Raw genomic sequence first — 72,089 nt, 5'->3', positions numbered from 1 at the left:
CATATTGTGGGTAGGTTCCCACCATGGTTTTTCCCTTGACTAGGTTTTCCACATAAAAAATCTTGGTGTTATGTGTGTTCATGTTGTGTTGTTGATCTATACTTTCACTGTTAATTATTAGATCTGAGATTATTGTAAGTTGTTGTAAAATTTGGTGACAACTGATTCACCCCCCCTCTAAGTTTCCTGCCCTATTTTCATTAGTTCTACAATCTCAAAGGAAGAGAGTGATCCATAGAGATGATCCAAGGTATATTTATCCAAATAACGACTTTATTCAATGGAAAAATTCTTAGAGTTATAGCTTTTAGACAATGTTCTCATTCCTTTTCCTAAAACTTCTCTTTCTTCCATTATTCCACCAATACATCTGATTACATTGATAACCTCATACACTCATTGCATATAATTTCAATTTTCTCATCTTCAGCCATCCTTAATGTCTCAAATTTGTGCTTTAGATTCTACAATTTGACTTGCTTGGTCTTCTCATCTCCTTTATAAATGTTTCTCAATTTATCCCAAATTTACTTTGTACCTATGCATCCATTGCTCTTAAAAACTTATGAGTCACTCAAACTAATAATAAGTATATTGATTGTCTTGACATTGTTTTCATGATTCTTGATTTCATATAGAGTAGTAGAACTTCCTTGTGGGGTAGTATAATCAGTCTTGACAATGTCCCATATTTCGAGTGACAAAGAGTTAAAATGATATTCCATCCATGACTTCCAAGGAGAGTAATTTGTGCCATCAAACCTCAGTGCCTTCAAATAGACTTCATACACCATCTTGGACCTTCCTAAAGTTGTTAAGCTTATCTCAAAGGAACCTCACTCTAATACCAATTATTGAACACACCACGAGAATGAGAGGGAGGGTAAATCAGTCTAAACCTTAAATCAACCTACTTATAATCCTTTAAAATTTAAACCACATTTATCTTCTCTACAAAAATTAAACATGAAACCACAAATAACAACACACACAAGAACACTAGATTTAAGTGGAAAACCCAAGAAGGAAAAAACCATGGTGAGAATTACACTCACAATATGAATAATTGAATTAAATATTTTAGGCTCAAGGCTAGGGGGATCATTGCACATAATTTTAATTACAAAACTAAGGTGCACAACCTTAGGATAAGATATAAAGGACTTTCATTACTGAAGTGCATTGCTCCAATGCAAGATACAAAAACTACATAGGTTGCCAAAGGACTCACTATCTTCTGGTAGTTACAAGGAATAATGAATTGTAATGAACAAGATATTTTGATCATGAAATTGTCCTTTAACCAATGTGTCAAGAAAAAAATAACATGGAAAACATCTCACTTCATTCATTGTCTCAACACATTGTCACACTGAAGATATGATCATCAAATCTCATCACAAACTAAAATTCGCACATCTGTTGCTTGCATATTATTCAAATATAATTCACAACAATACACATGCCAAATCAAACATCCACACTTCCTTTTGTACAAGGTCATACATTCAAACCCTCAATTAGTTTGGCCACAGACAAAATATACATGAATTACATAAAGTCAGCCACCCGAACCAAAAATGCATAATGCGGTCCACTCCAAGAGATGAGGGGCACCGAAGCACATTACAAAACATCTTCCTAATATGGTTCTAATGATTCACACACACCAAGATTCCCTCCAAAGTTAGAATCAAATGTAAGGGTAAGTGCACAAAGATGGGGAACCAAAATGGGGTCTTAAGATGGGTAAACTCAAAATTTGAAGATGCAAGAAGAACAAAATTTGAAGTGCTATGAATCCACTTTCTAAATTACTAATTTATTTTTAAAATGGCAGAGATTAAGGGTTTCAAAAAATGGCACCACATTTATTGGTCCTATTTTTATCAGAAAAACATAACATAGCACCAAATGTGGTGCCTGTAAAATGTTAATTTTTTTATAGAATTTTGCAAATTGCTCTCGTGAGAAAGTAGCTAACACATTGAAGTTCATATCATATTTTTCAGCTAATTTTTTGATAAATATAAGATTTTTTCCAAATTTCTGAAGTGGACACATCTTGAAAAACATAAATTTGAGTGTGCTCCCCCACAAATTTTTGAAAACTAATCAAAAATCAAATTTTCTAATTTTTTAAATTGTGTATAATGGAGTCTAGTTTCCAAAAATGTATTTTTTTTCAAAATTTGATAAATGTGTAAAAATCTATGCCCAAAATACGACATGGTTTTTGACAAAAAATGGACACACTAACAAAAGAAATTAGAGATAAAGATCTTAACATAATAAAAATTTGAAAAGAATTATATGTATGGATAGCTAAGAGAGAGATTAATAATTGTATGGTTTTTATTTTTGTTTTCATTGACACACATGCAAACCTGACAGAGAGCACGAACAAAAATGTGAGAAAATTTTGTATGTTTGCTGAAAACACATGTTAGGCCTGAGAAGGACATCCAAGCCTTTGGGTTGGATGCCTAAGGAAAATACAAGCCTAAGGATTGGGTTGTCTCAAGGTAGTTACTTTGGCACATGCCAAATGTACTACATTAACAATTTTTCAATCCCCCCCCCTCTCTCTCTCTCTATTTGACAGTTCAATAAATACATAAAATATCACATTTATGTATCACATTTTAATATGTTTTTTTCCTTTCCTTTATTATAATTTAAGTTATATTTTATCTATATATTGGTAGGATTTTTTAGAGTGGATTCAAATCTCTAAGAGTTATAATGTAGATTCTAGTTTTTAGAGTATTTATATAAATTTCACTAATTAGCATGCTCGTATTAGCATTCTCTCTCTGGTCTTTCATTATATTTCCTTGAATTCCCCCCCCTCTCTCTTCCTCAACCCTTACCTCTCTCTCTCTCTCTCTCTCTCTCTCTCTCTCTCTCTCTCTCTCCCTCTCTTAGGTCTCTCACTCTCTTTCCCTCCCTCCCTCTCTTGCACTTGGGGGCTTTCTCTCTCTAGTCTCTCACTCAACCCCCACCTTCCTCCCTCTCTCTCTTTCTCTCTCTCTCCCTCTCTCCCTCTCTCACTCTCTTTACCTAAACCCCTCCATTCCTCCATACCTCTCTCTAACTTGGGGTCTCTCTCTCAACCCCTTTCTTCATCCCTTCCTCTTACTCACTTGGGATCTCTCTCTCAATCCCTCCCTCTCTCTCTCTCTCATTGGCTCTCCCTCTCTAGTCTCTACCTCTCTTCACATCAATCTCTCTCTCTATTCTCTCTCCTAGGTCTCTCCCCCCTCTCTGTCTATACCTAAACCCCTCACTTCCTCCCTCCCTCTCTTTCAGTCTCTCTCTCTCTCTCACTTAGGCACTCTCTCTCTCAACCCATTTATAGAGAGAATAAGAGACATGAGAGAGAAATTACCCAAGATAGAGAGAGAGATGTAGGGAAAGAGAGAGACCTAAGAGAGAGAAGGAGGGACAAAGAAATGTAGGGGTAGAGGAAAAGAGAGGGAGAGACCAAAGAGAGAGACCAAAGAGAGAGGGAAGGGTTGAGAGAGAGAGGTTGAGGGTAAGAGAGAAAGAAACTAGAGAGAAAGCCCATGTGAGAGAGTGGGAGGGAGGAAGGGAGGGGTTGAGGGAGAGAACCCAAGTGAGAGAGAGGAAGGACAAAGAGTTTGATGAAGAGAGAGAGAGAGAGAGCCTAAGTGAGAAAGAGGGAGGGATGAAGGTAGGTCTCAATCTCTCTCGAGTCTCCCTATCTATTTTCCTCAATGCTTACCTTTCCCTTTCTCTCCTTGGTATATCCTCTCTTTCCATCAACCCCTCCATTCCTTCTTCCATCTCTCTCTCTCTCTCTCTCTCACACACACACACACACACACTCTTTTTGTCATTCCTCTCTCTCTCTCTCCCTCAACCCACTCCTTCCTCCCCCCTCTCTCTCACACCCTCAATCCACTCCTCCCTCCCTTCATCTCTCTCACTTCAGCCCCCCTCTCTTTCTCCCTCCCTCCCTCCCTCAACCCCTACCTTACTCCCTCTCTCTCTCTGTCACATGGGCTCTCTGTTTGGTCTCTCCCTCTCTTTTCATTAACCCCCTTCCTCTCTCTATCTCTCACTCTCTCTCTTATGTCTCTCCCTCTATCTCTCTCACTTGGGCTCTCTCTTTGCATCAACCCCTCCTCCCTCTCACTCAGGGCTTTCTCTCTCTAATATATCCCTCTTTCCATCAAACCCTCCCTTCCCCCCCTCTCTCTCTCTCTTAGGTTTCTCCCTCTCTTTTCCTCAAACCCTACCTTCCTCCATCTATCTCTCTCACTTGGGCTCTCTCTTTTCCTCAACCCCTTCCTCCCTTTATCACTGAATCTCTCTCTACCTCTAGTCTCCCCCTTTATTTCCATCAATCCCTCCCTTCCTCCCTCCATCTCTTCCACTTGATCTCTCTCTAAAGTATCTCCATCAACCCATTCCTCTCTCTCTCTCTCTCTTACACACATACTTAGTCTCTCTTTGTGCTCTCCCTATTATATCTTCCTCTTTCCATCAACCCCCCCTCTCTTTCTCACTCACACACACACATAGGCTCTCTCTATGTGCTCTATCCCTAGTATATCCCTCTCTTTCCATCAACCCCTCTCTCTCTCTCTCTCACAGACACACACACACTTAGGCTCTTTTTCTGTGTTCTCTCCCTAGTATATTTCTCTCTTTCCATCAACCCCCATCTATCTTTGTATTTTTCTTTGTCTCTCTCTCTCTCTCTCTATCTCTATCTTTGTCTCTATCTCTATCTCTATATTTTTCTGTCTCTATCTCTGTCTCTGTCTTTGTCTCTATCTCTATATTTGTTTCTATCTTTGTCTCTGTCTTTGTCTCTATCTTTGTCTCTTTGTCTTTGTCTCTCTATCTATGTATCTGTCTCTGTCTCTATCTCTATCTCCATCTCTGTCTCTTTGTCTCTCTGTCTCTCTCTCTTTGTTCTCTCTCCATAGTATATCCCTCTCTTTCCATCAACCCCTTCCTTCCTCTCTCTCTCTCTCTCTCTCTCTCTCTCACACACACACACACACACACACACACACACACACACACACACACACACACACACACACACAAACACACTTAGGCTCTCTCCCTGGTATATCCCTCTCTTTCGATCAACTCCTCCCTTCCTCCATCTCTTTGAATTGATATCTCTATCTCTCTCTTAGTTTTATCCTCTATATTCATCACTCATCTCTCTCTCCCTCAACCCTTTCCTTCCTCCCTCCCATTCTCTCACTTTATCCCAGCATATCTCTCTCTCCACCAAATCCTCCCTTCCTCCTTCCATCTCTCCCACTTGATCTCTCTCTCTCTCTCTTAAGTATCTCCCTTAACCCATTCCTCTCTCTTTCTCTCTCTCACACACACTTAGGCTCTCTCACTTCAGCCTCCCACCTCTCTCCCTATCTCAACCCCTAGCTCCCTCCCCCTCTCTCTCTTTCACTTGGGATCTCTCTTAGCTCTCTCTCTCTCTCTCTCTCTCTCTCTCTCTCTTCCTCAACCCATACCTTCCTCCCTCTATCTCTCTCACTTGAGCTCTTTCTTTGCCTCAACCCTTCCCTCCCTCTCTCATTTAATCTCTCCCTCTATTTCCATCCCTTTATATATCTCTTTCTAGGTTCTCTATCCTTGATATATCCCTCTATCCATAAACCTCTCTCTCTATTTATACATATATATAGATCTTTGTCTCTATCTCTTTCTTTTTCTCTCACACACACTTAGGCTCTCTCTTTGTTATCTCTCCCTAGTATATCCCTCTCTTTCCATAAACGCCTTCCTTCCTCTCTCTCTCTCTCTCTCTCTCTCACACACACACACACACTTAAGCTCTCTCCCTAGTATATCCCTCTCTTTCCATCAAACCCTCCCTTCCTCCCTCTATCTCTTTGACTTGATATCTCTCTCTCAGGTTTTTCCCTCTATATTCATCACCCCTCTCTCTCTCTCTCTCCCTCAACCCATTTATTCCTCCCTCTCTCTCACTTCATCCCACCATATCTCTCTCTACATCAATCCCTCCCTCCCCCCCTCCCTTCCTCCCTCCATCTCTCGCACTTGATCTCTCTCTCTCTCTCTCTCTCTCTCGCTTAAGTTTATCCCTCAACCTATTCCTCTCTCTCTCGCTTAAGTTTCTCCCTCAACCTATTACTCTTTCTCTCTCTCTCAAACACACACACACCTAGGCTCTCTCTCTCTCTCTCCCTCTCTCTCACTTGGGTTCTCTCTTTGGTCTCTCCCTCTCTTTTTATTAAACCACCTTCCTCTCTCTCCCTCTCTTTTCCTCAACCCCTACCTTTCTCCCTCAACCCCTCTCTCTCTCTCTCTAGTCTCTCCCTATCTTTCCATCCCTTCCTCCATCTATCTCTAGGCTCTCTCTCACTGATATATCCCTCTATTTCCATCAACCCCTCCCTTCCTCCCTCTATATCTCCCTCTCTCTCTCCCCCCCCTCTCTCTCTCTAGTCTCTCCCTATCTTTCCATCCCTTCCTCCATCTATCTCTAGGCTCTCTCTCATTGATATATACCTCTGTTTCCATCAACCCCTCCCTTCCTCCCTCCATATCTCCCACTTTATCTCTATCTTAGGTTTCTCCCTCAACCCATTACCCCCCCTCTCTCTCTTTGTCTCTCTATCTCTCTGTCTCTGTCTCTAGTCTCTCCCTATCTTTCCATAACTTCCTCCATCTATCTCTAGGCTCTCTCTCACTGATATATCCCTCTATTTCCATCAACCCCTCCCTTCCTCCCTCCATATCTCCCTCTCTCTCCCCCCCCCCTCTCTCTCTAGTCTCTCCCTATCTTTCTATCCCTTCCTCCATCTATCTCTAGGCTCTATCTCATTGATATATCCCTCTATTTCCATCAACCCCTCCCTTCCTCCCTCCATATCTCCCACTTTATCTCTATCTTAGGTCTCTCCCTCAACCCATTCCTCTCTCTCTCTCTCTCTCTCTCTCTCTCTCTCTCTCTCTCCATCAACCCCTCCCTTACTCCATCTATCTTTCTCACTTGCTCCCTCTCTTTCCATCCCTTCCTCTCTCTCTAGTATCTCCTTCTCTTTCCATTAACCCCCCATCTCTCTCTTAGGTCTCTCCCTCTCTTTCCCTCCCTCTCTCTCACTTGGGCTCTTCTTTTCTAGAGGCAAGAAACCTAGAGCCTAGGGAGAGAGGGGGGTAATAAGATAGGGAGGGGGAGGTAGATAGGTATATATGGAGGGAGGGAGATACATATGAATATAGAGAGAGAGAGAGGAAGAGGGAAGAGAGAGGAAGGGAGGCATGCATAGATATGGGGGTATGGAGGGAAGAAAAGGTAGAGAATGAGAGATGGTGGGAGAGACCTAGAGAGGGGAGATGTATGTTGTAAATGTGAAGTTGATAGTGTGTCAGTAGGGTTGTCATTGATATCAACATACTAATTTTGTGTTTCAGTGATTGGTTTGTGCTACACATTTCTAATATGTTGTAGTTGTAGTCATGAAATTTTGGTATGTTGTTGGATGTTTCCTTGGGATGTATAGAATTTGTGCTCTGAAAGTGTATTCAGTGATGATGGTGTTCGATAGTGTTTGTAGTGCTCCGCATTTCTAGTTCTGGTGATAATATTTTGGAGTTATGTTGTTTTTGCCTTTATCTTTGTTATTCTATTTCAAGATGTGATTATGTGCTCTGGAGTCATGGTTGTAGAGATGTTCATTCTGGGTTTGGTTGACTTAAATGTTCTATTTTTTGATATGGTGATTGTGGTATATGGATAGCACATTGTTTTGGTCGATGAAGTGCATTGTGGTGTGGTCCACTTCTTATTCCTTTCCATCATGCAAATGTTTAGTGTAGGCCTATTTCAAATTAGGTTCCAATAGATTATTTGGCCGACTTGGGAGATTTCTTATTCAAGAGATTAGTAAAAATAAAGGATGATTGTAATGAGAAATATATAGTTAAGAAAGTGGATTGAAAAAGAAAATTTGTTTCCTCTTGGTGTGAATTTATGCGAGGTTATGTGAAGTTGTGGTTGAGCAGTGTGGTAGTGTGCTATTGCTATTTGGTACCAGAGGTAGTGATCCAAAGGTTTCTTTCAACATTGTAGTGTAGTGGCAGTTGTCGTACAGTGGTGGATTACTTCTTTTTCTTTCTTCTTCGTCTGGGCAATGAGCCCCTTTTCAGGAGGTTTTAGCCAAGCACTGAGCCACCCTTTGTAAAAATCACCTTAACTGTTGTCACCCTAACATGTGTTTTATACTTGAGAATTAGCATTCTCCGTGGTTTTCCCCTTCTTGGGTTTTCCACATAAAATATGGTGTTTCATGTGTATGTTTCATGTGCATGCTCTCTCATACTTATATCAGTTTATGGTTGAGTAATTAAGTATTAGTTTATTGGATCTTTTTTTGTGGAATAAGTAAAATATTTCAATTGACAAATGATTCACCCTCCCTCTCAGTTGTTCAAGATATTCATTAATTTGTATCATAGCTTTGGTTCCTAGAAAGTGAGACTAATCTCTTAAGGAAGATCTGATGGCACATAAATTGACTATTCCTACCTTTGATGGCTCTGACTATAGCTTCTGGAGAGTTAATGTGAGAGGGTATTTGATTTCTTTGAGTTACAAGACTTGGAAAGCTATGTAGACTAAGTATGTGATGCCAACAAATGGTCCTACTACCACTAATACATTTGGCCTCAAATTCTGACAGACAAGGCATTTTGTGATCAAATTTGATTTTTTTTTTTTTAAATGCCTGATAACGTTGAAATGCCGACGACGTTTTCCAACGAAGCCCGTGTTAGTGGGAATTCCGACGACCACAAGCATTATTAAAAAAAAAATCCCGGGTTCATTTGAAAACCACGCGTGGCAGATTGAATTAACTCTCAACTTCCTCTGCCTCTGCCAATTCCTTTGTTTCTTTTGCCTCTTCCTCCACCTCTAGCTCTGAAAATCGGGTTCGACGTTTCCTTCTCCCTTTAACTCTCAACTTCCTAATTAACAAAAATAGATTTATAACTGAGTGTTTTGTTATCTTTAAAGCCTATCAGGGATATTGAAGGATTTCGTTTTAACTTGCTCTTGAACAAGACTATCACTTCAAGAGAATCTATATGAATTGTCTTTTCCTGGTTTAAAATTGGGTTGTGTAGCAGGTGATATTGAAGGATTGAGTAGCTAGTTTGGAGGGTATCAAACTATTGGAGATGGCAAAATTCCTATAGATTTTCGTATGCTTGTAAATTCCTATGCACTTGCAGGTTGTGTGTTTGAATCATGTAAAGTTGGTTGCAGACAAGTTCATTTCAAAGTGTGTGTCTCATAAATTTGAACTTGTCATCCTACCGGTATGTTCTCATTTATCTATTTTTCTTTACTTTCCTAATGCTATAGTTCCTAGTTATTTAAAAGTCTTCCAATTCTTCCAATTATCGATTATGTTAGATAAAGGCTAAAAGTATTGTATAAAAATTAAAAAATAAGTAAACCCTATTTACTATACCAGAATCGGGACATAAGCAACAATGATGTCCACATATTTATCTAAGTGGTGTTACAAAATAAACTTCAACTTCCAAGTTTTTTCAAATCCACAAAAAAATCTTTTAAAATCAAATAAGGTGATAAGCATTTGAATCTTCCATAGTTCAATTTGGCACCAATTGTAGAGTGTGTTGGGATTCAATCCAATAGTTGGAAATTTTTCTTGGATGCCTCCAAGTGCATATAGCCTTATTTTTCCCATCATATATAACAGATTTGAAAAATCTTTAAATGGATCTCCCTTGGTCAAATTTGTCTTGGTCTTGTTCCTCTTCATTCCACCTGCTATTATCATATGTTGAAAGTTGCAAAAGCCCAAAAAAATTCTCTGTCCAAGAAGGTTTGATCATTTTTCTCACTTTTTGTGGAGTTACAAAATTTTTGTTGACTACTAGACTTACCCTAATTGTCTAATATCCAGTTCCAACTGTCAGTCCCATGTGGAAGTTGTTGGTTCCCAAAATCACATATTAGAAATCAAAGAGTTTTGCCACTTCTCTTGATGAATTCTGAATCAGTCTTGGCCAACAAATGAGAATGATCGATAGATCAAATTCCCCTGCACTTTAGGCTTCGCTAAACCAAGCTGAGTGAACCTATATCTAAAACCTAAAGCTGTAGGTTAAAGACTTTTCTATAGCGAATTTAAGAAATTAGGAGACTTCAAGATGGCAATTGTTCCTGAACCCAATCTCATTATCTGAAAACTGTAACTGCTTGCTTGTAAATGAATGTTTATAAAGTAGTGATTGCATGAATTAGAAATATGATTCCTTAATGAAACTTGCTTTGGAAATACTTGATTTAAATATATAAAATCAATAAAAGACCAGTGCCTTGATTCCTTACTGGGTTCATATCATTTCAAATGAAAAATCCTACATTTAACCTTAGAGACAATTTTAATAGCTTGTTAATGAAACAAGACCATCATCTCAAAGGCTTCCATATGAATTGCAATAAAAATGTGACATCTAGTTAGTCTTAATGAATTTAACTTTACTTTGAAAGACCAATAAGAAAATTCAAAGTTTGCCAACCAATCCTTCAAACTGATATTCAAACTGAAAATAATCTTAATTACAACAACATAAGATTGCACAATGAAACAACCTATGTAAATAGATTTATCCAAGGAACTAATCAATCTATTGAAAAGATAGATACCATCATGAATGAGAAACACTTGAATCTTTATATTAAAAATTAAATACTTAAACCAGTTGATTTCAGTGCATATCCTCCGTCAACTTGGTACTTCCAGATAGCGAGTTCATAAGAAAATGCATAGAGATTGTCTTGATTAAAAAAACTATAAACTTGTGATATCTGTCTCTCCTAAAAGATCCTCCACATATAGATGAGGATTCGGTTTGAAAAATGAAAGGGCATACCCTTTCGTTAATCTAAAATTAACAAAAAACTAACTAGAAACTAACTACCTAAAAACTGCCCTAACAAGCTAAAACTATAAAATACAAAGTCACATCTTTAAACATCTTTTGATATCTATGGCTGGTCTCCAAGCATCTTATCGCACTTTTGAATATGCTTCAAATATCCATTTTATTTGTAGGTATCTGCATTGTAGATAATATCTCTAACCACAATCTCCAAAGTGATGAAGTTTTCCATCTTCTCGATTATCTCTGTCATGTCAAGTACATCAGACCGAGCAATGTTAAGGGAAGCACTGAGAATACTTGATACTCCACAATCCATTTATCCTTAGCCTTAATATGTCCATTTTGATCTTCAATTTTTGGAAAACCATGTTGTACTATTTCCTTACATTCATTAAATTCATTTTGTAATTCTGTGTCAAAGTCTTCATTCTTTTTCAACAACTTTTGTATTCCTTTAATGATTTCAACATCTGTATTGGCCATTGTCTTATCATGCAACAAAGTTCCTAGTCTGTTATAAATCCGGTTGTGAGATATTGCATTATCCATATTCTTTTGATAAACAACCCATAAATCTTCAAGGAAACCCTGCAATTTTTCAAATCTCTTAGTCAATAAAATAGAGGCTATGTCAGCCCTCACACTCTACATTTGCCTTTTCAACTTTTTATTTTCTAGTTTCACTTCTTCACATTTCTTTTTCCACTGAGACCCATCATGGATTTGTGGCACAGGTTGTCCTCCTCTTTCTAGCAATTCTTCATATAATCCCTTGTACTGATCTCTTTCTTTGATCACTTTGACCAATTGTGCTTTATTAAATTTTGAAATATCAATACCCATATCAGCAGTAACAATGGGATCTACTTCACCAAGTTTCAATTTCATCATGTGACCAAAGGATTTATCCACATCAATGATTTTTGGCCTCTTATTTGGAGGGTAAAGAGCCCATAAAATAAAAGCCTCTTAATTATGGTCAAATCTAGAGCCGACATACACATCATTTACCCCCTGAATATCCAATTTAAAATCATTATTCTCAAAATGTAAGATGCTATCAAAAATAAATGATGCACTCATGTCCCATCCTGGAAAGATGATGATGCATGCTTCACTAAGAAGTTGTCTTCTCCTTTGAGGGGTTATAGTGGTCAATTCTAAACTGATTTCTTTCTTTAGTTTCCCCAACAATTCTGATCATTTTTTAGGGGTTACATTTGGGATAGAGCCTCTGTTTTTTCCCTTTGAAATTATATAAAAAGGATTTAAATTCTTTTGACTTAATAAAAACATCATCAGACACAAAGGCAGAATACTCATTGTATCTTGCATCACTATGGATGTTTAGCCTGGCAACAATTTGCTCTTGCAAGTCTGGATCTTCTGCTATGTCTAGTGCTTGATGCCTAGATACCACCTTAACTTCTTCAGACTCACCTTCACTATCTTCTTCTTCAATTTCCTATTGGAATTTTGGCACTAAGTTGTCATTGATGTCAATCGGTGGAGATTGAGCATAAAGGACAAAAGTACAAACCAGTATGAAGGATGGTTGATTGTTTATGATGAAGAGGCGAAATGTTAAAAGTTGTCTCACACCACCAGAGGTGAAGATGTACAAACAATACCTGATGCTCTACAGGTTAACAAAAGAAGAACACTCTACTGGCAAAGGGTCTTACTGATATCTATTTGTCAGACTGACTGCGTGTTGGTAGGCCATGTCTTGATCGGTGTGATGTGAAGTGGAGCTGAGGTGGAAAGTGTGTTGTGGTTGGTGAAGCTTCATCGACAGGGTTGATGAAATAGCTAATCACCATTAATGAAGGAACCACAAATCAAGGGATTGCATCTGACTAATTGCGGCTCGAGGAAGAAGAAATGACAAGAGAAGATCAGGGAGAAGTTGGCGCCTGAATCAAGGCAAAGGAAATCTAATTCAGGACGTTCTCATAAAGGAAACTTCTGGAACACCTTATGTGTTGTCTGACTTCATGACAAAATATCTAATACATGATTGCCACTTCGATAAAAACATGCATTGGATAATGGAAACAATGTGCAGGTGCAGTCTTCAAGGATAGGTGATTGATCCAAGAAAGGCGAGATTGGATCTCATGAAGATTGTGTCGAAAAGAGAAAACCCTAACCGCTCAGGTTTTTGAATGGGATTCTGGTAGGAAAATAGATACAAGGAATGAGACCTCTGGACAAGATAAGGGGTTGAGGCTGTGAAGATTGTGGGGTGAAGAGAAGTGAGAGGGAGTAAGGAGAAAACTTAAGAAGGTGATATGAGCAAGTTGTAGTGTGTGAGAGCGAGCAAACTGGTGAGAGGATTCTACCGACAGTATCATGGTCAGGTAGTTGAACCTACTCGACAAGGTGTGGAAGAGCAGGTAGCATCCTAGTGTGATATAGTGTGTTGAGAGACTGTGTGTGAAAGGGAGAGAAAGATAACAAAGAGTTATTTGATTCAAGAGTTGCATAACTCATTTGCAACAAGAAGCCTTATTTGTATTCAAATAGTATTTAAATATACATCATGTTGGTAAACAAATTTGTCTCTCATGATTTATTTAACCTTTATACCCTATAGCTTAAGAAATGAAAGACAACTTTCACCAAACAGTTGGAAAATCATTATATTGATTAACCTCTGAATTAAGGAACAACTCCCTTTAATTAATATTCAATCAGCTCCAAATTACACACAACCAATATTACACTTTTCACCAGAAAGCATAGAAAGGTAATTGCATTCACCAGTCAACACAAAATGAATGCAAGCATTGATTCATAAATAAATTTTTGTATAAAGCTGATAGACTTCACATGTACACTAAAACAAAATGAAAAGCTTAAAAGATGAATTTCACTGATAATTTTCTGCGCACATAGAAAGTTATAACAGATTTTTTCTTGAAATAGATTCTCACAGAAATCAAATTTCAAACATTAAACACACAGATTCAAAGTCAAAGATAACTGTCATTTAGATTTTCATTCATAGATGATCATCCACCTTCCATATACACAGTCTTTCAGCAAAATTAAAGAGATAGTTTTTCAAAAACTTAGTGAACCCCCTTAAAGTCATTACAAAACATATAAATAGGTCACCAGACCAATAGTTTGAAGCAAAGGAAACATTAACTCAAAGGAGTTAATGAGAAACTACCTTAAATGCATAACTGAAACTAAAAAAAAGCGACTAGACTCGCTGGCAAACAACTACCAGCAATGTTAGTCATGTCGTTGATTTCCTCTCAATCAAATTGCTCAGGTTATTATTTTGGATGGACACCATAACCACCTTTGCCACACTCCACTCTCGATGCACCTTCGAGAACTCCTGAATTACTGTTACACATGGTAGGCTGATGTGTATTACCCTTTGCTTCTAGAGTTCTTTATTCCTCTTCACCATCTGTACTTTGTCCCTGTGTGAATCCAGGTGATCCAGACAAACTATGATCATTGATTCCACTTTGGAAATCCTCGTAAAATCTTCCACAGCCAAGGATTTCTCCACTTTAATTTGTTTAATGTGGCTTCTAAATTGATTAATCATTTCTACTATATCTTCTAAAGTTTGACTATCCTCCTTAAGCACCTGGACATCTATGCAACGAAAATCCTTTTGCATGGTCGATCTTAAGGTTGTTAATTCGCCTCGTAGACTGGCTGATTCACTATGACCCTATTCGATGATTTGGCTGTGCCACTCTATGCATTCTTTGCATATACACATTATATCTTCGTTTAACCCTGGCACTTGTCATTCGACAAGAAAATTCATCAAGCCATAACGCTGAATGTTGCGCATTTGCTTTGAAATCACTGCCCATTTAGTCTTTTCTTTTTGCCATGAGATTAAATCAGCATCAAACTCCTTGGTAACTTCATTAGCATCTTTGAAAATCTAAACTAAATCAGATATGTAATTGGTTCCTTGATGCACGATCGAGGTGAGCCATTCAGAGAAAATCTCTACAATCATCTCGTTTTGTTGAAACTCATCAAAGAAATTCTGATTTCCTATGGATTTTGAACTAAAGGGAACTGAGCTTTGAGACAATGGCAACAGACTATTCTATAGGGCATGAATATATTGGGCCATTTGCATTAAATTCTGCTTCAACTAAGCCTTGTCCTTCTCGTCCTTCCAAGTGCGGGAGATAATCTATTTGGTCGAAGTCTCCAAATGTTTCACATCAACTGCTTTGGTTCTGACCCCCAAACCAACTCACTCAATGGTATAATCCGCCTCTGAAGTAGTGGCAACATCCTTATTAGATGTCGGTTTGGCAATGTCTACAGTCCAATGCTTTGTGTCTTCGTCAAAACCAATCATAGTCTCCATTTTTATCCACTTAGGCTTCGTGGATCTTCCTAGGCATTTACTCACAGCATCTTCCATCGACACCAAAATAGGCACCGCATTTCTTTTCCTAGTAATTGAGTCACTTAACCATTTAGGTGTCAGAGTCAGTTCCTTAGATCGCATAGGGGGAGTTTCTCCTGAAGGTGGTAGTGTAACATTGTCTATGTTAGATTGAATATCAAGCACTTGTGAATCCTGGATAGTAGCATCTGAATCACTTGAAACCTTGTCAGCATCAGAAATAGGGGTTACCATATTTCCCTGTACCTCCTTGGCATCCAAATCAAGAATGAGGTGGGCGATAGGTGGCTAAAAATTCTTCTTGTATCTTGACCTGGTTACTCGGCCACCAATGGAATGTACAGCTTCAATGTTAAGTTTTTCTTCTTTAATCTTTGCCTGCCTTTTTCCTGCAACAAAAATAGGGATGTTAGTTAAAACAGTAGTTTTTCTTGCGATCTTCCTCTTTCCATTTTTGTTTCTTGAATTGGTTTCCCTTGCCGGATGAAATCGGCAACTCCTAAGCCAATTTTCTATTCTGTGAATTATGCTAAAAGTGCGTGCCTGTATGCTATCTTCCATCTTTTTACTCTAGTCAACTTCTGGGAGAGGTTCATTATGTACTTGTTTCATAAACTCTAGATCCAATACATCTTCATTATTAGTAGTGACACCTGAGGTATCCATTGGCAATTTCATGTCATAAATCTATTTCAGAGTTAACCTGGACCAACTCCTCTTTCTCACTTCAAACTCATTTGAGCAATCCTCCCAATAATCCTCCAACTGGGGAACATGTTGATCAGGCACTATCTTTTTCACATATTGGGCAATAAAACCTTTACTATCAAAGTTATCCCTTTTAAAAAAAATTTTCAAATTAAATCTCTTAAATTCTAACTCAAGATTTAGTGCATTAGAAACAGACCTACAACTGTAATGGCCTAAATCGATAGGAAAAATTTCACTTGTGCCATAATCTTCACCATAATCCTTTGCAACATAGGCTAGCTGCCTAGAAACTTCAATCAAAATACAGGAGTCTAAAACATATCTAGGTAGCCTAAAGGGTTCACCCTTAAAACCTCCAACCCTTATGTAAGTGAAGTGATTAAATTGTGTAAAGAAACTACCATAGATATTAACTAGTTCAATGGCTTTTGCAAACATTCTCCTATGCAAGTTATCTTGTAACTCAAAGGTCAACCTCCCAGCAAAAAAGTCATTCCAACGAAGGTAATTATCAACATGTCCTTTTAAACTCAAATAGGGGTGATATTCATAAATTTTCATATCTTGAACCCATTTAGCATGGAATAATCCAGGCCACTCCCTCACACAAGCTAGCATATATAATAGGTATGAAGACATATAGAAATTCGACATCCTAGGGTAATTACTCAAACCCTCATGAAACCTTTCTGCAATAACGGTTCCCCAATCAATGAACCGGTCTTTGTCGAGAGTGTACATCCAGTCTTCCCAATAGAAGGAGTGTGAATTTCCCTTAACCCTGCTCAACATTATTACTAAATCTCTGATTCCAGGGATCAAATGCTCTCGGGTTAAGGGTCTTGGCAATCTTGAGCCACCTTTTTGAAACCTCAAAAGCCAATTTCATGCAATAACAGTTCTGTAATACTGCTTTTTCTCAGAATAAATTCCATAAGATTTCCCAATAGTCCAATCTTCATAGGGTTCCTGATGTGGGATACCCATGGCAGCCATTACAGTCTGTCTATCAATGGATAACAAAACCTCACCATTATTTTTCCTTATGCATCTGTTAGCTTTATCATAGTGATTCATACATTCTAAAACCAATTCAAGACAAGGTGCAGCTGTGGGAAATGTGACTGCTTCCAATAAACTGCTTTGTGCAATATCTCTCATCATAGAATCTACGGTCGGGTTCCGTATTCTTTCTAGGAAATCATCTAAATCTAATTGAACTAAAGCTGTATCACCCATCTTTGGTAAGGAACTTACAAGGGAAGATGAGTTCATTAACTTAGGTAGAGTGGGCCTCATGCTTAACTCATGATTTTTCCCGAATCAACCCAGACAAAGAAGAAAAGATAAAACGGAAACAAACAGCTAAACAAAATACCCAGATCTTTTCTAAAAACTGTAGCAATTAGGAAAGTTGTTGAACATACCTTCCTCTATCATCTGCAAAACCCCTATTGCAGTCTATTTTCATCTCGCTCCAAAACTCTTTCTTAAAAATAACTCACAAAATGACAATGTCGACAAGACAACTGCTCACTTTAAAAGCCGAGAAAATCTTACCCATGATTACCACAAATTGTCATCATTACACTTCACTTGTGCGACATCACTTTGAAATGATTGCAATAGAGCATGCATTTAATAACAAGTCACTTCATATCTGAAAATATGGATCTCCATGTCATACTTGCCATAAATGATAGATTTCAAATCATTAAAGAAAGAATATTCCTCTTCTCTACCGCCATTAATCATATCTTAAAATCCATGCCGCCATCTCATGAAAAGTCACATGATCTCAAAGAAGTCAAAACATCAAACTCTGAATCTTGAGGAACAATCGTGACACAAAACATAAACATGACAAAACTTTGAACTTTGAACCTTGAACCAAAAGGTTCAAGTTAAAGGTTCAAACAATGCTAAACGTCGACCAAAACTAAAGAAGACTTAAAGCCACACAGGAGGAAAAACTTTTAATATGATGCCCATTGAACTTTGAACCTTGAACCAAAAAGGTTCAAGTTCAAGGTTCAAGTTGAACACAGTGAAACTTAAAGAAAACAACAAAGACTGGATTACATGGGGAATTCAAAGCACATGACTCGACCAAAGGACTAGATGGGGACATGACTCAATAAGGCGACATATAGAATGAAAATTTTTATATGTGCCACCAATAGTGGCTCTGCATGGGGACTGGAACTGTAAAGTACCAAGCAATGAACCTCAGAATCCCTAGTTTTGCAAAATGAATTAAAACTAAGGCCCGACTCACAACAAAACTTACGCACCTATACTAACACAACAAAACTATATGTACAAATTGATACGGGAAGGTTGTTTACAATTGATACAAATTTAAGTCATGCCCATTGTAGGATAGGGGTAACTCAAAGCCATCCTGGTAAGCAAGTTTAAAAGAATTGGGACCCCTTACTTCATGAATTACATAAGGTCCTTTCCATAGTGATCCAAATTTGTCATGAGCGCCTTTCAGCTCTCTCCTTTTATCCAATAATAACACCAGATCACCTTTCATGAACTTCCTAGGTCTTGCCTTCTGATCAAAAATCTTTTTAACCATCTGATGTTCTATAATCTTGTCAACTGGCTTTTCCCTCTCTTCCTCAATCTTGGTTAAGTACATAATTATCTTTTCAAAGCAGCTCTGAAAGAATGCATCTTCTACTACAGTCTGCAATCAGGAAGCCACTAACTCTAAAGGAAGAGAGAGCTGGGCGCTAATGCCATATACCAACTCAAAAGGCGACATCCCTATGGCTCATTTTGGTGAAGCTCAATTTGCCCACAGTGCCTCATGTAACTTCTTATGCCAGTCCCTGAAACTCTCGCCAACCAACTTCCTCATGATGTTGATTAAGTTCTTGTTACTTGATTCTGCTAGACCGTTACCCTATGGGTAATAATTAGAAGCGTGTGCCAAAGAAATTCCATGATCATAGAAAAATAAAATTAACTCAGATGAAGAGAAATTTGATGCATTATCCATGACTATTTTATGAGGAATCCCAAACCTAACAAGAATACTGTCCTTAAGGAACACACACACAATCTCTTTAGTGGTCTTTTTCATAGGGATAGCTTCCACCCACTTAGTGAAATAATCCGTTGCTGTTAATATGTGAGTGAAATTGGGTTTAGAGGACCAATGAAATCTAACCCCCACTGTTTAAAGGGCTCCTCAATTACTACAGGTCTTAAGGGGAAGACAACCAGTTGGGGTTTACCTGTGAACAATTTGCACTTCTCACACTTTGCCACCCAAGCATACACATCTCTGAACATTCCTGGCCAATAGTAACAGTTCCTGAAGATTTTATATGCTGCATTCGTAGAAGAGAAATGACCCTCGCATGCTTCACTATGAAAAGTTTTCAATAAAGCCTCTTGATGCGGTTTATCCATACACCTGAGAAAGGTGCCATCTAAACCCTTCTTATATAGTATATCATCAAAGATAATATACTTTGCAGCTTTCAACCTCAAATTCCGTTTCTCCCTAGAAGAAAGATGATCTAGATTATCTCCGTAAGTGAGTTAATATGCAACATCGGTGAACCAAGAATCCCGATGACTAACAAATAGAGTTAAGGGAAGATTCTCCTCCTCTTAAAACTTATTCTCCGCCATTAATTTACAAAGGCCTTGTCCTCTAACCAGTTTAGTGGGCTTGATGTCCAAATTGAATTCCTGAATCTTAGAGACCCAAGATGCTCTATTGTTGATACATCTTGTTGGGTTAAAACACTTTTCACTGCAGAGTTGGGAACAAAAACAGTTGCATGTGAATGAAGTATATAGTACCTGAATTGTTTCACAACTTTTACTACTGCATAATCCTGCTTCTCTGTCTACGAGTATTTTAACTCATGCTTCTTCAGAGGTACACTCATGAAGGAAATTGGAACTTCCTCATTATCCTTTCTTTTCTGCACTAAAATTCTAGACATTGTATGCTCTAATGCATAACAATAAATAATAAAGTTTTTACTAAAATATGGATTAAGTAGAGTAGGTGCATGTGCAATTGCCTTTTTAATTTCTTCAAAGGCCCTTTTTCATGCCTTGGTCCACTTAAAAACTACCTTCTCACTCATCATATTTACAATATATTTAGTAGTTTCAGCAAAATCGAGAATAAAACGCCTTAGAAAGTTCACTTGTCCAAAGAAGGACCTCACTCCATTTCTGTTGGAAGGAAGACTAAGTTGCTGTATTGCTTTTACTCTCTGTGGATCTATGTTTACCCCATCCCGTGAAATAATATGTCCCAGAAGTTTTCCTTTTGTGACACCTATATGCGGGAAAAGCGGGTTGATAGAACTCAAAATGTGGAAAATGGAGCTCTATGGAGCCTTGCTCACACACCCACAGGACTTCTTGGTGCAATCTATGGAGTTATAAAGCATAACTCAGCTTCCCAAGGATGGTTCCATGGTTCTCTATCTTGCACGGTCCTTCAAACCAATGTTTTTGCTCTCAGATCATTGAGCAAAATGGTTTAGGGATGACAAATGCAAGAACGAGGGATACTTTTTGTTGATTTAATATGAGATGCATCCTAAGCTATGCATGATTCTAGAAATGCAATAAACTAGCTATAAGATGACAAGATTAGTAAACAAATACTATCCTAGCATACTATATTAGTTTAATGATTTAAGCTATATGATAAGGAACATACTCTAAATTAGCATATTTAGATTAATTCCTATTGAAAAGAGAGGCTAAATGATGAGCATATAAAATATGAAAGCTTGAATGGATTTGAGTATAAGTATTATGCTAAAGACTTGGATGATATTAAAATGGAGGGATGAGAGCTCTATTTATAGCAAAAATAGGGAAATGGATGGCCAGGATTGAAAGAGGCAATCAAGGGTTGAGTTTGAAAGTTGGGAATCCATGTTTGCAATTGGCACCAATGAAATGGTGACAATTGTCAACATAAGACTAGGTTGAGAGGAGAGGTAGGAAGCATTAAATGCTTGAGAAGACCTCATGGTTACCCTAGGGGTTAAGGGTTAAGGTTAAGTTAAGATTACCCATTGGATAAAGCTTTAACCCAAAGGATAAACTCTTGTGCAAAGGTTTAAGGATAACCATGGTCAAAGCAATAAATGCTTGATGAGACCCTTGGGTTACATGGAGGTTGAGTTTATGGAAATTCTTTAACCATGTAAGAAGGTTTGAGTTAACCATTAATGGTTATGAAGACTTTGGGGACAAATTTGTAAGAGTCCTTCCAAATTTGGGGGCATTCAACAAGTTAGCTTGTTGAATGGATAAAGGCTTTAATGCCTTTTGAAGACTTTACTCCAAATTTGAGAAGTGACCTCCTCAAATTTAGGGGAAAGGGATAATGGATGGGTTTTGGGTTAATTGATTAGGTTTAAAAGAATTCTAGAAGAATTAGGAATAGGATTTAGGATGCAAGTGGGTGAGGGAAAATAGGTTTTATTAAAATAAATTGCTTTATTTTAATTTGGTTGTAATTAAATAAATTAGATTTATTTAATTTAGGATAACTATTTTAAATAAATTTGAATTTAATTAAAAAGTGGATAGGGGCTTTAATTGAATAAAATGAATTATCCTATTAAATGGTATAGTGAATTTAATTGAGTAATTTACTTAATTAAATAGAGGAATGCGGATAATTTAATTAAATTGGATTTAATTAAACATAGAAATGAACATAAAATATTCATTTAGGAATATGGTCATTTTTATACGTCTACATTTTGCCCCTCTTTGAAGTGACGTGTGTGCAGATGTTATTTCAAAGAAAATGGTGTGTCGTTGTGATTTTATGATCGATGTCGTTTTAATGATTTTTAAGTCTTGCCTTAGATTTGATGAGTGATGCCCTAGATTCAATTTTTGATGGTGATGCCCCCTCGGGAGATGAATCAATATTTTGAAAATTTTGATTTGATTGGATGATTGGTGTTTGGTGTGTATGATTTTGGCTATGTGAAATGTTTAAATTGATTCATCTCCTAATAATTTACACGCTTTAGGGTATAAGGGAGACCGCGAGCAAATTACATGCCCATTTCCCTAACCCTAGTTTCATTTTTCTCCTATAAAAGGGGAAAAATGCTTTGATTCGATTCATTTGTGCATTGTTGACTTTTGAGAAAAAGATTTTGGAGAGAAGTCAAAATGCCCATTCTGTATTCCAGGCATCGTTTTGAGTGCGTTCGGAGGTATCGGAGACCTGCCGCATATGGACCACCAGTAAGTCAACCTTTTTGACCCTTTCTGGTTTTTTATTTTGTCGTTTTGGTCAGTTTTTTGGAATTTTTCACGCGGGGTTCACGGTTTAGCGGATAGGGGTATTAGATTAGCGCATACAAAAACTGTTGTAGCGCATGGGGGTTTAAATTTTGGGTGCGTCCAAACTTTTAGGGTAGTGCATTTGTTTTCTAGGTTAGTGCCTTAGGTTTCTAGGTTAGCGCATGGTCTTGGATTAGTGCATTAGGGGCACAGGGTAGCGTAGAAAGTGAAAAGGTTAGCACGTCGGGTTAACCTAGTGCATAGGCTGCACAAAGGCTCACATGTGTAGGGGGAAGTAGCGCATAGATTAGATCTAGCACATAGAGTTAAATAAGTAGCATGGCCGTAGGATAAATTAGCATGTAGAGTTAGTCTAGCGCATAGGGTGGATAGAATAGCGTGTGCAGAAAATAGTTTAGCACGTGGATGGGTTATAGCACATAAACAATTTGTTTTAGCGCATCAGGAAGATTTTGTGAGGTAGGGCGATTTTGCGAATGATAACAAGTGATAGGACAAGGCCAAGTTTGCCAGGATAGGTGTAATTTGTGCGTTGCTATGTCTGCTGTCATGGTGTTTGTTAGTTTGTCCAATATAATTTGTTTTGATTTGCGATATTTCAAGTTATGCATAGATATTAATGTGTTGTGTTGAGCAAAGCATGATTTATTTTCGTACTGTGTTTCAAGTTCATTGTGTGAAGCCTGATTTGTGTTAAACGCTGATATGGGTTGGAAACTTGATTTGTTTTTCAAGTTGATATGAGTTGGAAACTTGAGTTGTCTTACAAGCTGATATGGGTGGGAAAATTGAGTTGTTTTACAAGTTTATGCGATGTGGAGACTTGACTTGTTTTACAAGTTTTGATATGGTTTTCGATAACTTGAGTTGTTTTACAAGTTGATATGGAATGATATGATGTTGAACTTGATTAGATGAGCAAATGGTTTCATGTTTTTGATGTGATTTTGATTTGGATATCTTTGTTTTGATGTGGAAACTGATATTGGACTTGGTTTGTTGTTTGATAGGAGTGATTGGGAGTGGTTTAGTCATGTGAGCAGTTTCCTAGACCTTGGACATTGATACCATGGTTGGCATAGGCTGACCTTGACATTATTGAGAGATGCGGCTTGACTTCCCTATTAGATATGCCTCGGTTCACTGTGAACCGGGGTTTACTTACAGTACTCGCAGAGAGGTGGCACAGCGATACGAACACCTTTCACTTTTCCACGGGTGAGATGACAGTCACACTAGAGGACTGTTACAGGATCCTGCGCATACCAGTAGTAGGTTCACTACTACCTTACGAGCAGTCGGAGGAGGGCGGGACAGAGGCACTTCGCTTTATATTCCAGGATGAGATAGTTTGTGGATATGAGATCCCTTGGTAGGAGTTCTTGGACTTGGATTATGCACCTCTCCCATCAGTACTGGCAGGGTTTATAGGTGGTTTTCTATGTCCCGACCGCTGGTCGAAGGGACTATCTATGGGATGGGGGCTGGTACTAGAAGATATGGTGACACAGGGCCGTAGGTTTGCGTGGGGATCAACTATGCTAGCCCATCTGTATAGGGATTTGCATGAGGTGGTATACCTGGGTTACGACAGTTTGTCAGCTGGCGTGACGCTCCTACAGGTATGGTGCTGGGAGCACATTCCTGTAGCCAGGCCATTAGCAGACAAAGATAGGCCCATTGGACGTTCCTATGCATATGGTTACCAGGGTCTAGTTGTCCAGCGGATGCTGGGCAAACTTGAGCATTGGAGGAGCGTTTTGGATGACATTGATACGGTCACTTGGCGACCGTATACAGGTTGCAAGGTATGGGCAGAGGACGGGCTGGAGATGCCCTATGTGTTTATGACTTGATACCTGATAGGGAGGACCCCATTCATGATCGAGAGATTCGTGGTCACAAGAGTTTTGCGGTAGTTTGGTCGGTAGCAGGGTATACCACAGGGGGCCTACTTGTATGCATGCCGGAAGCAGGACATACCAGACTGGGGTCTGACTATTGACAGTATAGCGGCTGTAGAGGAGTTTGTGAGCCTAGCAAGCTAGATATGGGATTATGCCCTGGAGATTTTAGATGCTGGGATGACAAATGAGTTCGCTAGATTGTTCGTCGCGTGGGCAGTGGCGAGGATATCAGATCTGGAGGAGATGCGACCTTCGTTTGATGACGATGGGGATGAGGGAGGTGGAGATGATGAGGATGATGGAGATGGTGGAGGAGGACGACAAGGGAGAGGAGATCGGGGGAGGAGAGGAGATAGAGGGTTGGAGAGGGCAGTTAGACGAGCGGTGATGGACAGAGGGAGAGGTGGGTTGACCATTGGAGTAGGTGGTGAGGGGATGGTGGGGGAGGTTATAGCTACAGTGGGAGGGACTGACGAGGCAATAAACACAGTTCAGAGGAGGAGGACTGATGTTCTATCACCTCCAGCACCGAGGACAAGTAGAGGGAGAGGGGATACCGCTTCACAGGTACCCCTACGGGTCCGGATCCCTACTCATGTGGAGGATGCATAGATTAGGACCCTACAGATGATGGTACAGCAGTTGTAGGCATAGCTATTGACACATCAGCGATAGATTACTCAGCTAACCACGGAGCGAGACATGGAGATAGAGTGGCGGGGTCGAGCGGAGGAGCTTGCAGCGAGTGTGCAGAGAGCAGCAACAGGTGGTCCGATGAGAGACACCCTGAGAGAGCTTTCTTTGAGAGCTCAGGAGGTGGAGTACTACCATCGTCACTATGAGGCTACGGTACCTAGGGATCGCCGAGTGCAGAGCTTTACACAGTCGAGATCTAGTCGATCTCGAGAGACTGGGTCGTGGTCAGAGAGCCGGGGTGTGACAGGGCCATCGAGACATGATCCTATTGGAGATCCAGGTGCGGGGACTTCTAGAGCGAGACCGTCTCTGTCAGGAGATAGTCATACTTGAGAGACGTTGTCTCTATTGTATTTTGATCATTGTATTTGTTTGTACTGGGCACAGATATGATAGATTTTGTACATTTTGATCATTTTTGAGATATATATATATATATATATATATATATATATATATATATATATATATATATATATATATATATATATATACGACACCATTTTCTTTGATCATGTGGTGTGTTATGTGGATACGTGTTCTATGTGTTCTTTCTTTACTTTATGATAATGCAATGCTTAGATAGATGATATGATGCATGATGTATGATGTATGGTTTGATATACTATGAGATGTATCTTGAAAATGAGATGTATGATAATGATATGCTGTGAGATGTATCTTGAAAAGGAGAGGTATGATAATGATATGCTGTGAGATGTATCTTGAAAATGAGATGTATGATAATGATGTGTAGCTAATGCAAAATGATATGTAACTATTTGTAAAATGATAATGCAACTATGTTAAAATGATATGCAACTTATGTTAAAATGATATGCAACTATGTTTTTGGAGCATCCTCATTATGCATTTGCCATCCTGATATAATCATATGTTATTTGCTTTTGAGACAAATATCATCATTGAGCATTGATTTGTTTGGGATATGTTGGAAATTTATACAAGCACAATGGTATAATTGAACCATAATGACCTGAGAAAAATTTACATGAATTTTGATTTTGCAAGATAGCACAAGAGTCAAGGTATAATTGAACCAGGACGACTTGAGTGCGGATTGCATATAAACAAACAAGATTAAACCAATTGTATGCGTGAAGTGGAATCATGCCTTCAGTGATATTTGATGTATCATGTCTCGAGACAAGTATTTACATAGTACAAATGATCGCCTCCCAGACAAAAGACTAAGAAAATATTGGAGTTACCCCATGATCTCTAGCTTTGAGGCTTTGAGTGAGAAAATGCAGAGAATCCAATAATTGAAAAAGTTCAAATGCAAAAATAGTCAAGATTTTATGTTATAATGCAACCTTTATTACTTCAGAAAATCATCCATCTTTTGTATTTCTTGTGATGCTTTGTTTTGTTTTTGCAATGAAGTTTAGCTTTGGTCATTAGATGCGATGTTTCTGAGTTTTGCAAATAGTTTTGATGTCTTGAATGTGTTGCAAGTTTTGAGGATTCATTGCCTCTAGCTGAGTGTGCCTCTTGACGTGAACATGTGCAACGATTTCCAAGCCATGGTGGAAGGTGGTAAAAGGATATATGGATAGACCAGGATAGTGACTACGCTAAGTATGTCCCGAATGTATATTTTGCTAAGTGTCAGGCGATGGCCGATAGTGTTTTACGGCGAAGATAAGGATGTGGATATAGATAGAGGAGCTATCCTCTCACAATAGCGCCTGTTACCAAGTTTTCACCAGTTGCTTTTATGGTACCTTTTTATTTGCTTTTTCTAGATTTTTTGATTTTTTTGCTAGTTTTTTCTTTTTCCCTGCATTTAGACCACATCAAGTGTAGTATTTCTTTAGATGAATGTTGTTAGTTGGTTCTTTGAGCACATCTCCTTCTGAGGTTGTGAGCTGATAGGCACCTGATCCATAGACTGATATGATGACATAGGGGCCCAACCAGTTAGGTTCAAACTTCCCTTTCTTTTCTCGATCTTGCTGATTTCTTGGATTTTCTTTGAGGACTAGGTCACCAACTTTGAAGTTGCGAGGGATGACCTTGTGATTGTAGCTCCTGCACATGTGTTGCTAATATGCTTTGAGATGAGTGTAAGCATGCTAATGTCTTTCATCTAATAGTTCCAGTTCGTGCAGTCGGTTGACCTAATACTCTTCATCTGGGATTAAGCCTTTTAGAGAGACTCTGAGAGATGGAATTTCTACCTCTAGTGGTAAAATAGCTTCGGATCCATAGACCAATGAGAAAGGTTTTGCTCCTGTAGGTGTATGGATGCTGGTTCTGTATGCCCAAAGTGTTGGATTGAGTTGGATATGCCAATCTTTGCCTGCAACATTGACTATTTTCTTGAGAATGTTCAGTATTGTTTTGTTGGATGCTTCTGCTTGACCATTTCCCTGGGGGTAGTATGGTGTAGAGAACCGATGTTGTATTTTGAATTGTTCACATACTTCTTAGAAATCTTGGTTTTTGAATGGATATCCATTATCGGTGATGATGGAACTTGGAATACCATATCTGCGGATCAGATAGTTTAGGATAAAAGAGGCAATTTGTTTTCCAATCACTGTGGTCATTGGGATTGCTTCTATCCACTTGGTAAAGTATTTTGTTGCAGTTATAATGAACTTGTGTCCATTTGAAGACGAGGGATGAATTTTGCCAACCAAGTCTAACCCCCACTGACAAAAGGGCCAGGATGTTGTAAATGGCTGCAGTTCCTGTGTTGGTGCATGTATCAGATTGCCATGGATTTGGCATTTAGGATACTTCCTGGCGAAGTGGTAAGAATCTTTCTCCATTGTAGGCCAGTAGTATCCCATCCTCAGAAGCTTTTTAGCAAGAGTAGTCCCACTTGAATGTGTTCCACAAATACCTTTGTGAAGCTCATGTAAAGTGGAATCAGAATCATTACGATCAAGGCAACGAAGAAGAGTACCATCTAGACCTCGATGGTACAAAGTATCAGCGGTAAGGGTATAACGGGCATCTTGCCAAATAAAATTACATTTCGGGCTATGGGATTAGTCAATGGGTAAGATGTTGTTCTTTAGATAATCATATATCGATCCATATAAAGGGGAATCCAAACTAGTTAAGGCGTAGACGACATGGGATTCAGAGTGGTCATAGGCTGGGGAGAACAGTTGCTCTACCAGAAACTCGTAACGACTCTGTTGTTCTGGAATTTGTAGTAATGAAGCAATAGTAGCCATGGCATCGACTGCTTTTTTGTTCAACCTTGGTATCTGCTCGAAGGTGATGTGTACAAAATACTGTTTAAAGTCATCCACCGTTCGTTTGTAGGGTAGTAGCTTGTCATCCTTTGTTTGATAGTCGTTGTTGACCTGATTGATGACTAGTTGTGAATCTCCATAGACCATTAACTCTGTGATTTTCCATTCTATGGCCATTTTGATGCCTATAACCAATGCCTCATATTCAGCCACATTATTCATGCATGGGAACATAAGCCTATATGATCTTGGTATGGTGTGTCCTTCAAGAGTGATGAAAAGAATGCCAACACTTGAACCATGTTGGGTGTAGGATCCATCAAAGTATAGAGTCCATTGTTTGGTAGAAAGAGCAAGAACGTCCCTATCCAGAAATTCAATCTCCATAGTTTGTTTTCCTGGTAGCGGTGCTTTAGCTAGTTGATCTGCAATTGCTTGTCCTTTGATGGCTCTTCTTTTTGTGTATTGGATGTCGAATTCACTAAGAATCATGACCCATTTAGCCAATCATCCAGTAAGAGCTTCTTTGCTGAGTAGATATTTTAGAGGATCAATTTTTGCTACTAGCTTAATGGTGTGTGCTAGCATATAATGTCAGAACTTCTGAGATGCGAAGACCACTATTAGACAAGCCTTCTCAATGAATGTGTAGTTGAGTTCATAGCCATTCAATGTCCTACTGATGTAGTAGATGGCTCATTCCTTTCCTTGTTGATCTTCTTGTGCCAATAGTGCCCCCAACGATATATTTGTTGTTGAGATATATAGGATAAGGGGCTTTCCTACGACTGGTGGTACTAGAACTGGTGGATTCATCAAGTACTATTTGATTTGATAAAAAGATTCTGCACACTTGGTCTCCCATCTGAAAGGTACATTTTTATGTAACAAATGGTTAAATGGTAGACTTTTATCAGCTAATTGAGCGATGAATTGCCTGATTGATTGAAGCCATCCTTGTAGAGATCTGAGTTGACTGATATTCTTTGGTGGTGGCATTTCCATAATGGCTTGTACCTTTGCTGGATCTACTTCAATACCCTTAGTTGAGACAATGTAGCCTAGTAACTTTCCTAATGTAACCCCGAAGACACACTTCTTAGGGTTTACTTGGAATTTCTCCGATCGATCAAAGATCTTTGTTAGGATGCCGAGATGTTCTACTTTAGTGAAGGATTTAGCTAGTAAATCATCCACGTAGTCTTCCATAAATGTGTGCATCATGTCATGAAAGATTGTTGTCATTGCTCTTTGATAAGTAGCCCCTTCATTCTTTAAGCCAAAAGGCATAACATTCCAATAGTACGTTCACCAAGGATAGGTGAACACGGTTTTATCTTGATCTTCTGGGGCTATTTTGATTTGATTATAGCCTGAGAAACCGTCTATTAGTGAGAGCATTGCATGGCCCGCTATGAGGTTTACAATTATGTCGATACTGGGTAGAGGAAAATCATCTTTTGGACAGGCTTTGTTGACATCTCTAAAATTAGTGTAGATTCTGATATCGCCGTCTGGTTTTGATACTAGTACTATATTGGAAATCCATTCTACATAGTCAATGGGTCGGATGAATTCGACATCTAATAGTTTCTTCAGTTCAGCTTTGACCATGAGTGCCACCTATGGATTCATCTTTTGTAGCTTTTGTTTGACTGGTTTAACTCTTGGAGAGATGGACAAGTGATGCATGATTAAGTGTGGATCTACTCCAGGCATATCGGTATATGACCAAGCAAAGTTAATTTGCTTTTCTTTAAAGAAAATGATAAATGCTGATCTTTCCTCCTCTGTCAGAGATTCTGCAAGGTTTATGTTTTTGACTGCTTCTGTGGTACTAATGTTGATTGATTGAGTGGGCTCAATCAATATGGGTGATCGCTCATGAAAGTGCTCTGGAAGAGTGTCAAGTCTCCCTTCTTTAGGTGCCTTAAAAAGGTTTTCACCCTCAGATGCGTCCTTTATTTTTACTTTTTTGTGATCTAGAGTTGCCATTGATTGGTTTTCAGCGTCAGATCTTTTACTTGGTTTGTTTTTGCGATTGAGAGACTTGGCACTCCCCGATTTGCAGATATCATTACTTTGTTCACTGGTAGAGTCTGTCTCCCGATTAATGGTACATAGGTAATGGATAATAGATTCATCATCTGGGAAAATTGGTATATCATGTATTTCGGGTTCATCCCAGTCAATGAGGTTAGGAAAGACAAGCGGTAAGGAATCGTTTGGTGGATCAAGTTCTGCTACTATAAGTGTCAAGACAGAGGTTTCATCATGATTGGTCTTGGTTTTAAAGAATTCAAGGATTTTATTGAGGTCTTCGATGGTATTATCTTTCATATAGACTTGTTCATAATGCTTTTGTTTGCTTTCCTTGGCGTCATAGATATTCTGTGGTCCAAATTCAAGAGGTCTTTCTTCTACGTTATGGTCTTCCTGAGAAAGGGGTATGGTCCCAGTATTATTAGGGATATCTGCAGTAGCATTAGGGATATCTGCAGTAGCATTAGGGATATCTGCAGTAGCATTTTGATAGTTTTTGTTGATTCGGTGTCAGATCCTGCTTCTACTTTCTGTATTTGTTCATAGACTATGTCTCCTCGGGGAGAAACAATGGTATCTGGAGATGATATTATTTGTTCTTGAGATATTGGTGTTTGAATATGAGCTACTGCTACAGATATGGCCTTCTTGTGGCTTAGAAGCTTTTCCTGATGTAACTTCTATTCTTGACATTCCCATGCCTTGCGGATTGTTTTTGCTGACTCAAATAGTGCTTCCTGCCAGGATTCTTCTTTGTACTTCTTCTTTGCTTTCCATTGAGGTTTAGCAGTTATGCATGGCATCTTTCTTAATAGGAAAGTGAGCTTACAACCCAATCATGTTTTGTCTCTACTGGGCTGTGAAGGAAGATCTATGGGTTCAATGACTCCTTTGCATTTTCCAATAGGTCCTTTACCGTCATATCCCATTTTCTGCATGATTAAGTATCCTTTTCCATATAGGTGTGTTGGTAGAACAATGTCCAGAGCAACTGCTCTGTTATCTTCTTCCTCATCTTTGTATAACCAACTAAGAATGTCCTTATCTTCTGATTCATGTGCTAGAGTCCCCAGTTGGATGAAGGTACCATCAAATTTGGTGATGGGCTGAGTTACCAGATGCGTTGATGTAGTAGGCAATCCATGAGATCTAGGTGATGTTGGAAATTTGGCCAAACACAGGGGTTCCAAAGAGTATTCTCCCATACTTTGGTCTTTGATTTGCATTTGTTGCTTGAAATCTCCAGATAATGAGTTGGGCTTTGCTGTTTGTAGATCTGATGTTGAGGATCTTTGCTTTTCTCTATTATGAGGAACTAAACTATCCTGGGCTGCCCCCATTGCATTGCAATGTTGAAAGGGGTTGTGATTTGCAGATATGGAGATCTCTTGTCTGTCATAAGGGAATTTGACACACTGGTGATATGTAGAAGGCACTGCTTGCATTTCATGTATCCAGTGTTGCCCTAACAAAATATTGTAGGTGAGATCTATTATCAGTGATTAAAAATGGGCTTTTCCTTTCCCATGATTGGCTATGGTTTGTTGAATTTTTGAATAGGATGTAGTTTCAAATGCTTCATCTTTGTTTTAGACCTCAAGGGTTTAAGGGTTTTTGATTTTAGATCCTCTTGTGTTTGTTTTAAACCCTCTAGTTTCTAATCTTTCATTACTTTATTCACTTAAATAATGGGTCATGGGGTCGTAGGAAGTGTCCCCCCTTGTTGTTTGCCTAGGTGGTTATGTTAATTAATCAAAAAATTTATGCCTTATATGTTTTTCTCTTAAAGTTGTCGGGCCCAGTAACTAGTGCGCATCTTGTGGATGGATCTATGGCTTTCGCTATTTTGCTAGGCGAAGTTGCGCATAGTTTAAAACCAGCGAAGTTGCGAAAATGACATGGCATGCCACATGGACGGTCCAACTAGTTGATGATAGCGAGTAAAATGGCAGCATGTGGCACAAGTCACAACAGTCAGCGGGTTAGGATTAAAGGCTAAAAGGCGGGCCCCAGAGGTGAGTCAGGTTGCAGTCAGGAGATGACCTGGCGAGTACAGTTGTCAAAAATAAATTGTGGCCCTGTGGCTTTCTCTTGGCAAATAAAAAAGTGACAAGTCAGCTCTGCAGATGACTAGACGCCAAGTGTTCATAGTGAGTCAGCGGGCCCACCCCGCCTGAAAGCCTTTTCAGACGGTTAAATGCCGATCAACTTAAAAGATGATCTGACGGCCCACGCTATTTCGCAAGGGTAAGATGCTCATTCTTTATACCCCGCGAAATAGCGAGAGTGAATGAGAGTCATCCACGTGTCATGATGGAGGACTTGGAGGATACAACTGTCAAGAGTTTGTTGGAGCCCTGTGGCTTTCTCTCGACAAATAAAAAAGTGACATGTCAGCGTTGCAGATGACTAGACGCCAAATGTTCATAGTGAATTAGTGGGCCCACCCCTCCCAAAATCCTTTTCAGATAGTTAAATGCCAATCAACTTAAAAGATGATCCGATGGCCCGCGCTATTTTGGAAGGGTAAGATGCTCGTTCTTTATACCCCGTGAAATAGCGAGAGTGAATGAGAGCCGTCCACGTGTCATGATGGAGGACTTGGAGGATACAACTGTCAAGAGTTTGTTGGGGCCCTGTGGCTTTCTCTCAGCAAATAAAAAAGTGACATGTCAACGCTGCAGATGACTAGATGCCAAGTGTTCACAGTGAGTCTGCGGGCCCACCCCTCCCAAAAGCCTTTTCAGACGGTTAAATGTCGATCAACTTAAAAGATGATCCGACGGCCCGCGCTATTTCGCAAGGGTAAGATGCTCGTTCTTTATACCCCACAAAATAGCGAGAGTGAATGAGAGCCATCCACGTGTCCGGCGACATGTGGTCCAAGAAGAAAGTTGTGGGCCCGCCAAGGTGGAACTGGCGGTATAAAAGAAAGACACACGGCCAACGTTAAGTCGAATGCGAAGGAAATTTCAAGGCCAATGGTTGGGCGCCACGTGGTATCATATAGCCAATAGAGAAGTAGGACCCAGTGCGGAGCCAAAGCTGGTAGTTAATCTAATGCTCGATCAAGTTTCTTTTGATCGGACGGTCGGCGCTATTTCGCAGGACCAAGCTGCCTGATAGTTATGCTTTGTGAAGTTGCAAAAGAGCAAAATGAAACACTTGCAGGAATGTTGTGATCCGTTGGAGCGAAAAATATGAATTCTCATATGAATTCAATTTTGAAGGGATGGCCGAAGCATGCGAAATCAATGTTGTAGTTAAGGCCCTGAGTACAATATTTGATTTCCTATCAACCGGGTGAAGATATCTTTTAAAGAATTTTGCAGAAGAGCGGATGCAGAGTTATTTTCTTTAGATACAGAGCAAGTCGGTTCAGTTGCAGAGCAAATTCCTTCAAGTGAAGAACAGGTTCTCTCATATTCTTGTGTAGCAATTCCTGTGTAGTGTTTTAGATAAGATAATTGATTCATCATAGAATTGTTTAAGAGTGGTATTCATTTCTTACGTTTTCAAAATGGCTCCTAAAAGAGAATTTTCTGGCAAAGTTAACTATTCAGAAAGGAGTGTCTGTGATAATTTTTTAGAACAGTTGACATTGTCAACTAATCAGGCATCAAAGGCAAAAGAATTAGTGCCCAAGGCTCCTTGTTTAAAGATAGGAGAAGGACTATATGACAAGGGTAACTGGTTGAGAGACCCATAGGTTGGATTGTCTGGGTTGGGGTTGTTTAAAATTGGATTCGGAATGAGAAATTCTCCTACCCCGCAAAACAGTATCTGGGAATTAGATGTCGGGAAATTAGTAGTCCCAAGGGTATTTATGGACATAGATTTGTTGACCCAAATTGCGGTCAACTATGATCCAGTCATAAGAAGCATTCAGGATATAAATGGGAAAACCCTTGTTGAGATTAATGCTGAAGAATTCAGGAAAGCTTTTGGGCTTAATGAGTTCACCAATTTTCTAGAAACTATAAATTTCACATCATTAGCCAAAATTTATGGTGCACAGAGGAGTCATCTCAGGAACGAGCCTCTCAAGGAGTTTTTTGATGAAGATAGGAGGGTTAATAGTTGTAGGACCCAACACACAAGAGCCCTTTTCATTAAGTATGTTCACCTTGAGGGCTAAAGGAATGTATTGGGCACTTTGCCAAGTTTTAGGAGAAGATGCTGAAGCAAATATGCCAAATCATTACCTGTTAATGATTGCTCAGATTTTGAATCCTTCTCTTGCAATTACATTTGATTATGCCTCTTTCATTGCTGATGCTATTCATGGAGGGTTAATAGGAATCAAGAATGGAAAGGTGGATAGGCCTTTCAGATGGTACTCACTCCTGATGCATCTTTTTCTCTTCAAAGGTGGTGATTACTTTGCCAGTGGACTAGACCTTGTTAAGGAGAAAGAAGGAGAAAAAATGCCGGTACAATTATGGAGTACTATGTTGTCATGGGATAGAGAGGATGCCAGTTTTTTGAAGTTTGATAAATATTTTGCATCCAAGATAAGGACTCTCCTCTACTCTAAGAACCCAAGAATCTCCAAAGTTCTTCTGGAATTCATAAGACCAAAAGAATTCGCAGAGAACATAAAAATTGTCCATAACTGGGGTGACATTTACTTGTATCCAGTCTCCACAGTTTTCAGAGTGTCTAGTTTCAGAGGCACTCCATTTTTGCTACCTTACCAGGTCCCTCTCAAAGTGGGAATCGTAGAGATCCTTAGACAAATTGGTGGTTTACAAGAGGCAGAGTTGACAGGCAGGGGTAAAGGGACTATTTTCCCTGCAGCTACCATAGCCCACCAATTTGTAATAACAAAGGGAGGCTGGAATTGCTTTGAGGATTTCCTCAAGCCTTATCATTTGTCCACTACAGTGTCCAGGTGTGCTGATCTAGAAGACTTCTTCAACGGTATGTTTAGAAAGTAGGTAGCATGCAGAGGTAGGCCTCATCAATTCCAGTTTCCTGAAGACCTCATTAGAAATGAGTTTGATCTAGATGAGCAGGAGCTAAGGAAAGAGAAGTGGGTGGCTTATAAGAAAGCCTTGGATTTTGTGCATCAGTTTGATGCCAGCTATGACCCATTGTCTAGCTTTTTCCCTCTGGAGGAGAAAATAAAGGCTTTGATTGTTTGCTTTGAAGATGTGATGCAGACCTTGAAGGAGAAGAGGGAAGCTATAATCAAAAGCAACCTTGAGAAGGCAAGAATGATCCTAAGTAGGTCAACTTCCTGCAAAGCAATCCCTCTTGGTGATTATACACTGCATAAGAAATCTAGTTATAGTGTGTTGATGCCTACAACAGGGGAGCCCTCTACCTCCAAAGGAAAGAGGAAGATACAAGATGTCATTGACATCCAAGAAATCCCAAAGAAGCAAAGGGCGGGGAAAGAAGTACAATCAGATACACCTTTGTATTCCCCATCCCAATCCCCTATCCATAAAAGAAATGAGCAAGAAGCAGCTGAGCAACTCCTACAGTTAGGCAGTCTAGGGGAAATTGCCTACACTTATGATGAAGTGGAGGAAGGAATGCCAGAAGAACCCATTGCTACTGAAATGGATATCACTACCACTAAACTCAAAGGCTAGGAGTGGGATCCTGAGATAAAGCAGGCAAGTAATGCCTTCTTAGCTGATAACAATTTTGTCACATCAGAAGCATTTATGCAGTTTATATGGAAACAACACATAGATAAATATAATGCTAGATGTGAAAAGAGAAAGGTTGAGCAACCCAATAAAGATCCGGCCCTGGTAGAAGAGGAAATAAAGCAAGAGATGATGGAAGAATTCAAAACCATCACCCCTGAGCAGGGAAGAGATATGGTAGCACAAGCTGGAGTGCTTATTTTACCCGAATGGGATATAGCAGATACCCTGATAGTAGATGCAGTGAGAAAAGAGACTAAACCCATGGAGGGGATTACTTTCAATAAGGATAATGCTGCACTCGTCATGTGGTCTCTTGAGAGAAATGAGAGTAAGAAAAGCAAAGACACCCCAGGGTCAAGTTACCTTGGTGGGATGATGGTGAAGAGAGTGCAGAGTACAGGGGTAGTGGAGGCTGCTAGTACTTGTGTTAGAGACTACAAAATTTAGTGTTGCAGTAGCAGAGAAGGAAGCCAAAGAGAAAGAGGCCCTCCAAGTTAAGTTGGAAACAATTTTGAAGGCCTATAACAATGCCAAGGAGGAGGTAAGAGGTAAATATAGCATCATTGCCAAGCTGTAGAGCCAGTTGACTGGACAATACCATCAAGGTGAGTCTTCAACACTGATGATCTCCTCTTCTCCTGCAAAACCTCCACCTACTAGCCCTATCATTGAGTTTCCACCATCTCCAGCACCCTCCAGCTCTCAAATGGTTGAAATTACTCCTCAAGAATTAGAAAACTTGAATTAGGCTTAGGCCTTATATGCAAAGAAGTATGAGGAGAGAGTAAGGGCTACAATTTCCAATTTTGCAGATACAATAAATGCCTCCTTGCTCTACAACAATGTAGGTAAAATTATGGATATATGGAATGAGCTTAGGAGACACAAGGCCATTTTGACACCTATTTTTGTCAAATGGAGGCCTAGGGAGCAAGATTTAGAGTTTATGTGTGTATCCTGCGATGAAGCAAGGGCCAATCCCATCATCAAATTCACTTCTAATGTCGCTGAAGTCTTATTACAATTAGCAGCAGAGGTGGATAATGTGGATAGGAAGGTTAGTTTGTGCAAAAAGGAGTACGCTGATCAAGTTTTTGAGTTGCTCCCAGGAGTTTTTGCTAGCCCGGATCAATTAAAGGACAAACAAATGTGGCTTAAGGAGATAGAAGCTAAATTGTTAGCAAGAGTTAAAGGAATTATTGATCTAGATGATGCTTCTTTCTTTGTTTTGACAATACAAGAGATAGAGAAAATTAAGTCACATTATAGTTTTCTCAATTCAGAAGTCAACAAAATGAGAAATTCTTGGAAAAGGTTGACTAAGACCAAGGATAAAGTGATTAATTTCTCATGGCCGACAGAAGAGGTGTATGGTGAGTGGACAACTAAATATGCCACCCATGATCTAGAATAGTTGGAGAGCACCCCTGAAAAGGTAGAAGAGGTTGCAACTGAACAACTTGTTGAAGAAACTGCAAAGGCCGAAAAGAGCTTGTAACTATTTCTGCAAAAAGCTTGTAACCTCTTTATTTTGAAAGAAATGATTGTAACAAACTCTCCTTGAGAAGTCCGAAGCTTTGTGCATCCATGTTGTTATAAATGGATACCAGAACTAGAGGAAAGGAGATCGCAAAGAATTGTAAGAAAATGCTGCAGAAATCTATCTGAGCTTTTCTAAGTCTAATGGATAATACTCAAAATTTCTTGTAATATTTCTTGAACTAAATATCAATATACAAACCATTGGTTTTGAGTGAAGCTTTGTGTTGTCTTCAAGTGTATTTACAAATTTGTTTACTATTTTCATTCTGAATAATCCAGGGTTGTTCTGTTTGAATGGAATTGCAAAGCAATTTTAGTAGAAGTGTTCGTTAGCTTTTCTCTTTAGGAGGGAAACTAAAGATGCGGTGATCACTCATACCAGTAAACTCTTTGGAAGAGACTTTGAATTTTGATGATCATAGCTTAATTTGGAATGCATAAATTCTTATAGGTGTTAGGCATATACAAGGATTAATAGAAACCAAGCCAACGGGACGCATAAAGATGTTTTGTTTGAGGAGTATTATCTGAGTTTAGATGACTCTGTGACCTTGGATAAGGCACTGGTATTGATTGAAGTTGTTTATTGCATGTTTTGTTGATCAAAATGATGAATTTAAGTATAATTTCCATTCTTTGTTTTTAGTTGATTTCAAGGTGAATAGATCCACTGGTTTTCTGGACTGGTTTGCTGTGGGTTTATGTTTGAAAGTGTGAATTCAATTCACAAAGGTATACCCACCTGGGCTCTGAGTAAGTCCAAAGTGTAGAAGGTTCAATCAAACCTTGTCATATGTTGTCTTGAGAATTTCCTTATCTTTGATGTCTCTTCTGCACCGAGTTTAATCATATTATTTTAAGGATGTTAAAGGGAATCGGATTTTGAAGACAACAAGATCTATGTCTAAGACCTGACACATAGTATCTTTTTACACTGGTCCAACTTGAATGGGTAACATCACTGTTCCTTTAGATGACCTTTCCTCATCATCATATGCCTTTATGGTGATCTTCTTACAGGGATCAATAGACTCTTCTGAGAAGCCTAATGCACGGATAAGCTTTAAAGTACATATATTAAGTCCAGCTCCTCCATCTATTAAGACTCTTTTTACTCAGTGTTTGCAAATGATGACTTCAATATGGAGAGGAGTGTTATGCGGATGACTCAAGGAAGTATTATCATGCTTTGAGAAGGTGAGATTATGAGGTCCTGTCATATGGGTGACCATGGCTTGAAATCTGTCTGCATCCAGATCTTGAGGTACATTGGCTTCCAATAGCGCTTGTTCCAATATGTTTTTGTGTTTGGGTGATAGTTTCAGCAATTCTAGTATAGATATCTGAGCTGGAGTTTTGCGTAGTTGGCTAACCAAGTCATAGTGGATCTTTGGTGTAGTAGTTGTAGGCGTGGTATGTCCTTTTAAGACATATTTCTGAGTTCGGGTTGTTACATTGATAGATTCATGATCATGCTGATCTCAGATGGTGATGATCTTTAGCTGATATGTGATTGATGGTGTTGTTGTAGATATGGTTGATACGAGCTCCATGTGTATCATTTGAGGTTGAAGCTCCATATTTGTTGTAATTTGGAAGAGGATTTTTAAAGGCTCCATGGTCACCATTTGTTTTGAGACCATCTACCATTAAGTCACCTCAATCAATCATGTCTTGAACAATGTTTTTCAATCTCATGCAATCGTTCATCCGATGACCCTTGTTACGATGGAAATCACAATAGTGTGAATCATTGCACCAAGGTAGTTTGATTTGGGGTTCATAGTTGCTGATTGCAGGCAAGGAGAGAATCTTGTTTGTCAGAAGTTCTCTGAATGCTGATTCTAGTGATTGCCCCAGTGGTGTGAAGACATGCTTTTGGAAATTGTTTGTGTTGTCGCGTGAATTGTTGTTAGGTCCTGGATTCTGTTGGGAAAAATGGTGTCTCAACCTTGCATTTATGTGAGGTTACTATTTATAGTAAGTTTTCATTTGAGCACGAAATGGTGCGAAACTCTCCCTGAAGCTTCTGGTTGGCTAGATAAGCATTCCGGTAAAGTTGCGTCGCAAGGTCACAGCTAGTTTTGAAGATATTAAAGTTTTCGTCTTGGAGGGGTGTGATAAAATGTTTAAACTTAATTTTGGGGGCTTTAGAGGCTCCGAAACGCCCTGAAAAGTTGTCGTAACCGGCGCAGCCAATTACAAGGTGATAGAGCACTTTGTGAGCTTTCCGGCGCTTCAAACGGTTCGTTAATCGGACACTTGGTTCTCAAGTTTTGGCCTCCGGAAGTTTGTACTCCTGAAATAGGAAAAATAATTTGTATCGGATACATAAATGAGCTGTAAAAGGGAGTGAAACCTGTTGATGTGTGCTTTAACATGTCATAGGGCATCTAGAAGGGAGATAAGGTCGGCTACACCTTATTGGGTCGTTTTAGCCCATGGTTTTGTAATATCGTTTGACGGTTTCTTGTATTGTATCTCCTATTTATGAGGTGTGTGAGATAGAGGTTGTGTGTAAGAGTCTTATGGCTATTGAGTTGCCTCTGAATCTCTGATTAGTGGTACTCCTGCGAAGAGCTTGCTCTGCAAGTATGTTGTAATCTATTTTTGATTGCTGAATAAAATATTGAGCTGCTTTTGGAGTGTGGGGTTTTTCTCCCGAAAGGGTTTTCCCCACGTAAATCACTGTGTTGTGGTATGAATGCTATTATATCTATTTCTATTTTCTGTAACTGTTGTAACGATCTGAAAATTTTTTGTATTACCCTCCTCTCAAGGTTAGTGTAGGAAGTTGTTTCCACTACTTTACTTCCTTACAAGTGGTATCAGAGCCTAATCACCTTTGGTTTCAATTGTGGGCAGTTGGGTTTTTTGAACTAATCCAGATTTGAGTGGGAGCTTGTGCAGAAGACACTTTTTGATCTTGTTGCAGGAATATTCAGATGGCGAGTTCGTCAGGGAGAATAGAGGTGGAGAAATTTAATGGAAGTAATTTTGAGATGTGGAAGCTGAAGATGGAAGATCTGCTAATAGATCGAGATCTTTGGGATGCTGTTGATGCGAATGTCCAAAGGCCCTCAGATCCTACTGTGGCAGCTCAGTATGATGTTATGGACCGAAAAGCCAAGGGTCTAATCAGACTGTGCCTGGCAAACTCTGTTCTAATCAATGTCCATGAAGAGAACTCTGCAAAGAAGCTATGGACTAAGCTTGGTGAGATGTATCAAGTGAAATCTTTATTAAATCAAATTTTCTTAAGAAAGAAATTGTATTCCTTGAAGATGGAAGAGGGTGGACGAATTGCAGACCACCTGGAAGCATTCAATATGTTGGTGGCTAAATTAGTATCCATTGGTGTTAAGATGGACGAGGAGGAGAAATGTCAGATCTTGCTTTGTTCTTTGCCTAATTCATGGGATTCTCTTGTTATGGCTATCGGTAGTACTTCTGTTGTTTTGAAATCTGAAGACGTGGTGGGTGCCCTACTCGGTGAAGAGATGTGAAGGAAGGTATCCATCAGTTCAAAGGAAGCCCTAACCGTTCGTGGAAGACCTAAGGAGAAAGGCAAGAAGAATGAGAAGCGCGACAAGTCCAAATCCAAAGGGAGATCAAAATCTCCTGGAAAGTCCAAAGTCATTTGCTGGAACTATGGTAAACCGGGTCACATCCGTAAGGACTGCAAAGAAGAAAAGAAGAAGAAGAAAAAGAAAAAGTTCGATTCTGATTCTGAGTCCGACAAGGAAGATGGCGATGCCTTTATTGCGGCTTTGGCGACTCATGCAGGTAATGATGCCTGGCTAATTGACTCAGGTGCATCTTTTCATATGACTTCCAATAGAGATTGGTTTTCTGAATATGAAGGATTTAATGGAGGTAAGGTGTACTTGGGTGATGATTCACATCTAGACATTGTTGGTCAAGGTAAAGTTAGAATCAGGTTTTCTGATGGTAGAATAAAAAGGATTAATGGTGTGTTGCATATCCCTGGATTAAAACGAAACCTGTTATCTATGAGCAAACTGATAGATGCGGGTGTGCAGGTAGTCTTTTCTGAAGCAGGATGTAAGATGATTAAGGGTGCTATGGTAGTTGCTAGAGGTGTCAGGTTTGGCACTTTGTATAAGCTTGAAGCATACACTGTTGAGTGTAATAGCACTTCTGTAAAAATTAAATCTGTGGATACTTCACTGGAAGATTTGAAGGTTTCACCTTCAGCAGATGGAAATGGTTTTTGGGTACCTAAGGGTGCTCTTTCGTCTGAAGCAAAGTTACCTACAGAGAAGACTATGTTATGGCACCAGAGACTTGGCCACATTAGAGAAAAGGGTCTAAGGACCTTGAAAAATAAAAACCTTGTTGAAGGTTTGAATGACTGTAATCTTGACTTTGATTTCTGTGAACATTGCATTTATGGAAAACAAAACCGCGTTCAGTTTTACTCGAGTTCTCATAAAACTTGTGGTGTTTTGGATCTTATCCATTCTGATGTGTTTGGTCCAGTAGATGTCTCTTCGATTGGAAAATCCACATATTATGTTTCATTTATTGATGATTTTAGTAGAAGGACATGGGTTTATTTTCTAAAGAGTAAATCTGAAGTTTTTAGTCGTTTTAAAGAATTTAAAGCAATGGTTGAGTTGCAGACTAGAAAGAAAATAAAATGTTTGAGAACTGATAATGGTGGTGAGTTTTGCTCTAATGATTTTGATAGATTCTGTAAAGACTGTGGAATTAACAGGCAGAAGACAACTCCGTATTCTCCACAGCAGAATGGAGTTGCAGAAAGAATGAACAGGACACTGATGGAGAAGGCTAGGAGTATGTTGAGTGGTGCTGGTCTCGAACAAAAGTTTTGGGCTGAAGCTGTTGCCACTGCTTGCTACCTGATTAACAGGTCTCCTACATCAGCTCTTGTTGATAAAATGCCTATAGAAGCATGGTCAGGTCACAAGCCTTCATTGAGACATCTTAGAGTTTTTGGTTGCGAGGCATATGCACATGTGCCAAAGGAGAAGCGAACAAAGTTGGAGAACAAGGCTGTGAAATGTATCTTCATCGGGTATAGTTATGGTGTGAAAGGATACAAGCTTTGGGACCCTGTTGCACAAAAGGTAATTCACAGTAGAAGTGTTATTTTTAGAGAAATTAAGTCTCCTTCTGTTACATTGCAGCCAGAACAGACTAAAAAAGAAGATGTGATTCAACTTCCTTCTACACCTGAAAGAGTTGAATCGAGACCCCTAGATAGGCAAGAAGTTGAGGAGAGCTCGTCTAGCTATGAATCTTCAGAAGAGGAGGAAGAACCTCCAACTCAGCTTGTTCAAAGGTCTACAAGACATAGACAACCACCTGAAAGGTATTCACCTAATGATTGGAGATGTATTTTTGCTCTGAATACTAGTGTGGATGAACCAAAATCTGTAGAAGAGGCATTAGGTATGAATGATGCAGAATCTTGGAAGATTGCTATGGAGGAAGAAATGGCAGCTTTGAAAAAGAATGATACATGGGATCTTGTACCATTGCCTGAAGGACGAAAACCTGTTGGTTGTAAATGGGTGTTCAAGAAAAAGATTGGTTCAGATGGAAGCATTGAGAAGTATAAAGCAAGGTTGGTTGCAAAAGGCTACTCTCAGGTTGAGGGTGTTGATTACGGTGAGATATTTTCTCCTGTTGTAAAAATGATGTCCATTAGATTTTTGCTTTCTATTGCTACTGCTTATGATTTAGAGGTTGAGCAAATGGATGTGAAAACTGCTTTCCTTCATGGTGATTTGGAGGAAGATATTTATATGACACAGCCGGAGCACTATGTGGTGAAAGGCAAAAGTAATTTGGTCTGTAAATTGAAGAAATCTTTGTATGGTCTCAAACAAAGTCCTAGGATGTGGTACCAGAAATTTGATACATATGTGTTGAGTTTGGGATTTGAACGTTCTAAATCAGATCACTGTGTTTATTATAAATCTGATGGTGATCATTTCTTATTCATTGCATTGTATGTTGATGATATGTTATTCATTGGTAAAGGGAAAGGTATGATTTCAGAACTGAAGTCTCAGCTCGCTGCTAAATTTGAAATGAAAGATCTTGGTGCAGCAAAGCACATTCTTGGGATGGAAATTAGAAGAGATAGGGTAAACAGAAAGCTATGGCTAGGTCAGAGTAAGTATGTGAATTCAGTGTTACAGAGGTTCAACATGTAGAATTGTAGACCATTGAGTGTTCCTTTTACAGTTGGAACGAAACTATCTGTTTCAGATTGTCCTACATCCCCATTGGAGATGGAAGACATGAGCAGAGTGCCTTACTAGAGTGCGGTTGGAAGCTTGATGTATGCTATGGTCTGTACTAGACCAGAGATTGCCCAAGCAGTGGGAGTACTTTCTAGATATATGTCTAATCCTGGTAGAGTTCATTGGGATGCAGTCAAAAGAGTCTTCAGATATTTGAAGGGTACTTCAGAGTATTCTTTGTGTTATCATGGTAATTAAGTTGGAGACATGACTTCCCTTGATATCCATGGTTATGTGGATTCAGATTGGGCAGGTGATATTGATAGCAGAAGATCCACCAGTGCTTATGTGTTTACTTTGTTTGGTGGTGCAATTAGTTGGATGAGTAAGCGACAGGCTATGGTTGCTTTATCCACTACTGAAGCAGAGTATATGGCAGCTACTCATGCTTGTAAAGAGGCCATTTGGCTTAAGAGACTGTGTTCGGATATTGGAATAAAACAAGGTACAGTGACAGTTTACTGTGACAGTCAAAGTACAATTAGCCTAGCTAAGAACCCAACATTTCATGCCCGGACCAAACATATTGATGTTCAGTATCATTTTGTTAGAGATATGGTCGAAGATGGTAGGGTGAAGCTGGTTAAGGTGGAAACCCTGATGAATGTTGCAGATGCTTTAACTAAGGCTGTGAGCACAGAGAAGTTCAGATGGTGTTCAAAGTCTATGGGCCTTATGGCCCCTAGAAATTGATTCATTGTGTTGACATTCCCTTCCGCTCCTGCAAGGTGTTCGACAAGTGGGAGATTTGTTGGGAAAAATGGTCTCTCAACCTTGCATTTATGCGAGGTTACTATTTATAGTAAGTTTTCATTTGAGCACGAAATGGTGCGAAACTCTCCCTGAAGCTTCTGGTTGGCTAGATAAGCATTCCGGTAAAGTTGCGTCGCAAGGTCACAGCTAGTTTTGAATATATTAAAGTTTTCATCTTGGAGGGGTGCGATAAAATGTTTAAACTTAATTTTGGGGGCTTTAGAGGCTCCAAAACACCCTAAAAAGTTTCCATAACCAGTGTAGTAGGTTACGAGGTGATAGAGCACTTCGCGAGCTTTCCGGCGCTTCAAACGGTTCGTCAATCGGACACCCGGTTCTCAAGTTTTGGCCTCCGGAAGTTTGTACTCCTGAAATAGGAAAAATAATTTGTATCGGATACATAAATGAGCTGTAAAAGAGAGCGAAACATGTTGATGTGTGCTTTAACATGTCATAGGGAATCTAGAAGGGAGATAAGGTTGGCTACACCTTATTGGGTGGTTTTAGCCCATGGTTTTGTAATACCGTTTGACGGTTTCTTGTATTGTATCTCCTATTTATGAGGTGTGTGAGATAGAGGTTGTGTGTAAGAGTCTTATGGCTATTGAGTTGCCTCTGAATCTCTGATTAGTGGTACTCCTGCGAAGAGCTTTCTCTGCAAGTATGTTGTAATCTATTTTTGATTGCTGAATAAAATATTGAGCTGCTTTTGGAGTGTGGGGTTTTTCTCCCGAAAGGGTTTTCCCCACGTAAATCACTGTGTTGTGGTATGAATGCTATTATATCTATTTCTATTTTCTGTAACTGTTGTAACAATCTGAAAAAGTTTTGTATTACCCTCCTCTCAAGGTTAGTGTAGGAAGTTGTTTCCGCTACTGACCCTTGTTACGATGGAAATCACAATAGTGTGAATCATTCCACCAAGGTAGTTTGATTTGGGGTTCATAGTTGCTGATTGCAGGCAAGGAGAGAATCTTGTTTGCCAAAAGTTCTCTGAATGCTGATTCTAGTGATTGCCCCAGTGGTGTGAAGACACGCTTTTGGAAATTGTTTGTGTTGTCGCGTGAATTGTTGTTAGGTCCTGGATTCATGTTTTCGCTTTGAGTATTGTTGGTGTTGTTTGTGTTGAGTTTTCCTTGATTGGTGTTTGGTGCATATGTGTTGGTGTTTGGATTAGTACCTTTAGGGTTTTTCATGGCCCGAGGATTTCCGGATAATGCAAGCACTGGTTGCTTAGATTTTGGATCATGCGTTTCATTGTTGCCTTCATTTTTGTTTCAAGGCCAGAATTGAGATTTGTCCAAGTTGCTGTTGTTCTGGTTATTGTAGTTTGATGAATTTGTTCCTTCCTTGAAGAATTTGAGTGTTCCCTTTTTGACACATGCTTCCTCTACTTGAATGCCATTTTCAATCAATTTAGCGAAAGACGACATGCATTGGAGTTTGAGCTTGTAACTCATTTCACCATTCAAGTTATCAATGAAGATTTCCATTTTCTCCTTTTCAAGAATATCTCAAGGATATCGTGATACCATACATCGCCAGCGTTGAAGGAATATCATGAATGTTTCGTTGTTCTTTTGTTTGGTGTTGCAGACATCTAGCATGGTTATAGTGTGTTGAATGTTATAGGAGTATTGTGTTATGAACTTGTTAACCAATTCATCAAATGATCTGATAGGTGGCATAATTTTGGATAGCCATTCCATTGTTTGCCCTCCCAAGCTTCTTGGGAATAACCTCATCAGATAGGTGTTGTCATGAGCAAACTCAAGACTCATGGTATAGAATTCTCTGACATGATCACGAGGATCACTTTTTCCATCGTATTTGTCAAATTTAGGCACGTCTGAGTTTGGAGGAAAAGGGATCATGTGCAATCTCCTGTCAAAAGGATAAGGACAGATTTCATTTAAAGAGTATCGTAATGTTGTCCCTTGTTGCATGTCTTGCATTTTTCTTTGTAACATTTGCATTTGTTGAGTAAGGGCAACCAAAGGCACATTGTTTTGTCGAGGGAAAAGTTCTTCCCTTGTATTGATCCTAGGTTGAAACGGTGTTTGGAACGGTATGTTTTGCTCGGGAATGTATTGTCTTGGTGTATGTTGCTCGGGTATGTTTTGATCCGGGATGTTTTGCATTGGTGTATGTTGTTCTGGTATGTTTTGATCCAGGATGTTTTGTTCAAGGTCACGTGCTTCCCTTTCCCATTGTTGTTCTTGATATTCGTAATGCTGAGGGTGTGTCCTAAACACATCAGCGTCAAGGTTTTCATGGAGTTTTACTCCTTTACTTGTGAGCATGAGAAAATATTTTTCTTTGTCATTTTCCATGAGCCTTTCTATGAGCTTTTGGAATGAAGTGCTTTCCTGACACTCTTGAAGAAGCTCTTCACAAATTTCAGTATCCTCTAGGTGTGGACCCTCAAAAGGATTTGACAACCTTCGATTCATACTAGACTCTGCATGTGTCTCGCTTTATTGGTTTTGTTGAGAGCGAGTAACAGGGATTTTAGTAGAAACTTTCAGTGACGAAGGGAACAAAATCCTCTTCGATATGTTGCTCGGGGGTTGGTGGTTCTAGTCAGGGTGTGTTATAAGTGATACACTCGTCGGGTAAGAATACTGGATTGATCCTTCCTCCACAGTTTATGATTTGATTAAAAGTGGATTTTTGACAATATGCCCTAGTCTTTAAAGGCTCTTTGTCAAATTCATTGGATTTGTTTTGGATATAACGTTTGACGTGATGAAGGAATACTCGATGAGATTTGAAGAGTTAACGATTGATGTATAAAAACTTATTTCTCTTAATGAATTTGGAAAAACTAGGTTGTTATTTTTTCAACGTGATGTTACGATAAAGATTCTTTCTTCTTAGAATATGGGGATTAGTCATGCATGAGTGATCAATGGTTTCCTTTGATTTGTTTGGATTCAGTTGATCTTGTTTTGAAAATTCAAGTCTTACTCTATCAAAATGAAGGTTTAGATGCCCCTTCACGACAAAGCGTGTCAAATGATATGGATAAAAGCCTCCCGATATGGAGACTTGATTTGACAACCTGAAATTTTTAAACAAGTGTTTTTGAGATGAAATCCGTGAGATGGTAAAGGATTCTGTTGACACTTGTGATGAGGTTTCCAAATTATGATAGGATAGATATGTTTTACCATGCGATCAGTTTTAGAATTTTACAACATTTGTTTTGACACAAACTTGGCTCAAGAAATAGCTTTTAAAGTTTTGTTTTCGCTACTCCGCTTTGATGAAAAATGATGCTGATGAAAAAAAGGCTTTTGAAAATGTTTTCAAAATTTTTAAAATTCCTCACTGTTTTGCCCCCCGCCTTTTTGCTTTTGGTCACGCGCTAAAACAGAGACAAGATGCACTACCAAATTTACTTCACGCGCTAAAGTTTTGACTGTTTAAAATTTTGTTTTCTCTGTTTTGAATAGCTATGTGCTAGTATAGGTCTGTGACATGCTAACTGTTAAACTCGATATGCTAAAATTTGGTTTCCACGTGCTAAGCTAATGCTTCAACGCGTTAGACTATTTTTCTGATGCACTAATTGTTTAATACTATTTTGGACTCTGGATAAAACGCTACTGTTTTGAACAGATGCGCTAACTTGATGGTTGGATGCGCGAACTGAAATACCCTACACGCTAAGGAGTTGTCCCCATGCGCTAATCTACCCTGATTTTTCCTTTGGTTGGTTTTTCTACAATTTTTGGATTTGATTGTGAGTTTTTCAGCTTTGATGGATGATTTTCTAAGGTAATAAATGCAAGCATAGCACAAAGAAGACAACCATTTTTGCTTAATCTAACATAAAGTGTATGTTCTACGAGGATGTGTTCAAATCCTCAATGTTTTAACAGGTTTGGATATGAAAAATACACTTCAGAAAGACTCTTTATTCAAAGGTCATAAATAACATCATAGCCCACTAGTCTCGATACTTCGTCAGCTCAAATAGCCATGTCACCCCTAGAGGGTGCCCATTTTTTTGCCTTTTGCTAGAAATTAACCCAAAGTGAATTGCTTCACAATTGAGTAGTTATCTTGGGAGATATATGGTGAGTAATCTTGGGGGCGGATTCTTCTCCACCCTTGCACTATGATGTTATAAATGTTTGGTTACTGACTCGGTTCAAAGTTTCTATTTCTATGGCTCGTAATCAGGCTTCCTGTTCGGCCGTCAGTGATAAAATCTCTCAGGAGGCTTCCCAACCTTTAGAACAAAGGCTTTACGTATCTCGAGGATACTAGGGGAAGGCTAATCGCTGTGCGCAACCGTTGAAAAAGACTTTCGTCACTTTCCACTTTTGATTATAGTGGGTTGGAACACTTGGCGTCAAAGTCGTTCCCCACTTAGGTTGTTCCCTTCACACCGGCCATAAACGGCTTTAAGAGTTGATTCCAACTCCTCGGCAAGGTAGGCCTACTAAAGGATGTAAATGCTTAAAGTAAAGAAAGCTTTTAAGAGTGGTTTGGCTTTTTGATCACCCAGTTAGGGGAGAGCATATACCTTCTACTTTCGAGACAAGGAAAACAAGGTTCCTTTTAAGCCCTCAATTCAGTGATTTGCTAACCTCTACCTGGAGATGTTGCTCCAGAAAAGCATGGTGTTAATTTTACTTTCCTAAATCAGTGATTATTTAATCTAAGGAAATAACCAAGTCAACAAAGCAAAAGGTTTGTTTTGGTCAACAAAGAAAAATCGGTAAACAAAAGGGGAATAACTTCCCTCTTTGATTGCAACAAAGATTTTTAGGTGAGGTTCTTTCCTTTGTACAAAATTTGAAGATGAATCCTTTTATACACCAAAGGATGGTGAGGTTCTTTTTATAGATCTATTTTTGCAAAAAGAGATTGTTTGTCTTGTTCTTTTTAGAGCCAAAAAAATAGGTTTTCTCCTATGAAAGTAAGAAATGTTCAGTTTAGTGATTCTTTTTATAGCCCAAAGGAAATAAGTGAGTTCAATTCTTTTAAGAATAGAAGAAGTTTAAAAATTTAAACTAACTTAACTAAGTTAGTGAAAATTCTAACTATCTTAATTTTTTTAAAATTTAAGCTCCCATCTGCAACAAATTATGTTAGAATCCTGCAAGAAGACAAGTTGAGAATGTTAGATGGTTGGTGGACTTCAACAAGTCTGTTTTCTTATTCCCAGTTACAGATTTTGGAACTTTGATTTCTATTTGTTTTTGGATGCGCTACAGAACAAACTGTATGTGCTACATAATAGCCGTGATGCGCTAAAAGAAGTTTTCAATGCGCTACACTATTTTCGGGATGCGCTACTCTGTGTGCCGAAAGTGCTACTCTATTTTTCTTCCACACCGAGACCTATAGGAAAAATTTAATATGCTTATGCGCTAATAAACGGACTTGATGCACTAGGTGATGGACCCCATGCCCTGAACAGTGAACTCGATGCACTACGCTGTTAACCAGATGCGCTAGGGAATGATTCCCATGCACTGATTTTCATTTTCCACTGACCTGAAAAAGTGGATATATTTCAAAACCGATTAGATATATGGGGTAGAGCCCCATGGTGGGTGCTAGAAATGTATGCGGGAAAAGCGGGTCGATAGAACTCAAAATGTGGAAAACAGAGCTCTATGGAGCCTTGCTCACACACCCACAAGACTTCTTGGTGCAAGCTATGGAGTTACAAAGCATAACTCAGCTTCCCAAGGATGGTTCCATGGTTCTCTATCTTGCACGGTCCCTCAAACCAATGTTTTTGCTCTCAGATCACTAAGCAAAATGGTTTAGTGATGACAAATGCAAGAACGAGGGATGCTTTTTGTTGATTTAATATGAGATGCATCCTAAGCTATGCATGATTCTAGAAATGCAATAAACTAGCTATAAGATGACAAGATTAGTAAACAAATACTATCCTAGCATACTATATTAGTTCAATGATTTAAGCTATATGATAAGGAACATACTCTAAATTAGCATATTTAGATTAATTCCTATTGAAAAAAGAGGCTAAATGATGAGCATATAAAATATGAAAGCTTGAATGGATTTGAGTATAAGTATTATGCTAAAGACTTGGATGATATCAAAATGGAGGGATGAGAGCTCTATTTATAGCAAAAATAGGGCAATGGATGGCCAGGATTGAAAGAGGCAATCAAGGGTTGAGTTTGAAAGTTGGGAATCCATGTTTGCAATTGGCACCAATGAAATGGTGACAATTGTCAACATAAGACTAGGTTGAGAGGAGAGGTAGGAAGCATTAAATGCTTGAAAAGACCTCATGGTTACCCTAGGGGTTAAGGGTTAAGGTTAAGTTAAGATTACCCATTGGATAAAGCTTTTACCCAAAGGATAAACTCTTGTGCAAAGGTTTAAGGATAACCATGGTCAAAGCAATAAATGCTTGATGAGACCCTTGGGTTACATGGAGGTTGAGTTTATGGAAATTCTTTAACCATGTAAGAAGGTTTGAGTTAACCATTAATGGTTATGAAGACTTTGGGGACAAATTTGTAAGAGTCCTTCCAAATTTGGGGGCATTCAACAAGTTAGCTTGTTGAATGGATAAAGGATTTAATGCCTTTTGAAGACTTTACTCCAAATTTGAGAAGTGACCTCCTCAAATTTAGGGTAAAGGGATAATGGATGTATTTTGGGTTAGTTGATTAGGTTTAGAAGAATTCTAGAAGAATCAGGAATAGGATTTAGGATGCAAGTGGGAAGTGTAGGATTTTGCAAGTGGGTGAGGGAAAATAGGTTTTATTAAAATAAATTGCTTTATTTTAATTTGGTTGTAATTAAATAAATTAGATTTATTTAATTTAGGATAACTCTTTTAATTAAATTTGAATTTAATTAAAAAGTGGATAGGGGCTTTAATTGAATAAAATGAATTATCCTATTAAATGGTATAGTGAATTTAATTGAGTAATTTACTTAATTAAATAGAGGAATGCGGATAATTTAATTAAATTGGATTTAATTAAACATAGAAATGAACATAAAATATTCATTTAGGAATATGGTCATTTTTATATGTCTACAACACCAAAAATAGACTTTTTAGGATTTAACAATACTCCATGCTCTTTGCATCTCACCAGAACTTTCCTCAAAATCCCATACATGATGTTTCCTCTTCTTGGAGAAAATAGTCAAATCATCTAAATACACCATAATGATCTTATCCCTCAAATGACCAAAGAAAAGATCCATCGCCCTCTGAAACATTGCCCCCGCATTAATCAATCCGAAAGACATTCTATTATATGAAAAGGTGCCCCAAGGAGTTATAAAGGCTATCTTGTGTTGATCTTGCTCCAAGACATTGATTTGGTTATATCCACAGAAGCCATCCAACATGGACATCATCTCTAAACCTGAAACAGTCAGTAAAATATGGTCCATTGCTAGTAGAGGATAATTATCTTTCAAGCTTGCTTGGTTTAAGTTTCTGAAATCAACATAGATTCGTATTTCACCATTTTTCTTCCGAATAGGAATGATATTAGTAATCCAGGTGGAATGATGTAAAGGATAAATAATTCGAGCTTTCAACATCTTGTCGACCTCATGGAAGATCACTTCTTCTACTTTTGGATTAAAATTCCTTAGCTTATGCCGGAAAGGATTGACACTTGGTTTCAAAGGAATGTGATGTTGGAAATTACCATCCCTGAAATTCTTTAAATCATCATAGCTCCATGCAAAAGCATCTTTGAATTCAACCAACAAGCTAATGAACCTCCTTTTCTCCTCTCCGAAGCAACATTTTCCCAAATTAACAAATTTGGGATCCTCCTTAGTACCAAAGTTGATTTGTTCATACTCACCAAAATTTTGAATTACAAGGGCCTCTTTCTCCCCTTGCTTAACATACCCATCCTTCCTATCAAAAAGATGTTCAAGAGAAACTAAACCCTTTGGGATTTTATTTACTTTCAACTGTAACACTCCATCATTCAGCTCCTCCTGTGTATTAGGAGAAAACTCTTTACAAATCGCCTCTAATCCTTCATAAAACAAGGATGTGAAAATCTTAGCACACTGTAAAAAGTTCTGAATGTGTTTATCATTTTCAAATACTTGCTAGGATTCAAAATTGTTAGGCACGCAGGGTCTATAAACTAATTCTACCCTGTAAGTATCAGTTATAAAATCAGAATGAGGCACTAGTAAAGTTGCAGATACCGCTAAAGAATTAGCCTTTGAGTTTAACTCCCTTGGTATGGCTTCAATTGAGAAAGCATTGAATGCTTCGATTGCGTCCCAAACACGATTTCTGTAATGGCTCAGTCTCTCATTTTTAACAGCAAATAAACCTCTCACTTCTTTTACGATAAGTTCAACATCACCGCTAACTTTCAACATTTTGATCTACAATCTACTCACTTCAGCAAGACCTAATAACAAAGCTTCATATTCAGCGGTATTATTCATGTTTTGGAATTCCAATTTGAAAGCATAAGGAATAACTTTACCTTGGGGAGGTATTAATACAACCCCGACCCCTGAACTAGAGGATGAACAACTCCCATCAAATTCCATAGACCAGAGTTCATCAGACATACCTATATCTATAGCCTTATTCATACCTTGAGGATCAGTTGATATCATATAATTTCCAAAACCACAATCTTGATACAAAATCTGAGCTTTCAGATCATCTGAGGGAAAGACTGTGTATTTAGCTTTTGTTTTAGGGTGCATAATAACTCGCTGTTTTCCAACTTTGATCATTGCTTGAGACCAATCCATTCTAATTTCCCCTCCCATATCTTTACAGAAGGTGCGTCTCAAGAGCATGCCATAACTAGCAAGGATGTCAGCCACTAGAATCGTCAACTTGATTCTCTTGTCAAGATGTGCTACTAAAGCGACCTATGCATCCTTAATTTTCCCTAACAAAGGAACCTACTTGGAATCCATGGAATAACGTTTGCCAAAGGTCTTTGTTAAGGTTAAACCTAAAGCTTTTTCTATGGCTGAGGGCATGACATTATCTGATGCTCCTGAATCTATTATACAATTACTCAATTTATGCTCATTAATATATAAGGACACATAGAAAGGTTCTAGTTTATTTTCAAGATTAGGTTCAATCAATTCGGCTTATTGAGGAATAGTTTTTGATGAGACTTTGGGAATTACTAAAGCAGGACTAAAATTTTCGTGTGCTAGAGAATTACCATTCACCAACATTTGGGTTTCACTTGCTAAGGCATGAGCATCATTTCCCTTGACAAATTCAACTAGTCTATCTAACTCCTTTGGGTTCAACTTCAAATACTCATCCGGAGTAATCTGAACACAGGATAACTTACAAAATTCAATGATATGAAATGGATTATTAAATGAATCAGAACTTGAAGAAGCAACTTCTTGAACAACTTTGGAAACACCTCCATGACGAGTTAGAATTTCCTTTCCTTTTACAGTGCTATGGACAGGTGTTACAACATCTTGAGACTTCAAATTTTGTTGAGTTCTAGTAAGAATTACATATGAGGAATCTTCCTAATAGACCATCATGTTTCCTCCCCTTTCTGAGTCAGAGACATATTCCATATAATGAATTTTAGAGTCACCAGACATACTTTGGGAACCTCCTTCATCAGCTTCTAAGATTGTTTCTCCTTTACTGATCATTTGAGAAAAAATGAACCATCTCTGGACATGAAGAACCAACATGTTCATCAGTTAAATGAAACACACATGTGTTTGTCTTGAGGAGTGGTGCTTCAATAGCAAGTCTTTGTGGTACAAGAGGTAATTGTAATTGTCTTCCTCCACTTCCTCCCTATTGGTTAGGATATTTCCTAGGAATGTCTTGGTATGGTTGAGAATATGAAGTACTTGCTTTAGGAGCCTGTCTCTTTAGGGTAATTACATCATTCATTAACCATTGAATGATAGGATCTGAAGAAGTTGAAGGTTGAGCACAAGGTGTTTGTACTTCTCTTTTCCATTTACCCGCTATGATCAAATCATCTTCTAATTCAACTGCAAGAGTTTTAGCGACGTTCAAATTTGCAACCCTTTGCCTACAAATCAGGAAACTTATTTATGAAGGCATAGAATTAATAAAAAAACATTTAAGATTGTCCTCTGAGGGCTTTTGATTAACTGGAATCTTGTGCAAGATCTTATCAAACCTCACCACAAAGTCCCTCATATATTCAAGAATTTCTTTTTTTAACTGGGATAATTGGGCTAAGAGGGAATGTTCATCCTCAACTACCTTAAATCTAGCTTCAAATCTTGTCTTTAGATCTTGCCAGGCTGTTATCACACTATTTGGCAAGTAATAAAACCAACCGGCTGCTACCCTTGTTAGTGTCTGGCAAAAAACCTGACAGCAACATCCTCATGTTGAACCGCTATTACTCCACAGGCTACACTAAAAGTATTCAGGTGCTCATCAATGGTGATCATCCCATCTCCACTAAATTTTGGAAAATGATCCCTAACACCTTTTGGCAAGGGGTTAAGATTCAAACCTAAGTTCAACGGGCCTACAACAGCCCCCTAAGGGTTATTTTTTGCCATTGGGAGTATGATATTAAGAGGGGTCGGGTTGAATATATTGGGCAAGGCAACACCATGTAGGGTCAAATCTTGACAAACTAAGGACAGAGGTGATGATGGCATTGGGGATGGAGGTCTACTCATTGTCCTTCATTGAGGTGAGAAGGTAGGTTGAAAATTTAAATTCTACAACTCTTCAAAGATAGGGTCAAAAACCCCTTCCCTTCTTTGGGATCTAGTATATGGCTTAGAGTCCAGTGTGGAACGATCAAGGTAACAAGTGTATGGGATTCTATATTTGCTTGTCAGGGACTTGAATAAAGAAAACCCTAGGAACAATCACCCTCTCAAAGACTAACACAAGATGATCTTCTTGTCTTTCTATTTTGTTGAGGAAAGCACTTATTCTATCATATTCAACTCAACTTCTTCTATGTCTCCAGGCTAGAGTATCTAACTCAGAGATGATGTCTAAGAGATGATGTTACTTTTCTCTTCTTGCACCCAATTTAAATTTGGCTATAAAATAGGTAAAAACCCTTCGTGAGGCAGCACCATTTATAAAGAACAAAACATCATTGAAATGACGACCTTGTTTTTAAAACCAATTGTTCTCGTTCTCCCTAGCAGAGTCGCCAAAAATCTGTTGGTAAATAGATTTGTCTCTCATGATTTATTTAACCTTTATACCCTATAGCTTGAGAAATGAAAGACAACTTTCACCAAACAGTTGGAAAATCATTATATTGATTAACCTTTGAATTAATGTACAACTCCCTTTAATTGATATTCAATCAGCTCCAAATTACACACAACCAATATTACACTTTTCACCAGAAAGTGCAGAAAGGTAATTGCATTCACCAGTCAACACCAAATGAATGCAAGAATTGATTCATATATAACTCTTTGTATAAATCTGTCAGACTTCACATGTACACTAAAACAAAATGAAAAGCCTAAAAGATGAATTTCACTGATAATTTTCTGTGCACATAGAAAGTTATAACAGATCTTTTCTTGAAATAGATTCTCACAGAAATCAAATTTCAAACATCAAACACACAGATTCAAAGTCAAAGATAACTATCATTTAGATTTTCATTCATAGATGATCATCCACCTTCCATATACACAAAGTGTTTAAGCAAAATTAAAGATAGTTTTTCAAAAACTTAGTGAATCCCCTTAAAGACATTACAAAACATATGAATAGGTCGCCAGACCAATAGTTTGAACCAAAGGTAAAATTAACTCAAAGGAGTTAATGAGAAACTACCCTAATTGCATAAATGAAACTAAAAAAAAATGACTACTCATTGGCAAACAATAGCCAGTAGTGCTAGTCATGCCATCGATTCCATCTCAGTCGGATTGCCCAGGTTATCATTTTGGAGGGACACCATAACTACCTTTGCCACACTCCACTCTCGATGTACCTTCGAGAACTCCTGAATTACTATTACATGCGGCAGGCTGATGTGTATTACCCTTTGCTTCCAGAGTTCTTTCTTCCTCTTCACCATTTGTACTTTGTCCCTATGTGAATCCAGGTGATCCAGACAAACTGTGAGCATTGATTCCACTTTGGAAATCCTCATAAAATCTTCCATAGCCAAGGATTTCTCCACTTTAATTTGTTTTATGTGGTTGCTGAATTGATTAATCATTTTTGTTGTATCTTCTAAAGTCTGACTATCCTCCTTAAGCAACTGGACATCTATGCAATGCAAATCCTTTTGCATGGTCGATCTTAAGGTTGTTAATTCACCTCATAGATTGGTTGATTCACAATGACCCTGTTCGATGATTTGGTTGCGCCACTCTATGCTTTCTTTGCATATAAACATTATATCTTCGTTTAATCCTGGCACTTGTCTTTCGGCAAGAAAATTCATCAAGCCATAACGTTAAATGTTGCGCATTTGCTTTGAAATCACTGCCCATTTAGTCTTTTCTTTTTGCCATGAGATTAAGCTGGCATCCAACTCCTTGGTAATTTCATTAACATCTTTGAAAATATGAACTAAATCAGATATGTAATTGGTTCCTTGATGCACGATCGAGGTGAGCCATTTAGAGAAAATCTCTGCAATCATCTTGTTTCGTTCAACCTCATCAAAGAACTTTTGATTACTTGGGGTTTTTGGACTAAAGGGCACTAAGCTTTGAGACAAAGGCAACAGACTATTCTGCGGGGCATTAATATATTGGGCCATTTGCATTAAATTCTACTTCAACTCAGCCTTGTCCTTCTCGTCCTTCCAAGTGCGGGAGATAATCCATTTGGTTGAAGTCTCCAAATGTTTCACATCAATTGCTCTGGTTCCAACCCCCAAATCAACTCGCTCAATGGTATAATCCACCTCTAAAGTAGTGGCAACATCCTTATTAGATGTCGTTTTGGCAATGTCTGCAGTCCAATGTTTTGTGTCTTCATCAAAACCAATCATATTCTCCATTTTTAGCCGCTTATGCTTCGTGGATCTTCCCAAGAATTTAATCACAACATCTTCCATCGACACCGAAATAGGCACCACATTTCTTTTCCTAGTAATTGAGTCACTTAACCATTTAGGTGCCAGAGTTAGTTCCTTAATTCGCATAGGCAGAGTTTCTCATGAAGGCGACAGTGTAGCATTGTCTGCGTTAGACCAGATATCAAGCACTTGTGAATCTTGGATAGTAGCATATGAATCAGTTGAAACCTTAGCAGCATTAGAAATAGGGGTTGCCATATTTCCCTATACCTCCTTGGCGTCCAAATCAAGAATGAGGTGGGCGGTAGGTGGCTGAAAATTCTTCTTGTATCTTGACCTGGTTACTCGGCCACCAATGGAATGTATAGCTTCAGTGTCAAGTTTTTCTTCTTTAATCTTTGCTTGCCTTTTTCCTGCAACAGAAACAAGGATGTTAGTTAAAACAATAGTTTTTCTTAAGATCTTCCTCTTTCCATTTTTGTTTCTTGAATTGGTTTCCCTCGCCGGATGAAATCGGCAACTCCTAAGCCAATTTTCTATTCTGTGAATTATGCTAAAAGTGCGTGCCTGTATGCTATCTTCCATCTTTTTGCTCCAGTCAACTTCTGGGAGAGGTTCATTATGTACTCATTTCATAAACTCTAGATCCAATACATCTTCATTATCAGTAGTGACACCTGAGGTATCCATTGGCAATTTCATGTCATAAATCTGTTTCAGAGTTAACCTGGACCAACTCCTCTTTCTCACTTCAAACTCATTTGAGCAATCCTCCCAATAATCCTCCAACTGGGGAACATGTTGATCAGGCACTATCTTTTTCACATATTGGGCAATAAAACCTTTACTATCAAAGTTATCCCTTTTCACAAAGGTTTTCAAATTAAATCTCTTAAATTCTAACTCAAGATTTAGTGCATTAGAAACAGACCTACAACTGTAATGGCCTAAATCGATAGGAAAAATTCCACTTGTGCCAGAATCTTCACCATAATCCTTTGCAATATAGGCTAGCTATCTAGAAACTTCAATCAAAATATACTAGTTTGAAACATATCTAGGTAGCCTAAAGGGTTCACCCTTAAAACCTCCAACCCTTATGTAAGTGAAGTGATTAAAATTTGTAAAGAAACTACCATAGCTATTAACTAGTTCAACTTCTTCTGCAGACATTCTCCTATGCAAGTTATCTTGTAACTCAAAGGTCAACCTCCCAACAAAAATGTCATTCCATTGAAGGTAATTATCAACATGTCCTTTTAAAGTCAAATGGGGGTGATACTCATAAATTTTAATACCTTGAACCCATTTAGCATGGAATAATCTAGGCCAATCCCTCACACAAGCTAGCATATATAATAGGTATGAAGACATATATAAATTTGACATCCTAGGGTAATTACTCAAACCCTCATGCAACCTTTCTACAATAGCGGTTCCCTAGTCAATGAACCGGTTTTTGTTGAGAGTGACCTGGATGAAGAAATACATCCAGTCTTCCCAATAGAAGGAGTGTGAATTTCCCTTAACCCTGCTCAACATTATTACTAAATCTCTGTTTCCAGGAATCAAATGCTCTCGGGTTAAGGGTTTTGGCAACCTTGAGCTCCCTTTTTGAAACCTCAAAAGCCAATTTCATGCAATAACGGTTCTGTAATACTATTTTTTCTCAGAATAAATTCCATAAGATTTCCCAATAGTCCAATCTTCATAAGGTTCCCGATGTGGGTTACCCATGGCAGCTATTACAGTCTGTCTATCAATGGATAACAAAACCTCACCATTATTTTTCCTTATGCATCTGTTAGCTTTATCATAGTGATTCATACATTCTAAAACCAATTCAGGACAAGGGGCAGTTGTGGGAAATGCGGTTGCTTCCAATAAACCACTTTGTGCAATATCTCGCATCATAGACTTTGTGACTGGGTTTTGTATTCTTTGTAGGAAATCATCTAAATCTAATTGAACTAAAGCTCTATCACCCAACTATGGTAAAGAACTTACAAGGGAAGAAGAATTCATTAACTTAGGCAGAGTGGGCCTCATGCTTAACTCATGATTTTTCCCCAATCAACCCAGACAAAGAAGAAAAGATAAAATGGAAACAAACAGCTAAACAAAATACCCAGATCTTTTCTAAAAACTGTAGAAATTAGGAAAGTCGTTGAACATACCTTCCTCTGTCATCTGCCAAATCCCTGTCGCAATCTATTTTCTTCCTGCTCCAAAACTCTTTCTTTAAAATATCTCACAAAATGACAATCTCGACAAGACAACTGCTCAATTTAAAAGCCGAGAAAATCTTACCCATGATTACCTCAAATTGTCATAATTACACTTCACTCGTGTGACATCACTCTGAAATGATCACAATCGAACATGCATTTAATAACAAGTCACTTCATATCTGAAAATATAGATCTCCATGTCATACTTGCCATAAATGACAGATTTCAAATCATTAAAGAAAGAATATTCCTCTTCTCTGTTGCCATTAATCTTATCTTAAAATCCATGCTGCCACCTCATGAAAAGTCACATGATCTCCAAGAAGTCAAAACATCAAACACTAAATCTTGAGGAACAATCGCGACACAAAACATAAACATGACAAAACTTTGAACTTTGAACCTTGAACCTTGAACCCAAAAGGTTTAAGTTCAAGGTTCAAACAATGCTAAACGCCGACCAAAACTAAAGAAGACTTAAAGCTGTGCGGGAGGAAATTTTTTTAATTTGATGCCCATTGAACTTTGAACCTTGAACCAAAAAGGTTCAAGTTCAAGGTTCAAGTTCAACATAGTGAAACTTAAAGAAAACAACAAAGACTGGATTACATGGGGAATTCAAAGCACATGACTCGACCGAAGGACTAGATGGGGACATGACTCAATAAGAGGACATATAGACTAAATTTTTTTATATGTGCCACCAACACATCGCCAAGTTGAAGCTTGGTGTAGGGGTTGGTGCTCCTTGGGTTGGTGCCTAAAATCTTTGTAAGTTGGTGTTTTACCTGTGAGGCCGGATTGGAGTACTAGTCTCCAGCAGCTCTTTTCACCGAGGTTTTTCCCATGTTGGGTTTTCCTCATAAATCTGGTGTTGTTAATCTCTTGTGTGTGAATGATCTCTTTGCTTTTCTCTCTTTCTTTACCGGTATGACTGTTTAGTGGTTAAGTAAATAGTTGATTTTCTGAAATTAGATCGGTAAAAGGAAAGAGTTAGGAACCACTGATTCACCCCCCTCTAAGTGGTATTCTATGTTCAACATTTCCGTTTCTTGTAATCTCTTTTTCTTTTCTTCCAATTTCTTGTTTAATTCATCAATGGCCATCTGGGCCTCTTCCTCCTCCATGTTTCTAAACATGTCCTTTGCTTCCAAGTAAACATGAAGATAATCTCCCAAATTTTGACTTTTCTTGCAATTGTGAATATATCCCTTAGGGTCATAATTGACCCTAGCAACATATTTGAACAAAATTGTATTCTTCAATCAGTTTCCTATCAATGGCTTCATAAGCCTTTGTTGATACAATGGTAAAATCCCAAAAACTAAGAGTCATAGGCAGGAAAGTCTGCTTATGCATATCTCCAAAATGTTTGGCATTCGAAACACTTAACTATCTCACAATCTCCAAATAAGCAATTATGTCTGGTACAAGTTTTGGAAACACATATGGGGTTTCTTCAAGACCATAAATTCCAAAGCAAGTAAAATCTTTGTGAACAAACCAATCGCCTTAGTTGTGATTGAAAATACCTCTTTTATCAAAAACAACAAGTCTAAGAAATATTTTAACTTTAGTGGAAATAGATCCTTCACACAGGACACCATACACTTGGTATAATGGCTTTACTATTATCTCTTCAAACTTGATGTAGTTTTATTTCACATATCATGAATCCCAAACTGATGTCCACATCCGTATTGGTTGTTCTTTACTTGCTCTGTCCATTGTGTTCAATTTTAAATTCATTGGCTACATACCCCTAAATCTTCCATAAAATCAAATCAAATGCATTAACAATGACTAAAAATTGAAAGTGGGCTTCCTATTATCTCCGAGGTTCAAGAAACCTTCATGTAATTTTTCTTTAAGATAAGTAGCATAATCAAAGGGTCTTGGCTCATACATATGTACATTTGCTGCTAACACCAGCGGCCCAATATTAGCTACATCAAGGACCTCTATACCTCCAACCTATCCGCATAACATATAGGTGTACTATAAGTAGTGTCTAAAAATGGGGGATCATCCTCTTCGGTTAGAATGCCCTTCTCAACCCTGTGGAAAGCTAAGTTCCACCCTTTATAAGTAGTATCCATTTTTAAAATTTCCTCGTCTAGTTCTTCAAACGACAAGGGTACATTAGGGTTAGGGTCTAGGATAAAAACTTCATCTATGGTGCCATAAATAAATCTAATAAACACTTCGCCATTTGGAAACTGAATGCATCTAGTCACATAATTGTAATTTTTGACCAAGACTTCCATCAATCTGATATTTACGAAAACATTTGGAACAACTAGTTTACCTAAGTTGGTTATTCACAGGTTACAAATTGGCACTTCTCTGTCCTTTCTGAGAAAATGAAACAGGAAGAGTTCATAACCTCTCACCTTTGTCCACACATCTGCAACCCCTTTAAACCTATCCTCAAGCTAGTCTTTTCTAGGAAAATGTTGTTTCGACCTCCTTGATTTTGGGCCTGGGGACTGTAATTGATCAATGATATCTTGATTCAGTTTCTGTGGAGGAGGGACTTCCACTGTTTTGTATTTTTTAGATGTGGATTCAGAGCCCTTAGCACTCCATTAGAAGATGATGACCATGAGAATGACATAAAAGTAAATCTTTTCATGGCACTCAACAAACCTGCTGATGAAGATGAGGAAGAAGAGGATATTGAGGCTGAAGTGGATTTGGAAAGTGAACTTATCAGTGCACTTGAAGAATTGAGTAAAACAAGAAGAGATCTCAATAGGGTTAAGCTTGTTGTAGTAGATGAACAAGATCTGTTGAAGTTGTCTGTGGAAGAGTTCGGTCAAATCATATTTGACTTAAAGCTGCAGCTAGAAAAACTATGAGGATCGGTGAAGCTACAACCCTTGATCTGAAAAAAAAAGAAAAGGAGCATCAAGAGCTGGAAGTAGAAATAATAAAGCGCAGAAAGGAGCTTGAAGAAAGCAAGGAAGAAATAAAAATAAGAAGTAAGTATGAAGGCAACACTGAGGCTTTGGATAAGATGTTGAGCAAACAAAAGAAATCCAATGACATCGGAGGTTTAGGCTTTGAAGTTGGTCAAGGTTCAACCCACAAAGGTAAATCTGACAAAGAGATAATGTTCACTTCTTCAATTGAAGGTGAACAAAAGAAGACAGTCACTATAGGCAAGGATATTGGCAAAAAGACATATGCAAATGTTGTTCGAAATCAACATCCAAACCGGTATGCAGAAATGAACCGAAGGCCACATTTCATGTACAAATATGCAGACCCAAGGAGGAATGCCCAAATTCACCGAGAAGGATTCACTAGATTCAGCAACATGAATGGAAGACACCCAATGAGGCAGTTCTATTTAGGACCAGATGGGGACATGACTCAATAAGGTGGCATATAGAATGAAAATTTTTATATGTGCCGCGAACACATCGCCAAGTTGAAGCTTGGTGCAGGGGTTGGTGCCCAAAATCGTTGTAAGTTGGTGTTTTACCTATGAGGCCGGATTGGAGCAGTAGTCTCTAGCAGCTCTTCTCGCCGAGGCTTTTCCCATATTGGGTTTTCCTTGTAAATCTGGTGTTGTTAGTCTCTTATGTGTGAATGATCTCTTTGCTTTTCTCTCTTTCTTTACCGGTATGACTGTTTAGTGGTTAAGTAAATAGTTGATTTTCTGAAATTAGATTGGTAAAAGGAAAGAGTTAGGAACCACTGATTCACCCCCATCTCAGTGGTATTCTATGTTCAACATTTCCATTTCTTGTAATCTCTTTTTCTTTTCTTCCAATTTCTTGTTTAATTCATCAATTGCCATCTGGACCTCTTCCTCCTCCATGTTTCTAAACATGTCCTCCGCTTCCAAGTAAACATGAACATAATATCCCAAAATTTGACTTTTCTTGCAATTGTGAATATATCCCTTAGAGTCATAATTGACCCTAGCAGCATATTTGAACAAAATTGTATTCTTTAATCAATTTCCTATCAATGGCTTCATAAGCCTTTGTTGATACAATGGTAAAATCCCCAAAACTAAGAGTCACATGTAGGAAAGTTTGCTTATGCATATCTCCAAAATGTTTGGCATTCAAAACACTTAACTATCTCACAATCTCCAAATAAGCAATTATGTCTAGTACAAGTTTTGGAAATAGATATGGGGTTCCTTCAAAACCATAAATCCCGAAGAAAGTAAAATCTTTGTGAACAAACCAATCACCCTAGTTGTGACTGAAAATACCTCTTTTATCAAAAACAACAAGTCTAAGAAATATTTTAACTTCAGTGGAAATAGATCCTTCACATAGGACACCATACACTTGGTATAATGGCTTTACTATTATCTCTTCAAACTTGATGTAGTTTGACTTCACATATCGTGAATCCCAAATTGATGTCCACATCCGTATTGGTTGTTCTTTACCTGTTGTGTCCATTGTGTTCAATTTTAAATTCATTGGCCACATACCCCTAAATCTTCCATAAAATAAAATCAAATGCATTAACAACAACTAAAAATTGAAAGTGGGCTCCCTATTATCTCTGAGGTTCAAGAAACCTTCATGTAATTTTTCTACAAGATAAGTAGCATAATCAAAGGGTCTTGGCTCATACATATGTACATTTGCTGCTAACACCAGCAGCCCAATATTCACTACAACAAGGACCTCTATACCTCCAACCTGTCTGCATAACATATAGGTGTACTACAAGTAGTGTCTAAAAATGGGGGACCATCCTCTTCAGTTAGAATGCCCTTCTCAACCCTGTGGAAAGCTAAGTTCCACCCTTTATAAGTAGTATCCATTTTTAAAAATTCCTCCTCTAGTTCTTCAAATGACAAGGGTACATCAGGGTTAGGGTCTAAGATAAAAACTTCATCTATTGTGCCATGACTAAATCTAATAAACACTTTGCCATTTGGAAAATGAATGCATCTCTTCATAGAATTGTAATTTTTGACCAAGACTTCCATCAATATGATATTTATGAAAACATTTGGAACAACTAGTTTACCTAAGTTGGTTATCCACGGGTTACAAATTGGCACTTCTCTGTCCTTTCTCAGAAAATGAAATAGGAAGAGTTCATAACCTCTCACCTTTATCCACACATCTCTAACCCCTTTAAACCTATCCTCAAACTAATCTTTTCTAGGAAAATGTTGTTTCGACCTCCTTGATTTTGGGCCTAGGGACTGCAATTGATCAATGATATCTTGATTTAGTTTTCGTGGTGGATGGACTTCCACTGTTTTGGATTTTTTAGATGTGGATTCAGAGCCCTTAGCACTCCATTAGAAGATGATGACCATGAGAAGGACATAAAAGTAAATATTTTCATGGCACTCAAAAAACCTGCTGATGAAGATGAGGAAGAAGAGGATATTGAGGCTGAAGTGGATTTGGAAAGTGAACTTATCAGTGCACTTGAATAATTGAGTAAAACAAGAATAGAAATCAAGAGGGTTAAGCTTGTTGCAGTAGATGAGCAAGATCTCTTGAAGCTGTCTCTGGAAGAGTTCAGTCAAATCATATTTGACTTAAAGCTGCAGCTGGAAAAACTAGGAGGATCGTTGAAGCTACAACACTTGATCTGAAAAAGAAAGAAAAGGAGCATGAAGAGTTGGAAGCAGAAATAATAAAACTTAGAAAGGAGCTTGAAGAAAGCAAGGAAGAAATTGTTGGCATTATGTCAACCGATATGAGGACATAATGACATTGTATGTTGTCATTGATGTCAATATGTTGAAGAGGTGTGAACCGGCATATGTGATAACTGGTATAACTCTATGAATCGGCATTTTTTGCCAAAGTGAAGTGGTGTGTTTGTTCAAGGTGAACCGGCATACGGTTATGGGAACCGACACATGGAAGCGTTGTATGACTACCGGTTCGTAGTCTCAACTTCAGGGTTTTCGGTTTAAGTGCTTCAAGCCTATGTGGCTCAACCGGTGACTTTGTGTGATGAGTTAGCATTGTAACGAAGAACAAATAATATTGCCACGTAAGCCTGTGTGCATGAAGGATCTTGCATGAGGGAGATTGTTCCTATCTACCTCAGGAATGTGCAAAGTCTGTAAAACGGTGATAACGTGTGATGGGTTATCAGCCGCCATAAAATCGGTGGAAATGGATGATGGAGAATGTCTTGAGATTGGATCAAGAATTGCTACATTTAATGCAGTGTGCTCAACGATTAGGATTGAACCATTTGAATTCCTTAACCTAACAGGTTTAGGGTTTAGGGTTTAGGGTTTATGCTACTAACCTATCTATTTTCCTATAAGGTCGATGTTGTGTCTCTTTCTGAGGTTGTTGGCAAAAGTTGTGTGTGTGTATCCAAGAGAAGGGATACATGATTCTTGCCAGACCAAAAGGAGAGAAGTGATACTTGCAGAGTGTAAGTGCAGAAGGTGAAGAGGAGCTTAAGCGGATCTGCATTTGCATTGAGTGTTGTTACCAGATCATTGTAATACCTGTTGATCTCTAACCACCTCAATAGTTGGAAAATCCCTTAACAGGGTAGCCTTAACTGGCTTGCTGTAAATCCTTTAATAGGGTAATTCAAAGCTATTGTGTTTGAAATCCTTTAGCTATTGATTTCTTGAAATCCTCTAACAAGGTAACCTTTAACAGGGTTTAACCCTTAACTAGGTATTGTAGCCATCCCTTAACTGGGTGATTCCTAATAGGATCGGTTCCTAGCAAAACCTATTGTAATGTCTCTAACTGGACAAGGCTCCTAACAGAGTGGACTTCTAAAGAGTTCAAAAATAGCTTGTGGGTATTCATCCCCACCATGGTTTTTCCCAGTTGGGTTTCCACGTGAAAAATATGTGTGTCATGTGTGATGTTTTTATCTTGTGATTCTTTTCTATTTTCTGTCAAGCATATGATGGTTTTGTGTTTTATGCCTGTCAATAAAACATGTTGAACTAGCTGTTATTATGATCTAATGATAGATTACCTGTCTATGCATAAGGGTGAAATGGCAGTGTAGTCTTGAGTTGAGTGAAAAGCTAAGTGAGTAACCGGTGAACTATATTTTTGTTTGTACTGATTCACCCCCTCCTCTTAGTACCAGTTTGGTACTATCCGTTCATCATTGAATTATCAGAAATAAAAATAAGAAGTAAGTATGAAGGCAACACTGAGGCTTTGGATAAGATGTTGAGCAAACAAAAGAAATCCAAAGACACCAGAGATTTAGGCTTTGAAGTTGGTCAAGGTTCAACCCACAAAGGTAAATTCGACAAAGAGATAATGTTCACTTCTTCAATTGAAGGTGAAGAAAAGAAGACATTCATTGTAGGCAAGGATACTGGCAAAAAGACATATGCAAATGCTATTGGAAATCAACATCCAAATCGGTATGCAGAAATGAAATGGAGGCCACATTTCATGTATAAATATGCAGACCCAAGGATGAAAGCTCGAATTGACTGAGAAGGATTCACTAGATTCAGCAAAATGAATGGAAGACACTCAATGAGGCAATTCCATTTAGGACTAGATGGGGACATGACTCAATAAGGCGACATATAGAATGAAAATTTTTATATGTGCCGCCAACACATCACCAAGTTGAAGCTTGGTGCAGGGGTTGGTGCTCCTTGGGTTGGTGCCTAAAATCTTTGTAAGTTGGTGTTTTACCTATTAGGCCGGATTGGAGCAGTAGTCTCTAGCAGTTCTCACCGAGGTTTTTCCCATATTGGGTTTTCCTCATAAATCTAGTGTTGTTAATCTCTTGTGTGTGAATGATCTCTTTGCTTTTCTCTCTTTCTTTACCGGTATGACTGTTTAGTGGTTAAGTAAATAGTTGATTTTCTGAAATTAGATCGGTAAAAGGAAAGAGTTAGGAACCACTGATTCACCCCCCTCTCAGTGGTATTTTGTGTTCAACATTTCTATTTCTTGTAATCTCTTTTTCTTTTCTTCCAATTTCTTGTTTAATTCATCAATGGCCATCTAGGCCTCTTCCTCCTCCATGTTTCTAAACATGTCCTCTGCTTCCAAGTAAACATGAAGATAATCTCCCAAATTTTGACTTTTCTTGCAATTGTGAATATATCCCTTAGGGTCATAATTGACCCTAGCCGCATATTTGAACAAAATTGTATTCTTCAATCAGTTTCCTATCAATGGTTTCATAAGCCTTTGTTGATACAATGGTAAAATCCCAAAAACTAAGAGTCGTAGGTAGGAAAGTCTGCTTATGCATATCTCCAAAATGTTTGGCATTCGAAACAATTAACTGTCTCACAATCTCTAGATAAGCAATTATGTCTGGTACAAGTTTTAGAAACAGATATGGGGTTCCTTCAAAACCATAAATCCCGAAGCAAGTAAAATCCTTGTGAACAAACCAATCGCCTTAGTTGTGATTGAAAATACCTCTTTTATCAAAAACAACAAGTCTAAGAAATATTTTAACTTTAGTGGAAATAGATCCTTCACACGGGACACCATACACTTGGTATAATGGCTTTACTATTATCTCTTCAAACTTGATGTAGTTTGATTTCACATATCATGAATCCCAAACTGATGTCCACATCTGTATTGGTTTTTCTTTACCTGCTATGTCCATTGTGCTCAATTTTAAATTCATTGGCCACATACCCCTAAATCTTCCATAAAATAAAATCAAATGCATTAACAACGACTAAAAATTGAAAGTGGGCTCCCTATTATCTCCGAGGTTCAAGAAGCCTTCATGTAATTTTTCTTTAAGATAAGTAGCATAATCAAAGGGTCTTGGCTCATACATATGTACATTTGCTGCTAACACTAGTGGCCCAATATTAGCTACATCAAGGACCTCTATACCTCCAACCTATTCGCATGACATATAGGTGTACTATAAGTAGTGTCTGAAAATGGGGGACCATCCTCTTCAGTTAGAATGCCCTTCTCAACCCTGTGGAAAGCTAAGTTCCACCCTTTATAAGTAGTATCCATTTTTAAAAATTCCTCCTCTAGTTCTTCAAACGACAAGGGTACATCAGGGTTAGGGTCTAAGATAAAAACTTCATCTATTGTGCCATGACTAAATTTAATAAACACTTAGCCATTTGGAAAGTGAATGCATCTCTTCACAGAATTGTAATTTTTGACCAAGACTTCCATCAATCTGATATTTATGAAAACATTTGGAACAACTAGTTTACCTAAGTTGGTTATCCACAAGTTACAAATTGGCACTTCTTTGTCCTTTCTGAGAAAATGAAACAGGAAGAGTTCATAACCTCTCACCTTTATCCACACATCTCCAACCTCTTTAAACCTATCCTCAAGCTAGTCTTTTCTAGGAAAATGTTGTTTCAACCTCCTTGATTTTGGGCCTTGGGACTGCAATTGATCAATGATATCTTGATTTAGTTTCCGTGGAGGATGGACTTCCACTGTTTTGGATTTTTTAGATGTGGATTTAGAGCCCTTAGCACTCCATCAGAAGATGATGACCATGAGAATGACAAAATAGTAAATCTTTCCATGGCACTCAACAAACATGCTGATGAAGATGAGGAAGAAGAGGATATTGAGGCTGAAGTGGATTTGGAAAGTGAACTTATCAGTGCACTTGAAGAATTGAGTAAAACAAGAAGAGAACTCAAGAGGGTAAAGCTTGTTGTAGTAGATGAACAAGATCTGTTGAAGCTATCTTTGGAAGAGTTCGGTCAAATCATATTTGACTTAAAGTTGCAGTTGGAAAAACTAAGAGGACCGGTGAAGCTACAACCCTTGATCTAAAAAAGAAAGAAAAGGAGCATCAAGAGCTGGAAGCAGAAATAATAAAGCTCAGAAAGGAGCTTGAAGAAAGCAAGGAAGAAATAAAAATAAGAAGTAAGTATGAAGGCAACACTAAGGCTTTGGATAAGATGTTGAGCAAACAAAAGAAATCCAAAGACACCAGAGGTTTAGGCTTTGAATTTGGTCAAGGTTCAACCCACAAAGGTAAATCCGACAAAGAGATAATGTTTACTTCTTCAATTGAAGGTGAAGAAAAGAAGACATTCACTGTAGGCAAGGATACTGGCAAAAAGACATATGGAAATGTTGTTGGTAATCAACATCCAAACTAGTATGCAAAAATGAACCGGAGGCCACATTTCATGCATAAATATGCAGACCCAAGGAGGAATGCCTGAATTGACCGAAAAGGATTCACTAGATTTAGCAACATGAATGGAAGACACCCAATGAGGCAGTTCCATTCAGGACCAAGACAGCCCAACCGGTATGTATCAGACCTTCATGGTTATTGTTACCGCTGTAATAAATTTGGGCACAAAATAGCTGACTATAGGTTAAGCAATAACCCTTCTATGAATTATGAAATTAGAAATTCATTTAGTGCACTTCGGGATATGAATGTTGTTTGCTATCAGTGCAATGGATATGGACATAAGAGTTTTGATTGTAGGAAGAACAAACCGGTACCTTACAATAATTTTAAGGATGTCCCCTTTAATGAAAATATAAAATGCTATAACTATCAAGAATTTGGACACATAGCAAAGTTATGAAAAAATAAGGAGATCAAGAAAATAAAGAAAAATACAGATCATGAACTGGTAACTAAACCTGAGCTGAATATAGAAGCTGACAAGAAGAAGGAAATCAAAGTAGTTTGGGTTGAGAAAGAAAAGGAAAGGTAGAATCAAGTCTCATAGTGTAGACTACCTTGCATGTTGAAAAGAAAAATCTATGGGTGGTAGATAGTGGTTTCTCAAACCATATGACTAGTGACAAAAGGAAATTCATTAAACTTGAAGATTGGAATGGTGGATTGGTATGGTTTGGAGACAATTATTCCATCAAAATAAAGGGAAAAGGAACACTAAGCATTGATGAAAAACTGAAGGCACATGATGTATATTATGTGGAATGCCTCAAACATAATCTACTGAGTGTGATTCAGTTGTGTGACAAAGGTTACAAATTCACCTTTGACTCAACCAATTGCCAGATAAAGAAAGACAGTACCGGTAAAGTTGTGGCAGAAGGAAAGAGAACTGATGGAAATGTTTATAATCTGAAGGAATTTTATGAGTCCTAATGTATGTTAGGACAAGTAGATGAAAGCTGGCTATGGCACAGAAGATTAGGCCATATAATTTTTGATAACTTAGTTGCACTAAGCAAAAAGGGGTGTGTGAGGAATATTCCACTCATCATCAAACCGGTAAACACATTTTTTGATGAATGTGTAAAAGGTAAGCAAACAAAAGTGAGCTTTAGGACAAAGGAGCACAACACCTCAAAGCCACTTGAAATTGTGCATACAGATCTGTATGGTCCAACTAGAACAAGAGCACTTGCAGGTGAAAGATACTTTATGCTCTTCATTGATGACCACTCAAGGATGACATGGGCCACCTTTCTGCAAGACAAATCACAAGCATTTCAAAGATTCAAGATCTTTTAGAAGATGGTGGAAAAGGAAAGTGGGTACAAATTAAAATGCCTAAGATCAGATAGGGGTGGAGAGTTCACATCAAATGAATTTCAAAACTATTGTGAAAAACATGGAATTAGAAGGCAATACTCTGCTCCTAGAACACCACAACAATATGGTGTGGTAGAAAGGAAGAACAAGACAGTCAAGGAGATGGCCAGAACCATGTTGAATGAGGCTAGTATGTCGGATACTTATTGGAAATAAGTTGTGCATACTGTTGCATACACCTTGAACCGGGTTCAATTAAGAACAAACAACAAGATGACACCTTATGAGTTATGGTATGACCGGAAGCCATCAGTCAAATATTTCAAAGTATTTGGAAGCAAGTGCTTCATTAAGAAAGATATGGATGGTTTGGGAATTTTTGACTCTAGGAGTGATGAGTAGATCTTCCTTGGTTACTCATCTAGCAACAAAGCCTACAAATGTTCCAATAAATGACTAAGAAGAGTTGTTGAAAGTGTGCATGTAAGAATTGATGAAGATATGCACAGAGGATCTCAACCATAGGTTAATTGGTATGATGATTATGGTGATGAATATTATTAAGCTCATATAGAAACTGAACCAAAGGTAGCATCCCAAAAGGTTCCCTATAGGTATGTACAGCTGAATCACCCAGAAGAACAAATTTTGGGAAATAAGAGTGATGGTGTGTAGACTAGAAGAAGATTTGCCCAGAATGATGAACAAGTCATCCTATGCCTCATAAATGAAGTTGAACCCAAAACTTTCAATGAGGCTAGCAAGAGACAAGAATGGATGGATGCCATGGAAGAAGAATTGCACTAGATTGAGAAGAACAAGACTTGGGAATTAGTCCCTAAACTGA

The sequence above is a fragment of the Cryptomeria japonica genome, chromosome 8 (assembly GCF_030272615.1).
Source record: "Cryptomeria japonica chromosome 8, Sugi_1.0, whole genome shotgun sequence".
In the NCBI taxonomy this organism is placed as follows: domain Eukaryota; kingdom Viridiplantae; phylum Streptophyta; class Pinopsida; order Cupressales; family Cupressaceae; genus Cryptomeria; species Cryptomeria japonica.
The sequence above is the reverse complement of the archived record's forward strand: the minus strand, read 5'-3'. Positions refer to the sequence as shown.